This window comes from Cryptomeria japonica, chromosome 4 (genome assembly GCF_030272615.1).
Source record: "Cryptomeria japonica chromosome 4, Sugi_1.0, whole genome shotgun sequence".
In the NCBI taxonomy this organism is placed as follows: domain Eukaryota; kingdom Viridiplantae; phylum Streptophyta; class Pinopsida; order Cupressales; family Cupressaceae; genus Cryptomeria; species Cryptomeria japonica.
Window position 1 is genome coordinate 404,024,554 of NC_081408.1, and position 64,160 is coordinate 404,088,713.

A 64,160-nucleotide genomic window follows, 5' to 3' on the forward strand; every position below is an offset into this window, starting at 1 on the left:
ACAACAATAAAAATGGCCTAGATCAATTTTGTACTCATGGATTTATTCCAAAGTGGTGAATGGGAGATCAAGGAACTAAAACTATTTCCTATGGATGAGCGATGATGTGGTCATGTTGTGATAATTCATGAGTTTCACACAAGAATATATCACTTATAGACATTGTATTGCATAAAGGATGCCATAATTGAAGTGGGCATGAAACACAAAAAAAAAGATATATGATTTTAACCATTATATTTTTTCCTAACTTTGATGTGGATTCAAATTACTATGAAGATGCATGTCAAAATAAATTAAGCAAACAATATACAAGAAGTAGATCTTTTTAAACACTCAAATGATATAGATATGAGTGATAATTCTTGTACTCTCCCCACAAAGAGTGATCCATTAGAAAATCACAAAACAAAAAAGCATGCAATGAGTAAATTTTATCACACATTTAAAATAGGAATTAACTATATATGCTTGAAAGCTCTCTAAATATAATGAAATTAAAAAGGGGAAAGATAAAAATCTTGATCTAAACCAAAAAAAAAAAAAAAAAAAATTGTCAAAACTCTAACTTGACACTAAAAGGTTACTCTAACTACGAAAAAAATTATAATAGCATACAAAGGAATAAAATTTTCTTCAATATGGGAATGTTATTAGTCTCTCATTAGAAAATATTACTCACAAAAGGAATGTGACATATATGCCCCCTTCCCTCATTTAAGGGCTAATAAAAACAAATTACAAAAAATGTCAAGGTTTACTTCAAGAAATGTACAGAAGTGAGAATTCATAAATGGAATCCAAGTAAACTAAAGTTTGGTGGTGCATCTTCTTTATTTTTTAGTTGCAAAAACTAATAATAAAGTGGACTGGGGAGCTCTGTTAGTATATTTGGAAGCATCATAAAATAAAATAAAATCTAATAATATAACTTGATTCTATGGTAATTAATGCTAAGGAAATGGAGATGTGGAAAATCATGTCATGAATTCATTTATATAACAAGTCCAACCATAAACAAAATGAATCCAAAGCACTTCAATAACATATCAAAGAGATTAGCAAAGAAGTTGGTTAGTTAACCAAGCACTGGGGGAATATGCAAGGGTTAAACATGGGGTTTAGGATGGTCAAAAGCCTATGTGGGTTTTGCTTGTAAAAGGGAGAAGGCATTGAAGGTCTTGTAAGAGTCTTAATGGTTGAGAACTGACTCTTTAATCCCATGATTTAGGAGTGTGCAAACAATTAGGAGGTGATTTCTAGACTAATGATAGGGGAGGGTTAGTGTACAACTTGCATTTTCTAGAAGTGAGTGAAGGGATTTAAATTAAATTAAATTAAATAATTATTTAATTAAATTTATGTGTAAGAGGATAAAGGGATTTAAATAAATATTAATTTATTTAAATGTGAGAGAGGGGGTTTTTAGGATATGATGAATTAATTAAACAAATGTTTTATTTATTTAATTAATAGTCAAGACATGGTTAAATGAATTAAATCAAACAAATTGAATAATTTATTTAATTAATAGAAAAACATAGCTAGGATGAATTAATTAAATAATTTAATTAATAGATGAACAATGGTTAAATAATCAAATAAAATACCAAATATCTATTTAATTAAGTGGACAGAAATGGGTGCCTACGGTAACAATAAATACCCTCCAAAAAGAATTGTCTCCTAATTGAAAGCTCAATCAATTTATGAAAGTGAAAAGATTGAGAAGAAAATTGTGAAAATTAATTTTCTTTATTGTAAACATCATCAATAGATACAGAAAAAGAACCTATAACTACATTCTATAATCTTCTAATTTTTGGAGAAACTTACATTGACACCTTTATAATCCAACTCTAGTTCTTTATATTTCTTGGATAGGCTTGCATGAACACCTTTCTTATAAACCTCTCAATTCAAATCTATATGGTTAATTATAGGACATGGGTGTAAGGAGATAGATGTTTATTCTTGTTGGCACTCATCCTTCGAGGAAATGAAAAGAAGCTCATTTTTGGACAGTCTTTTTATTTGCATTTATTGTGAAAAATATTTGTGATGTCACAAGATGAAAATTTGAGTATAATCATATCATTCATTCTTACTGCCTGCGACCAACAACAGTCCAGGCAATACTTTCATTTGAAACATCAAATGAAGGATCAAGTTGGGGGGTCCCCACATCAAAATAGCCCACAACATACCCAGCACCAAGTCGCAATCATTGGAAGAAGCAAAGGAAGCAATGAAAAAACCCCTAGCACATGAGTAAAGCTCAATGTTGCCAACAACTAAAGGCTTCCAAGAATCACTCACCCAATGATAGAGGTCAGGGAGAGAAGGCCATAACTCAATAAATCTACACACCAACCCTGTAATGTCCCCACTTCCTGAGTGATCTACCAGGATGGAGATTCACCTGTCATTCATCTCCACGGGTGAATTTAGTGGTTGGAGATGAGTTGCTTACCAAATGAAGTTCTATGCTTAGTCATTTTTATGACTTTGGTAAGTGAATAAAATAACTTTATAATTTAAAGTTATAAAAATTACTTTATTCTAAAATTAGAAAAAATAATTGTTATAAGAAGTTATTAAACAACTTTATGTTTTCACCATGGCACATTTTCCAAAGTTGTTTATTAACCAAAAGTGGCCCCACTTTAATGACTTAACAACCCTCATGGTTGATCGAACTTATTAGAGGAATGGAGATTGTAAAGGAATCTTTGAAAGATGCCAAAAGAGGTCAAATTAGGGTTGAGGATGAATATAGATGTTGGGAGATGTTTGGAGATTCATTATGTTTATTTTATTTTGTGAATTTATCCATCTATAGCAAGTTTGCACGGTTTGCAGAGGTCTGAGATTGGATTGGGGGGTGGCAATCTCCAATTTGCAGGTGTTTGGACGGAAACCCATACATCTCTAGTTGGGCGGCATCAATTGGAGCCTCATAATTGGCCATTCAAGGTCATAATTCAGGGGCTTATTGCTTGTGACAGGGGTATATTGGCATTATTCACGGATATGGCCCACTTTAAGGGTTATTACAAGATAATAGTTGCATTTATGGCAGTCGTACCACCTAAGGAAGCCTCTAGCTTCCAATAAATAAACTGAGGGGTTTTGGCTCCTCCATTTGTGTGTGAATTCATTGTTGGGTATAAATAAGTGGTCATAGTTGGTTTGGTGTGAAGGAAATATCAGATTTGGGCAGTAACAGCAAATCATTGAGGAAAAGAGACATAATTTGGGGATTTTGCCTGGCAATTATTTGGAATTCCAACTGGGTCTGAATAATTCTTCAATATTAGTTTATGGTAATTATCCTAGAGTTAAATAAAGTCATTTGCAACCATTAGTAGCAGCTGGAGGTGCTTGGTTCAGTCACTGCTTCATTCCAGGCTCAAATTCCACCCTCAAACCCCACTCCTGGTAGGCCTTGAACAACTTAATTCTATCAAAAATCCTCTTTATTATTTATGTGTACTTGTTGTGATTAATAATCAAAAGTCTGGAAACTATTATCAGTTCTATATTTATTGTATTGCATTTATTATTTTCCATGTATTGTCAAAAATCTAAAAAGCTACAAAAAAAATGAAAATACGATAAACTTCCAAAAACACTTTTTGTTGGTCAAAGAATTTGAATTTGTAAACAATAGATAAAATTTCTAGTGAGGGATGTAGAAGCCAATATTATCAAACACATCTTGACCACAAACCACCACAGAGAAGTCATGGCACAAAAAAGAGAACAAGGTTTCCCCTTGGTAGAAAGAGCGGCAGAAAATTTGGCCACACAAGCAAAGCTCCGCCCGCCAGTAGTAACAGAAGGTCCAAGAGGAAGGACCCCAACACCAAAGGAAGCCCTACCGCCAGCAACCAACCCACCCAAACCCAACCTAGAGGCAACGACAGCAGGCCGCGGAGAACAAGGGGCAAAAACATCCCCCAATGGAGCAGAATCCTGTTGAGCGGGAGGGTCGTTGGAAGGCGCAGGCGGGAGCTTTTTTAAACCGTTGGAAGGCGCCAGTGGAGGGGTCGAAAGGTCCAAAGACGCTGAGTAGACAACATCCACCAACAGGGCATGAGGAGCGACACCTATAGATCACGCAGCGGTAGAGGAAGAAACGACTCTAATTGAACGTAGGGCGGGAGAGACGTTAGACGACTCCATTCGACTGTCCACTTCAAATATTAAAATAATAAAATATTAGATGGCTCCATTCGATGCCTTTCAATGTTACCCCAGCGAAGGTAAATAATAAAATAATGACAACCATAAGTCTCAAGAGATTATAAGATTAAGGAAGATAAGGATCATAATCATGTAATAAAAAATATAAGAATGTTAAAAATCATAATCATATAAAAGGATCATAAACTTGTAATCACCATAAGATATGAGAGCAATAATCATATGAAAATATGTAATGTCATAAACATATAAACATGAGAAGTATGTGAGTACATAACATGATATGCATAGAAGAATAATGTTATTAGTATATGCAATTATTAAAGATCATATAATCTATGTATGTAAACACAATAAGCATGAGAGCTAACCATCATAATGTGTGACATGAATAACAAATATGTAATACAAGAGTTGAAAGAAGCACATAACAACACCAAGTGGAGGAAACAAGGCACAAGGCATAATGTAAGAGGTGAAATAAGAATGGAAGACGCACAACATGGCATAGACAAGGGACAAAGAGTAAGGAGGTACAAGGTAAATACAACAAGAAGCAAGAAGAATTACAACATATGTCATAAGCAAAATACTAATGTAGAAATGATACTTATGACGAAAAAACGACATGATGAGCACAAAATATATTTAAACTCCACTTGTATTAAATGAAAATAAAATAGAAAATGTAGTAAGAGAGAAATATATCCAATAATGTCTATCAAGCCCTTCTTTAATATGCTCTAAAAACATATCACTAAAACTAACACCCCCATGATCATTAGAGAAGTGTGCCACCATGAACAAAAGTGTGATGTAAAGTCATCAACTGTGATGAATGTTTAATAACTAACTTTGATGTTAAATTATGCAGTTGCTTATTTTCTTCATAGATAACCTCAACATATAGTGTGTTTGATCCACAAAATCAATAGGCTTGCTAACATTAGGACGATCCTCACCGTGCAGATCTATAGGATTCTCTTCATTTTGTATCATTGATTTTGTGGCTAAAATCTTAAACTTTATGCTTATCCATGCAATGATAAATATAAATTTTAACATTGTGGTGTAAATCGTGTTATGTCCTTTGGCTTAACCAAAGATGGATTAATAAGATTCTATTCTAAATGTTGTTCCAATACAATATGTAATGGTACTTCCAATGTAATGAATTCTCTAAATCTCATTGATTTGATATATGCATTATGGTCATCATTAAGTACATTCTCATTACACCAATTATTCAAATGTGACAATGATGTTAACTAACGAATATGAAAGGAAGTACTTGAAATACACTAAAATAAAAGAGGATATTTCTTTAAACTTGTTCATGTAAATCACTTGTCCTTTGATGGGTGGAAATAATCCATGAAAAAATATGTTGAAGTTCATCATCCCACAATGTAAACTCAAATGAGCAGTCAAAACTCGAAATCTGAAACTAAGTTAGAAGACCCAGTAGTTGAGCACCCTAACTTTGCGCTTCTCAATGTCCTTTGTGAAAATTTTTAATCACTCACATTTTTTTGCAACTGACTTGGCAAGTTCCCTACTTATAACTAAGGTTTAGGTCCACGTCATCAAATATGATACCACATCAACATGCTTTTTGCCAAAGTGTCCAAAAAGGACCAAAAATAAAAGAGTAAGACGTATACTTGTGCATTGATGTGGCATCACATGATTGTTGTTTTTTAGTGCTTAGAGATACATTTCATTCAATTATGGGTAGTCATCATCACAATAACAACTTTGAAGTCTCAACTATTGTTGCAATGTTATCAAAAATATTGGATATTAAATCGTGTGGACATACAAATGTTGTCACAGCCATTGGAACATGCTCAACTACTAGATCATTTTCCCTATAATCATTAGCACTTATTTTTCTTGCTTGCATTGTAATACTTGAATTATAAATGTCTTAAGCTCAATATTGTAATTGAAATATTTATGATAGCATTAGCCAAATCCTTGAAGTGATAGTACCATGTAAATATACGTCAAAAGCGATAATACCATGTAAATATATGTCACACGCGATAATTTTGCAAAAAGTGAAGGTTTTTATTTGAAAGCCCTTATATGAAGGAATGAGTCATGTTTACCTTCATTCTTTATCAAACAAGATGCCACAAATACAATTCGTGAAGAGCCCCCAGACCCGTGATTGTCTTCGAGACATTAGATCAACCTTTAAAAAGTTTTTTAAAAGTTATGATCAAAAGAAGAAGAAAACATCCCTTCAAAGTGGGCCTTGAACTAAAGAGATCCTAAAACAGCCAACCAAATATAAAAAGGAAAAAAAAACCTAGCCCATTTGTGTCCTATGATCTTGCGTATTATACTTCATATTTTTGCAATTTAGTTTGCAAACCAATAAGAGGAAAAACTGAAAAGAGAGGAAGGAGTAAGAAGGAAAAAGTACAACCTATCATTCACTAAATCACCAAATATATCAATGCTTCAATTCATCTGCATATCGATATTTCAATTCATCTGTCTTGTAAGCTTTCTTTAGCGTGTTTCATGCTTGTAACAAGTTTTTTTTTCATACTCTTCTGTTTTTTATTGTAAAAATAATTATCATGTCCCAGATTATAAATTCATATCTCACTAATTTCACCTTTCTACTTTAACTTTCACTTTGTACATCAACACACTACTACTCTATATGGTCAATTGCAATGATATATTGGGTAATGAAAACAAATAAGAAATTAATACAATATAACACTTGAACCAGCACAAATGAGCACTGTCAGCTCACAATGGCTAGCGAAAAAAGTTCCACGAGTTCAAATTTTTATTTTGAATTTTTAAAATGTAATGTTTGGATATACTATCAATAGATTCTTGATCTACTAATGAGGTTGAATGAAGTTGAATGATTTTGAATGAACCCTCCAAAGATCAAATCTTGCTGAATGCAAGGCTCAAACGCCATATGAGATTAGACAATATTAGACCACAATCTTGCCACAAACTTTGGTGGAATGGATGGCCCTTGGTCCTTGGTTCTCACAGAGGCTTCGACTTAGACTCGTGCTCGTGTTGGATTGCTATAACCAAATATGTGGGTTGATATAGAACCCTCCAACAAAACAAAAAACTAAAACAAAAAAGGCTTAAATCTCTACAAGCGGAAAAATGCCTTGTCACATTCTACACATACAAATCTAATCCAAGATATCAAATAGATCTTAGGACCAGAACTTCCCAAGATAAGTGATGATGGGACCAGTTTGAAATAAAGTCTATGGACCAATTTTCACAAAGAATAAACCACATATAGACTTTTTATTGAATAAAGAACACTAACTAAAGCGCTACTGAACTGTACAAATCTCAGACTTCTGAATATCATGGAACCCTTACTAAACGTAAAATATCAATTGTTATGCAATTACATTTACAAGCAGCTTTACTTAAATTGAAAAGCAGTTACAGAAAGTATGATAATCCAATTGATCAAAAACAAAGTGGCACTTAAATCATGGATCTGAATTTAAAAGGCGCTGAAAAAATCAGTAAGATGACCATGATAAGATGCACACCAGTAGAGTTCATAGCACAGAATACAGTTGTACACTTGCATTCTTTACATGTGATGGTCGTAATATTATTTCCCCATATTTGGCTTTTTATGAATAGTAGATTAAAACAAAGGTTACAGAAATATAGCCTCACATACAATATCCAACTAACACTTGCATCAAAACGAGACCAATTCAGTTGTGCAGACAGATCTCATATGAGACCTGGGATGAACATATTCTGCCTTGTACGAAAATTGCTTTGTACCTACAAATATTGCCTAGAGTTATTATTAGTCCAAAAGCTACATCTGACTATAGCTAGGGAGTAACAGATTTGACAAAGATTATGCTGCATTCCTTACAAATAGGAGATTTTCAGTATCGATCATGCCGGTCATAACGCCTGTGTTAAAATCCAAACAACTAGTCAGCATAAATATAAATATACAGGCAATAACATGTATACCTGGGATTCACAAATTATAAAACGGAAGGATGGAATTTAATTGAGATTGAAGGAAGCTAAAGCTTGGGAGTAAGTCAGCATCTTCTTAAAGAAAAAGTTGGAACATATATTATCATGGGAAAGACAAATAAAGAGAATTAAATAGCTATCTAATTAAGTCACTAGGAATAATGAAATGTTTGTAGCAACCAAGCTACCTGTGGCGGTCACTCCTGTCCCTTTCACGGTCTCTAGAATGTTCAACTATTCGTTCTCTTGAGCGAGACCGTGACCTGTATATATAACAACCTCAAAATTCAAAATTCCTCTTATGAAGAAACTTAATCTTATGAGATAAATTTAGGAATCAAATTTGACACGGATAAAGCATTAAAAAGGACACCTTGTCAATGTCAATAGAACCTCTACAAAACTAAAACAAGAAATTTTCTCACGGACACATTAAAACTACCTCTTACGACTACGAGAATCATAACTTCTGGCATGCTCTGACTCCCTCTCATGACCCCGATCTCGTTCTCTGCTTCTGATATCACGATCCCTGTCTCTCACCCTTTCTCGATCTCGATCTCTGCTTCCAACACTATCCCGTCCACGATCACGGTCATCTCTGTCCCTATCTCGATCCCTGCTCGATGCTCTATCTCTATCTCTACTGGATCTGTCTCTGTCTCTGCTGGATGGCCTCTCTCTATCTCTACTAGTTGCCCTATCTCTCAACCTAACAAACAAATTTAGTTTGTTGAAACACCAAAAACCTTCAAATGAGCTTGCTTATTCAGGGAAACTTGAAACAGGAATATTAACAAATATTGAACACATGTAACATATATACAATCAATAAAAGAACATGTGACGAGTACCTTCCATCATCTTCCGGTCGATCATGTCTATGGCCTTTTATTCTCTCCTCCTGCAAAAATTAAAAAGAATGAAGAAATTCAACTAAAACATGGATTTGATAACTTTTGTAAACAGATGAAGAGGGCACTCATACTCTTGCACTAAATAGTAAATATCCCTTTTATAATTCTAAATTTCTAACAATAGACAAATGTCAGCAATAGAAATAAAACTCACAACACAACAAACAGGTATAAGCTTACAATGGAGCAAGCTTCAACACATCCTAACCAAATAATGGGCTAGGAAATGCCACCGACCAAATAATAGAATTGTGACAGAGTACTTTTTAAAATCATATATAAGCACGGTATCAATGAGAGAAAGCTTCAACATGTCAACCAAACACAGGTAAAATGGGCTAGGAAACATCACTGACCAAATAATGGACTTGTGACTGGGTACTTTTTTAACTTACATATGAGCACAGATCACATCTCACTTAAAAATGAGTTGTGTGTTAAAAACGGTAAGCTTTCATTGTGCTTTTCACTGTTATTTAAAATAATTTCTTTGAATAGTAAATGCCAATATGGGGCAAGAGTCCCTGATTTCATGCAGAAGGGACTTATATTAGGAATTTAGGACAAAACTACTTGCATAAAACTCCTGGATTGGTAGTCCAACACGGTTCAAAGCAATAAGCTATTACAGTATCTGAATATTCTCACAACAAACCTAAACAAAGTAGGATAGAATCTGAAAATCTTTTGCTCTTCATAAGATCCAAGATTTAAAGGTTTCTCCTAACCAAATCCTAAACGGTCAGTTGACAAGAATGAGGCAAATATCCCATCTTACAGGATCCTGCAAGGTACAAAATGGAACAAATCTTTTAGGTATTTCATTGAAAAGGAAAAGATTATTTGTGAAAGCAGAAGAATAAATGAGATATACATGTTATACTTCAAATCAAAGTGAGGCAACAACAACCCCAGAGCTGTCATTATAGCAAAACGGATAACTTCAATACTAACTACACATGCAAGTAAATTATATCCACCTCTTGTGTGTGGATCAGTTACAAAAATGAGGCATATATCCTTCATTCTAACTTATTGCAAGAGGCAACATTGAAAGCAACTTCTTTATGCGATCCAACAAATTTTTAAAAAAAATGTTTGTGAAAGCAAAGGGATAAATGAGATATACCTACACACATCCAATCAAGGTCAGGTAAAGACAACTCTAGAGCTGTTTATCTTTCAATATTATTATTAATAATTCAGAATCTTAAATATATACGTATTAAAGAGTAAGTGTTACAAGAAGACTCAGCAAATCCCAAAGCAAGCCGGTCAAAACAAGGCCCAAGGACTCCAACCCGGATATCTCGCAAATCTAGTCAAACTCTCCAAGTCTGCCAAACTCTCCAAGTATGCAAATCTAGGAATCCATGAGTTCCAACACGTCGATTCAACCAGATCTAAGAAAGACAAGATAAAAAAAGAATAAAAATTTGAAAATACTTAAACACGTAAAAGCATGAAAGTCGAGCATTTTTGAAGGGTTTGAAGGACTTTTGGAAGATAGTTAAAAGTGAAATAGTAACATAGTTCCATGGAGTTTCTTGACAGGGAGACAGGTTATGGGGACGGGAGACCAAGGGCCTGAGTTTGGAGATGGCAAGGGGACGGCACAAATATATATAGCACTTGAAAAATTAGTTATAGAAAGATGTATAAATAACAAATATAAGAATTGTAAATGAAACTTTGGCATTCTATGTAAAGTTTAAAGTTTAAACTAACAAACATTAAAAACATGGCATTGATTAAATTGAAATTTGAACATTAACAATAGCGGGCAGAGTTTTCAAATTTTGGGAGCAAATCAAAAATAAGTATAAAAATTACAAATGAAACTTTGGCATACTAAGTGAAGTTTAAACTAATAAACATAAAAAACAAGACAATGATTGCATTAAAAATAACAATGGTGGGTGGAGATTTGGGGTCAAGTGGCAGCACCCCTCGCAAGGTCTGGGGATAAGCACAAATAAGGCCTCCAAAACCTCACAAACCTTCATTACGAATGTCATTTTCACAAATTTAACACCTTTTTTGTTTTCAATTGGAGTTTCTAACTTTAAGCCATGAGAGACTCCTAGACATCCTCAAGATGGTCAAGGAACTCCTGGGAGTCCTCGAGATGGCCCACCATCCCCAATGTCTCAGCGGCATGTCTGTGGCGATGGCAGTGCGATGGGGTGGTGCTCCCCCAAGTCCCAACATCCCAAAAAGAGTGATTTTTGTGTGGGACACATCCCCATGGAACAAGGAATAATTATGAAACATGGCATGCGTCATGACAGTTTGCGTGGTCCCAAAGACTTTAATTTGGCCCCAGAAGGGGCATTGCCCTTAAACCCCCACGGGAGGGGATACTCCCAAGTCCTTCCTCTAGTTTTAAAAAAACAAAAAAATGAAGAACTTTTTGGGTCATGTTGCATGAAAGAGCAACATTTTTTTTGACTTTTTCTCAATTAAATTCCTAGTAATTAAATTACATTAATACTTGTAGTTTGCTAAGTCAAATCCTGTTCTAAGTACTGCTCCTAAGGCTGTGGCATAATTTGTAGACTTGTCTGAGATACAAACGCATAACTCCCCGTAGAGCTAGCAATATCAGGCTGAGGATACAAGCTCCTTTCTACCATAGTTCATATTGTGATTTTTGTTTTGGATGCCATTGATATCATATTCCATGAGTTTTGTACAGTTTAACATTTGACAATATTTATATATCTAGAAATGTTGTTTTCTTCAGCTAAAATTTGCATTTACTCGTGAGTAAAATATACTTGTGTATGTGATCAAATTAGCTTCTATTTGAATAATTTATTCTCTTTAAAGTTTATTTATTGAAGTATGTATGATACAAGTTTAAATTGCTTTAAAATCTCTAAAGTTCATGGTTTTTCCAATTTGTTGAGTCTTTACTGGGTTGTTGTGTTGAGTCCGAGTTCCAAGTCAAAAATCAGCCAAGTCCAAGTCTTGTAACTATGAAAATAAATCAAACATCTTAAATATATGATGTAAAACACCAAAAGGAATCAACCACAAGGCATCTATATTAAAATTGTAAGATACGAAGTTTTGTCTATTGGGGTTTTAATAGTTTTCTTTTTCTAAATTTTATTTTCTAATTATTATTTCATTTAGATCATATTTTACCATCCTCAATATTCTTAATTCTAAAATAATTCATTCGAACTTTTGAAGGAACTTCAGCACTTCAACCATTTATTGGATTCTTTTCTTAAATTTTTAACTCAGAAGTATTTAATTGTAACTAGCCTATGTGGATCAAAGTTACTTTATGTTTGTAATTGTTAGGCACATCGTTTCCCAAAAAAAAATTAATTAGTTCAGGTCAAATCTCTTAGCTTGGACTTTTGAATCCAATTATTTACCGGCCTTTGGCTGCTTTATTTTGAGAGTTTTGGATGGCACTATGCCATTAATTGGGGGTGAATAATTTATCCACCTCCCCCCATCTTAATTTCTTCAGTTCCATGAGGTGATCGAAACATTTATTCACCTCAAGAAAGTGCCATAACAAACCTCAACCCCCGGCTTCTACTGCAGAAAACCTCTCAGCATAATTAAAATGAAAAGCAATGGTAAATACATAGTTGGAAAACTCAGTGAGTACTCGCCAAATTTATAGTCTGACAAGTTTTTGGCGAGTTTTTTCATAAATCTCAGCAAGCCTGTGTGCCATTAACTTGGTGAGTCTCTACCCAAAAAAAAAATCATTTTTTTAGCATTGTTATAAACAAAAATATGCCAAATACCTGATCTTTGTAAGAAATTTAACAGACTAGAATCAACAACTTTGACAACTTTATCACAATCATAATATCATTGATCAATGATGAAGTATCATACTATCAGTATCAAAGATACAAATGCCATTATTATTATATACAATACAGCCTTCAACTATGCACAAGAAAGGTAGAGGACAAATCAGAGGATATCATTGATTTGGATGACACAGATCCTTATAGCAATTGGACAAGGCAAGATGAGGAGACCCCATTGTTTATTGCAAATGATTTTTTTAATTTTGAGATGCAGGCAATGGAAGATGTAGCTGCATCAAAAAGTAGCTACTACATTGTCATTGGATACCATTGATGAGGCAACCGAGTCATTGCCATCTAGCAGCAGGATGGAGGTCGAGTCAGAGCCACAAACATGGCCTTGAATGTTAAGCAAGGAGCTGCAACGGAGTGCAAGGATCAGAAGCTTTTGTAACGTCCCCGCTTTGAAATAGAATTTTATAATAAATATTAAATAATAATAATAAAATTAAGAATATTATAAATAAAAATATAAATATAAAAGAATATAATTAAATATAATTAAAATTTAATTCAGCTAATGAATGGTCAAAAGACATAAAATGAAAAGTTGCTACTCCCTCAAACATGAGACATAAAAGGGGGAAGAGAACCTCATTTGATGGGAGATAATTTGGGAATCAGAAGTGCAGATCTGATTTAAATAAGAAGTGCAGATCTGATTGTGAAAGGTTGTGTCCCTTTCAAAGGGCAGAAATAATAAAGATTTGCACTCTTTCAAAGGGTGCTAATGGTGAAAGGGTGTCTCTTGCCAAAGGGCATGCATGATGAAGAGGTGGAACCTCCCCCTCACATTGAGAGATATCACGGAAAGGAATCAAAAGCCTCCAATGAAAGCACCATCAATCAGATCAGATCAGAACTGTTATTAAGTTACAGGCAGTAACATCCTTGTTCTTGGTGGTATGCATGGGGATTATGGAAAAGAAAGGAAGAGGCATACACAACAGAGATTATTGAATCAGAATATCATCAAGCACTCACTCAGATCAAAGGATCGAAAGAGGGAAGAAGATAAGATTTGGACATTAATAATTAATGGAATAAACAGTAGACTCAAACACATAGTGGGAACTGTGGTATGTGTTCCCTATATATGGCACATTGCATACTATTTATCTAAATGCTACTGATTAAATGATGCATAGTGGCTATGACCGTTTTGCATAGTATAATAAATATACATCTGAATATGTTTGTAAATACAGTAGCAATATTTATATAGAATTAGTCCATGTGAGGCATATGCACTTGAAGAAGTGGTCCAATCTGCTTGTGGCATCTTGTGGGAAAAAGATAGAGGAGTAATCCAGTGGTGACGAGGGGCTCACAAGTGGTCATAAGAACCCTTGGAGTCAAGGAACCAGTTACACTCTCTATGCCAGACTCACAAGATGATGATGTGGACTTGGAAGGTACAGCAACATGGGCTGCCAAGTTTAACAAGGAGGTTAGAAGCAACCATTCCTTGGACTTGGTAGATAACGGACCCAAGCAACCCTTTCATGTCTTGGTGTATAAGTAATGGGCTTGGAAAGGACAGCAACATGGGCTGCCAAGTCTAGCAAGGAGGTTAGAAGCAGCCATTCCTTAGACTTGGTAGACAACGGACCCAAGCAACCCTTTCATGTCTCGTATACCCACTCTTTCTGTTGTTACCTTAGAATATATTAGGACTGGTTAAGAATGGATATGCTTGTAGGTGTTTGCCTTTCCTTGTGGATGCAGGTTATCTTTAAAAGCCTCCACTCCTCTAATACAAGGTAAGTCTCAAGCCCTATTTCTGATTTATAAATTTATGAATTATTGATTGCAGTAGGATATTAGATTCAAGGATAATTACATTGAGTACTGTGATAAATATTTGTTTCCAATATACTATTAGCAAGTTGAGAATGGAAATTGTCTCCTAATCAAGCAAATTAATTTGAGTCATAAGTGTATTGAAATTAGGTAATTGTTGTTAAAAAGGCCTATATCTAGTAGGGGATATTACAGCTTTTGCCAAGTTTTCTCTAGATCATTAGAAGAGGAAAATGTAAAATGTCGTAATATGCAATTTATAAATTGCTGTGATAATTTTTGAAGGCAATCATCTTAAATTCATAATACATGATGATGCAATTTTGTACTCTATTTGTATCAAGATTCCACATGATGATGCAATTTTGTACTCTATTTGTATTCAAATGAATCAAATTTAATAGAACACACTTTTGTACTCATTGGATACATTGTCATTAAATTTTGCCAAAAAAATGTTTTTTTTTAATTTATGTAATATTTTAAGTTGTCAAGTTGTTTGCTGGATTTTTCCGCACCTTTGTCGAATCGTTAATTTTGGGTCTCCAAGTATTTACCAAGTAGGTAAACATATAATAGCAAAATAGATATCTTTCACACAAACTACACATCCAATTGTGTTAAATCCATCTCATGTACATGAAGAAGATGCAAATCTTTGGTGCCATACATAATATCTATTATTAGAAGTAACCTACTAGCTTTTAAGGAGATTAAACTTGGTGTTTTGTAACTAAGAAATTGTCAATTGAAATTTAATCCATAACCTAAATACACACCTTAAGATCATCCAGCTTCTCCCGAATTTGCATATATCCCAAGTGGAGTTTGCCTCCAAAATGATCAGCCAACCGACGGTCACTGAAAAAACAACAGCAATCAACAAATTAAATATATTTTATTATAAGAATGCAAAAGCCCCAACTAGGCAAAACAGTTATGGGGAGGTGGACTGTTTGCTGCCCCTAAAAGTTTAATGAGATTAATCTTCAAACATAAAACAAAAGACACGCACTTTCTCAAAGCTGCAAAAGTTTTTCGTCGAAAAACTGGGCCCAAAGCCTGCTGGTAACAAGGAGGCATAAGCCTTGTCAAAAGTTTGAAGTCCTCCAAATATCCCAAATACCATCCTTCCAAGTTAGATCCCAATGTTAAGCTACGAGACATAGGAAGCAAGAACTCTTACCTGTCATAAACACTCAAGAAAGCTCCACAAATGTCACATACACGAAGCTTCTGATCAGTCTGCAAAACAGATAATGTGTATGAGAAAAATATGGTTACATAAATCATCTTGCAATTTGAGATAACTGATAAGCCTTTATTTAATGCAAGCAGTTTTCCAGATTTGACTGTCACCAACTCGTGCTCTTTTACACTTGTATTCTAATTCCCCAAGCCATGCAAAAAAATTCATGGTATTGCTAATAGTTAAAGGAAACCAATAAAAAGCAGTGTTTCTCTTTGAGTTTTGATGACAAGGTTCTAGGAATGGCAAAAAACTTTCCAAAATTTGGCAACGGTGGGTACAGCTATTAAATTAATAATATTTAAATATTTAGAATTCATATAGATAAATAAGAATACAAATGCTTCAAAGAAGCTGAAAATTTAAAAAGCGTATGCACAATGCTGAATTTGTAATGACATCCCATTGACCCATAATCCATTTGATAATCATAATGACAATTATTTGTAAATTTTATTCATGTTAATGAAAATTACAAAAGCACAAACGAGCTGAGAACCACGACTGACAAACATCAAAATGAGAAAATGTCAATGCCAAAATAAGATATGCAATTTGGCCAACAAACTTAGAAATCAAAGTCACCATTGAATGGAAATCTTGGAAACTGCCAGACTCAACTAAGTGCTACAACATGACTCCAACCAATCTTAGATGCACATCTTGGTCTTCATCAACCCACTGCAACTCCTCAAGTGCCTTGTTTATAGGGTTTGCTTGTACTCAAAGTGTCTTGCAATCAATGAGATGCAATGCATTGTGTACAACAACAAACATTCCACTCTCTTAGAGATAAAGTTGTTCCTCGTTAAAGAGTGGTTAAGTTATATGTGCACCAACTCCTCTCAAATTCTCAACAACAAAGGAACTAGTATCTATGAGACGAAGTGAACAAAAAGTGTATGTAGCAATCCTTGAGGGCTCACATAGTGAACAAAGTGTGCCTACCAATCATCGATAAACTATACTAGCCATAAAGTTCAATAAATTTGTTCCACTTGATTTTATTTAATGCAACTTCCTCTGCATCAAATTTGGATTATTGTCAATGATGTCAAAGAGCAAATCAGTGTCGTAATGGACGGAGGATTAGCGTGTGCCAAATTTATGGCACTATGATCAAGATTTTGTTGATCAAAAAGAGGCAATTTAATTATCAAATTGAACAAGTAACTAATTTGGGACGACCCCCTCATTGGAGCAATTTAATCATTAAGTAGGATTAAATAGATTTTTAATTTATTTGTTGGGTCCCCAAGAGGGACGACCCACTTGAGGCTAGCACCTACTTTGGGCAAGGTAAAATAAAACAATAAAAAATTACATGCTTGCTGCCAATCTTGTTGAAGAGGTGTAACTTTTGATGAAGGGGAGCATATTGGAGAGTATAAATAAGAGACCTTTGAGGGTTTTTTTCATCAAGTAGTTCATGAATATTTTTGTATATGAAGAGCAGAAATAAGAGGATATTCAAGAAGATTTGTAAGAAGATTTTGAGCAGATCTATGCGATCTATTTGATCTCATTTTGTGAAATACATTGGAGCAAACTTGTGCAAGGCTATTGAAAGGCATTTCTTGAATCAGTTTCAAGAAGTTCGCATATACCTATCATATTGCAATTTGAAGGTTGGTGCCTTCTATTCTAATAGATCGGGAGGTTGGTGCCTCTCATTGAAAGAGATTGGTGGCTTTTGCTGGATTGGTGTCCAGTTGTAGGGTATTGGTGTCTCTTGAATTATTGTAAAGAAGATTTCATTTTTCTGAGGCTGGATTTGGATGATAGATCCAAGCAGCTATTTGCTGTGGTTTTCTCCCAAAGGGGTTTCAACGTAAAATCTTGTCTCTTATTTGTTTGGATGCTTTTAATTATTTCATTGTGGTTGCTAAAGTGTTAAATAAGTGAAAAGTTGGTGTTTCTTCATAAACATTTTCTTGTGGAACTCCATGAGTCCATTCCACACCTCATGATCATCAAGGGGAACAATTTAGCAAGCCTCGATGAGCACCATTTTGCATTCCATGCACATGTAACCATTTAAGAGGTGTTCAACTGGACTGCATATGGAATCTCTCTCACAAATAGTTTAATGCCCACCTATATTATCTCTTACCTCATCCTGATGGTGTAAGTAAGTGTTTGTGCCTCATTATGCTGCTTGGTTGAGATTTGTTACTAATATCATACTTGTCAATGACATTATCTTTATATTGCCATCAAGGTGCATTGATTATACACCACAATTTTGTTTAGATTTTCATATGAACAAATCCACAATGTTTCAACTTCATTGTTTTCACTTTAATATGTGATTATGTATGTAAATATCCATCAAGTTCAACATTTTTATTATTTATCATGTATTTGTTTATTTGAATCATGCTAGGTTTTGATGAGTTTCAATAGGTGTAGTTTTGAAATGGATATTCTATCATTAGTTGTCATATATTATGCTTTGGCTATCTTGTATTGTGCAGATACAGTTGATGTTTTATAGAGAGTGCAGATGCAAATTTTCCTTATGGTGGTTTAATTGGAGACAATCAACTTGTGTAAAAGTGATGGGTTTTTTATTTTGTCTCACTAAAGTTCAAGCTATGAGATGCACCTTGTCTTATTAAACTTTTTCCCCAAAGTGAAAATAAAGTTATGAAAGCATTAAAAGGAGATAGGAAAATAAAAGATAAAGTGATCCTTCGATTAAAATGGAAATTAATGAAGAATATTTATAAAAAACCTTCTAAAAGAGAGGAATTATTATATTTATTAAATAATAATTAAAAGCAACCTTTGTGAAAAGGTGTGATGGTTTGAAAAAAACATCCCGTAAGGCTTATGTAAAGCATTTATGTGAGACTTGGAAAGGGTATGGAGAAAGCTCAAGGAAGAATAAAGTGGTTTGGTGGGGCTATGGGCATTGGAGATGGAGAAGGGGCACATGTGAGTGTCCAACTTTGTGTACAAAATACACAAAAGATTGTCCTGGCTAGGGTTTTGTGCGAGTAGGCACACCTTATAGTTATCATGCAAGTAGGCACAAACTCGGTTTTTTACACAATTCTCCAAAGTGTGCCATATCAAAAGCCAAGACCACTGACATCTTGCTGGAGTGAGAGTGACTTTTCCAAGTCTTGTGATTCGTATAAGTATTGAACTTATTATTATTCACAAATATTTTTAATTATAAATGAGACGGTTTATTTAATTAAATTATTTTAAAATGCTATTTGTTCTATTTTAATCATATCCATATTGTTGAACACCAAATTATATATCAATGATGATTTTCTTAATGTTCTTAAGTCTTAAGTTAGTTGATGATGATAAATAAGCATTCTGATGCATTTATATTTGAATTATAGATATACTTTACCATATTTAAAATTAGGTATTAACAATAATAAATCTGCTGCCATATAAAATAAACTCTGATATATTAGAGCTCCAATTCTATACACTAGAGAAAAGTACCATTACACCTTGTGTGGCCCTATGAACCTAAATCTGAATAGATCGATACTATATTCTTGAGTCGTATAGAAACTTGTACAATGTGTTTACATGTTTTTTATAGCTTGTTTGACTCTTATGATTATTTACATTTGATCGTTTTCCATATTTCATTGTCTGCTTACAAAACGAATTTAAGCTAGTAGTGGATAGAGTTTATACTTTTGTGTACCTTATAACATATTTAATATTGTTGAGTGGAAAAAGAGAATATATGATTTCATTGGAAAATTGATTTATTATTGTGCAAATGTATTTTATACGTCTCCCTATGTTTATAGAATTATACAAAGAATTGATTATTAGAAAGAAGAATTAGAATTGTTAATATTTATCAAATGGCTTTGATCATTTTATTTAAAATGAAAAAATGCAAAAGTTCACTTTGAAAATTAAAAAGCTTTATTTGAAAAGAAAAAGGGAGATGGGTGGATAAAAATGAAAAAGAATGACAATTTGAAAAGGCATTCTGTCATTGCCTCTTTGCTTGCATTTTGCTCTCCATAGTTTTCTTGTGTGCTTGGATTGAGAAATTGCTTGCATAATTGCTTAATTGGATTGTTGGCCTAGATTTAGTGGACAATCACTTGCTTGGTTTGGAAAGTAGATCATCTTCAATGTAACTCTCTACATTCTTGTTTGTGCATTAGATAAAAGGTAAGAGTTTCATCTCCATGAATTTAAATTTAATTTCTTTATTCATTTACCATGCCCACCTTAAGTGGGATGCATATGACATTTCATTTCATAGGAACAAATGAATTGGTGGATTGTTAAATTGAGTGACATAAATTTCACAATCCTAATTGTATTATTTTTAATATTTTTCATTTTACACTAGAGCTATGGTGATTTTTTTGGAAAATCATTATGTAATCCAAAAAGAGTTTGTTTAAGACACTTTGATTCAAGAGGATATTCTTGGAAAATGGGATTTTAATTGTTTGAAAATTTAAAGGGCTTGAAATTTTAGAATTGAAATTTTGAGATATTTGAAAAAGCTTGTCTCTTGAAAAATACAAATTTAAATTTCACATTCGCTGTGATTCGTATTATGGAAACAAGATGGGAAATCATATTGGCCTATGTGTACCACATTTGGACCTCGATATTTATGCCATTTATTTTTGTGTCATTGATTATGTGGTCTTAAGATGTGAGGGTGAGGGCTCTAGTTTAGGATAGAGTAGGCTCTCACACCGAGCAACGAGAGGTTAAGATGAGGCATTAATTTTTTTTAAATGGGAATTAGACAACTAAACATTAACAAGAATTATCCATGACAAACTTTTGTACGCCCAAGGGGATACATAAGAGGACCGTGAAGAACATTGGACCAGTCTTACATTCTATAGCAACAATGATTAAGGATCCCCATGAGATGGAGTTATACTCCTCAACCTCCCTGTGGTTCTTAAGACCCATGATGACACTCCATCATTAAACCTTATGTTAGCCCTCTCCTCCATCGTTAAACCTTATGTTAGCCCTCTCCTCCATATGTTGGATTGTATATCCAATGTGTGCATGTGATCCCATAGTATATGCTTTGATTGGTGTGTTATTCCAAACTTTCTTTGTGTTTGCATTCTTGTATTATGTGTTCAATATCATGTACTTGCTTAAGTTGGTCTTCTGCAATATCGATAGTGGTTGATGTGTGTGTTGGAAGTATAGTTCATTGTCTCCAAAAACAAAGGGGTGAGCTAAGGGTTCCATATGATTGAGTGGTGTTGAACCACCATTGGGGATCAGTTTTTTTCTAAGAAGCTTAGAGTGCATACAAAAGAAATTTCATCCTTTAGTGCTGTATCTTTTCATGTTTATGCAAATTGATGAAATGTATAATCTAGGGCATTGGAATCCTCATTAGCAGAATTATAGTTGTTATTTTGAGCTCATTTGAGTTGGAATACAATTCTACCACATAAATGGCAAGACATATATCTTTACTTTTGGCACATCTCAACATAGGTGTCAAACATGAATGGCATTTTTGTATCTTTTTCCTCATGTTTAGACATGATGCAAAAACAATTAAAAAACCTAGTTTCATATTCCTAACTAGCTTATCATTCTTGTCGCATGTATGCCCCCCATGCGATTAGGTGATTAGATGTTGGGGGTTTAGAGAGTTGATGAAGTATTTGTTAATGCTCTACCTTCAATTTTGGTGGTGCTTTGAGATACTTGTGAGTCACGGCAGTTTTGGTGTTGGTAGTCATGCCTGATGTCACGTCTAACTAACCTAGAGTGAGTTAAGTGCACCATTGGGTTCCCTCATCTCTCTAACTCTCTTACCACATGATCCATAACTCTAGATGTTGACCCACATCCTAGTAGATGTGTGCTCTTTAGTGTGAATTTTGAGATATTGGGCAAGCAGCATATTATGAGGTTAAACTCCTAGAACTTGTCCAATTATCTCTATGTTCATACTCCATTAAAGAACTGAACTCAATGCCAGAAAACCCTTAGAAAAGTCTGTATTTTTTATCTGGGAAATTAATTCTAATGAATGCCTAACCACAATTGGAGGACTACATTGGAACTGCACAAGTGTCTTGAAAGTGTCCTAATGTCCCAAAAAATGAGCTAGTGTCCTAAAGTGCATTATAGTTTAGACCCTTGGATAGCAAGCATTTCTTGCACTTTTTCTTGAAAAATTCCTAACGAAGAATCATTCCTAGGTGTTTGTTTTGTGTGCTTGGAATCTTAGCATGTGTGGTCAATTGGGTGCTTTGCAAGATATTAATCTCCTCATACCAAACATTTGGTGTGTGTCAGAAAATCTTAATGTCACAATGACCTTATGGATGTTTGTTCTTCGTGTTGGAGGTTGTTGGATATGTCATCATAATATCTTAATCATTTCATATCTATTGTGAGTGTGGATGGTTGTCAAAGTAAGACAATCCCTAACTCATAGAGTTGTTGTGGCAACACTGTCACATGTTTAGTGAAGTGTTTTGCTTATGCCATCATGCTTGATGCATTGGTGATGGGTATCATATGTGTTGACGAGCTTTGTCACTACACCTTGTGTTTGTGAGTGTGCAATGCAACATGCAGCAAAAAAATTTGTTCATCCAAATTTTATTCGTTAATATCTTGAGCAAAAACTTGGGGCATTACAAATAGTGGCCTTCATCTAGCCAAGCATGTTATGAATGCACTCATAGATCTCCCCAATGCTAGGATTGTCAAAAACAATGATGACCACAATCTTCTTCACCCTCTTCCCCTACTCTATCTTGAACTTTCGCACACATTTATCCAAGTATGTGTCATGAACACAAGTTGGAAGTGCTATTCCAACTCAAGCATACTTTGATATAGAATGAAATACGAAACAAATTAGGTCTCAACTAGTTCAATAGTTCCTTCCTTGAAAAGGTTCAAGACAATGCTAATGAGGTGTGGTAGTTGCAAATGAGCATTTGTACCTCAACCTTGTTGACCCACTTGACTCTCAATCTTGTTGAGTGCATTGTTCATGTCAAACACACAATGGGTCTAGAAGATATGCATGTATGTGGATTCAACTGATTTCATGATGTCTTATATACATGATATATTAGTAAACCCCTGTGTTGCATGGAGACGCATTTCCAACCCTCTAGGACACGTCTCTGGTATGGAGACACGTCTCACGTGCCCAAGACGTGGCTTAAGACGTCTATGTGTGTAGGAGAAGCAACCAAAAAATCTCCCACCAATCTCCCGCAATCTCCAACGAACGCAACAAAAAAAACCTAAAAAGCGCTTTTTCGTTAAAAAAAAAACGCAACCCAAAAAACCTTAAAAAACACAGTAAGAAGAAAAAGGGCAACACGACTAACAAAAATAAACAAAAAAAGCTACGCGACCACAGGAAGAGGGAATAAATGCCACACGTGACGCCGCCATAGGAAAGGAAAAATTTTAAAATGTAGACCTGCATGCCACATGCGACGCCGCCACAAAAAGAAAGAAGAGCAGACGACCAAGCAAGGGAAGAGCAGACAACCAAGCAAGGGAAGGGCAGACAAAGTAACCTGGAAGCATGAGAATCTTCAGCCTACCGCCCTACTATTTTGCTGCAACAAGATTCTTCAGCAACCTTTCATCTTACACCGGTGATTTTGCAAAAAAAAAAAATTCAGATTAGCAATATGAAAAGACCCCTGACCTTTTTGACCTCAAATTTTCAGTTTATATCATTTGGCATTTTGTCAAACAATTGGCATGTAATCTTTTGAAGTCTGATTTTTTCTGAGTTTCAATGTGATTTTTCTGATTTGCTTGAAATGATAAAGCATAACACAGAATAAAAATAAATGCAGAAATATGTATATGAATGTAACCAAACTACAGCTGGTAATGTAACCAAGACTCCCACGTCCACTTCCAGTAACTCCCAAATCAGTACAACACCTTCCTCCAACTGGTACCGCCACCTTAGAATCACTTCCCAGTTCTGTACAGCCCTGAAATTGGAAGTTTCAGCAAGTCGCCCCCTTTAGTTGCTGCAACAGACTGGTACATCCCTTCTCTTGTGCAAACACAGGCCTGTACAGCTCTGTGCCTAACTAATACAGCCCATCTAGTTAGTACGGCTCACCAAAATGAGTACGGCCAGCAAGAGAGATTCTACAGTGAAAAAACCCAGCTCTCACCTTATGAAGTTGTTCTTCCAAACCCAAAATCCAAAATATTCATACATAAATCTGATTTTGAATTGAAATTTGCAAAATCACTGTAGCGAATACTGTAGCAGCATCACTGTAGCGCGGTACTGTAGCGAGTTTTTTTTTCTTTTCTTTTTTGGCTGCCACAAATGCCCTTAAATCTGCTCTAACAATCTTCTCCAAATCTACCCTTCTCTATTTGAAAATACTAAGACTTTCTAAGCCCAATGTGTTACCTGAATGAAAACACTAATAATCCTTGTGACTGTGTCTTGCAACGGCAAGAAGAATGTCATTCATGAGGGATTTCGTCCTCACAAACCCTTGAAGATAAACTCTCCAATTAATTCACAAATTATCCATTCAACCAAGCATCTTGAAAGAGCTCTCAAAACTTCTATTTATTCACTCTCCAAGGAAGTCGACCCAGCTCACAAGCAATGTGGCATAATAGAAATCACTTTTTATTTTAATATTATAATCTCCTCATTAGGGCACCCATGTACCTTTAAAAGAAAGGGGACATTTAATAGTTCTAACACTTAAATTTATGGTCCCTTTATGGTCCCACTAAAGTTATTAAATAATGATAAAGTTAAATATTTTAAATTTTAACTTCAGAACTTAAACTTTATCGTTAAATAATGAATATCTCCAATTAGAAGTAAATTACCCAGTAGGTATTCAACTATCATCACCGACATTGTTGCCATTCAAGAATGTAATGAAAATGCCCTAGCCAGCTGACTTACTAGAAATAGTAAGTTCCCAAAAATTGCATCAAATCAACTGGGATTGGCCTGCTGGAAATGCCTAGGCCAAATAACCTCTGGATCCTTTCAACGTCCAAGTTAGCACATGGGACCATGGAGAAATAGGCTAAAGACAACATCATACAACGTGTGCTAGAGAGGGGACATTAAACAATATTTTTAGATTATTAACTAATAAATTTTAGTTTGCAAAAAAAATAATTTTCAGATTATTAAGTTATTGACAGTATTAGCAATATTTTAAGTTTTTTTATTTTAATAATTAATAAATTAATAATTTAATACTATATTAAAATTTCTTTAAAATTAGATTATTAGAAGTATTAAAATTTAAAATCTGTAATTGTAATACTAATACAGAATATTGTAGCCTGTATACAAAGGTTGCACTGAATAGTCACATAGTGAATAGTGAAACTGAATACGAATTATAGTGAAGTTGGAGAAATTTGGCAAATAAAATCAAAAATGCAGATTGCATTTCAATTATTGTCTTACAGTACGATAGTATGTTGTCTTACTCTATGACAGATAAAATTATTTAGTCTTACAGTAATGATAGTTTTATTTAGTGAATAAATTTAATGTCAAATCTGATTTCATTTTTTTTATTTTTCCATGTAGAATGTCGAATGGAGGAAAGCAAGGCTTGTACCCACCATGGAAGTATGTTGACTGAGTTTTCAGGGCTGAAAGGAACAGATGGAACAGCCACTATCCATTGTAAACTTTGTCCAATGCATTGGAAAGGCACCTACACAAGGGTGAGGGCTCAATTCCTTCACCTACCAGGAAACAGTGTTGAAGGGTGTTCAAATGAGTCAGAAAGATATGATGTTGTGAGCAAACAAGAAAGGGCTGATGGTAAAGTTTCTATTTGAAGCTATGATGCTTCAACAACAGGGGCAATTATTGCAGTTCAAAGTTATAATAGAGACTCAGAGGTGGATATGACTTCTAGAGATGGAACAAGTGAACATGCTTGCAAAAGATCACACATTGGTAGCTCAAACCCCATTGGAAGATTGTTTGATGTGCAAGGTCGAGAAGCAGTTGATGCAGCGATTGCACGATTCTTCTATGCAAATGGAATACCATTTAATGTTGCTCGCTCACCTTTCTATGGAGAGATGGTCCAAGCGATCAACAATGCACCACTTGGATATACAAAGCTTTGCACTACTCTAGTCAATAAAGAAAAATCTCAATTGGAGGAACAAACTACACCATTGAAAAGAGTGTGGGCTACAGAAAGAAGTAGTATTGCACTGAATGGGTGGACGGATACTAGGAATCATCCACTACTTAATATCATGGTAACATGCAACAAAACGCGTTATTTTTTGAAGGCAATAGATTGTTCAATGGAAGAAAAAAATGCAGAATTTCTTCATAACCAGCTATGTGACAGCATTGAGGAGGTGGAGGCATCACATGTAGTCCAAGTTGTTACTAATGCTACCCCTGTTTGTAAAGCAGCAAGCATATTGGTGCAAAAAAGGTACAGACAGATATTTTGGAACTTCTCAAATACATGTTTTGCATCTTACTTCATTCTTCTTGACCGCCTTTGTGAAGTCAAAGGAGCTTTGTGTTCCACGGTTGTTAGTGATGCATGGGCAGCTTGGAAGCAATCTACTTCAAATATTACAGTTGAGGTGAGAGGTATGGTCCTTGATGAGCATTTTTGGGCTGATATTAAGTTTGTCGTGGACTTTATTAAGCCCATATGTGAGGTGATCAGATTTGCAGATTCAGACAAGGCATGTTTGGGAGAGGTTTATGAAGCAATAGATTCCATGTGTGAAATAACAGATGCAAAAGATATTTCTCTATATCCTTTGATAGAGGAAAAGTTACATGGAAGATGAAACAAACTTAACACACCTCTTCATTGTGCTACTTATACACATAATCCTAAATGGTATGATATAGAAGTGACCAAAAAGAGGGCTCCACATCAGGATAGAGAGGTAATGACGGAATTTTGGGCAACAATTAAAAAGATTTACGGCCAAGGTGAGGATTCTTCAATTTTGAGGACTCAATGGAATAAGTTTTCCTGTAGGGGAGGTGATTTTGGTTCCGTAGAAGCTATATATGATATGAAAGTAAAGAAAGACCCTATAGAGTGGTGTTGGAACCATGGAAGTGAAGCCCCTAAATTGCAATCATTTGCAATACGATTGCTCTCACATGTAGCCATCTCTTCATCTTGTGAGAGAAATTGGAGTACTTATGGGTTCATTCATTCACTAAAGAGGAACTGATTAGGATCAAGGAAAGCAGAGAACCTAGTGTACATTCATAGCTCACTTTGTCTTCTCTCTCGTGTAGATCCTGGATACAATGAGGATCCTTCAGCGAAATGGGATCAAATTTCACCTAATGGAGAAGTTGCAACCATCCTGGATGAAGTGGTTGAAGCAGATGGACTAACTGATTTACCCCTTGTTATTCTACCAGACAAGGAACCTAAAAAATGAGAGTGATGACTTTCTAGAGAGCCTCATAGCTGAGGACCTTGATATGGGTGATCATGGCATAGAAGAGTAGATGATAGATATAAGATTTCTGATTTTTGTTTCCAGTTTTTTGTTTGTGTATCAGCTTGCTGGTTATCAAGCTATTTTCAATATGTAATCAGTTTGAAACTTTGACACAATGATTTTTGACATTTGATTTGACTCATTTCACATTTGTGTACTTAAACTTCAAAGTTAATGTTAATTCTTGTTTTGAAAGTTCACTGTCATTATATTCTCAGGTGTTCTATAAATTATTAAATTATATTAAAAAAAAATGGCGTCTCCAAGTATCCCCGTCTCCTATTTTGAAAAAATAGCCATACAAGTACCGGTACCAATCGCTAGCGTCTCAAAGTACCCCCATACCCATATGCAACCTTGGTAAACACCTACACTACATTTGGAGGACCAACCTCCTCAAAAATGCCATCTCCTGGATCTCAAACTAAAACCCAATATCCTTACACTTTACCAAATTCAATTGTCCTAATGTTGGTGAGTGGGTGATGACTAATCTATGATCGATTGTACTTATGCTGCAACCATGTATCCATGTGGCCTTCATCTTCTACATCAATAAGTCAAACCTTGAAAAAACTTTTTCCACTATCATTGGTATTGCCTAGAGGCATGCAAGTGGCACCAACTTTGCCTAACTTGGTGGCCATAGCCTCCTTGTAATAAAAATATTGAAGAACGTGTAAAAGAATACCATAAGCAAAAAAAATTACCAATGGTCTCATATGTCTCCTCCTTAGCCTACAGATGGAACATATCAATAATCGCATTTGCTAATACTAAACCTATGGCCTTTCACTTCTTCCATTCCACCCCACCTCAAATGTCAAAACTACAAATCTATCTTCCTGTGTAGAAACCCTAGAGGAAGTAATGGATGGTACAATGATGTCCCCTTGGTATGATCTATCATCTCAGCCCTCTCTTCAAGTGTCTAACTAGTACAAGGGCCAACCCTATTAACAAGTATATGTAAGAAGTGTGTGTTAACACTAATTCAACCACCTTCATCACCCAAATAATAAAGTCATCATTGTTACTCAATCAACTCATATTAATATTAGAAATATATACAACAATATAAACTACAAAACAACAAACCTTTTAATATATTGTAGCACATTTCATGTGCAAAAAAAAAAAAAAAACTTTTTACACATTCTAAGTACAAGAAATAAGAAACAGTTATGCTTTTAAACATAAAAGAATTTTTAGGAAAAGAATTCAACATAAAGAACAGAAAAGTAAAATAAAAACAACATATGCAATCACAAGAGCAAAAATCATTTAAAATTGTTTGCAAACATTGTGATTAAACTAAGTTCAATCATGTCGTGACCTTTTCACACATCATCCCATTGAGAATGGGGATCCTCCTTGTTTCTTGCTTTCTAGGGTTTTTGTTAGAGCCTTGTGACCTCTCGGCACCAATTTTGTCAGTTTTGAATGGTCTGGGTTTTGAAAGTCACAAGTCAGTTTGTGCGAACCATGGTCAAAACAGAGTCTAGACACCATCAGGGTGCCTAGAAAGTCTGAAGGATGAAGATTGCAATTGATTTGGGTCAATTTGGACAACTTTCTATTTTTGGAAAGTTTTGTTTTTTCCTGTTTTTTAGGAGGTTTCGTTTTTGGCACTTTAAGCACGATCCCCGCAATGGCTGTTTTTAGAAAGTTTTCCTATTTTTTAGGGATGCTTGTTTTTTCTATTTTTGGGAAAGGGATCTAGGGTTTGTACTGTTAGCTCCAAGTTACATTGAAAATGATCGAGAATTCCACTCAAAATGCAAATTTTGTTCGAAAAAGCTAAGTTCCTCGATTTTAGGGATCCAAAGGAATTTAGAGGATAAATGGTGTATGAATTTCAAATTTCAAGAAGATCCAAGTTGAAATGCATAAGTTATGAAGATTTTGAATTTAGTTCTCATGGAGATCAAGTCTCTTCAAGTCCGCCCTCATGATGTATGCAAGGGGAAGAGATCTCTCCAAGTCCGCCTTGACTTGGTGCAAGGAAGTCATGAAGTCCGCCTTGAAGGGGACTTGATTTAGTCAAAGAAGCAAGGAAGTCCGCTCATGATATGGTGCACAAAGCCAATGAACTCCGCCCTTGATTGAGTATAAGGTGCATGAGTCTCTTGAACCCTACCCATGGAGAAGGTGCATAAGTTTCATCAAGTCCGCCATGTTAGAAAGGTTCTCAACTCCCCTCAAGTCTGCCTTGTGAAGTGCAAGGATAGAAGAGCAAAAGTATGTCTAAGTCCACCTTAAAGATGGCATGAAGAGGGATGAAATCAACTAAGTCCACCCTAGGGAGAGGATATGTAGTGCGAGAGTATGTCTAAGTCCGCCCAAGAGGTGAAGGAAGCAGCAAACATGATGAGCATGGAATCAACCAAGTCTGCCCTCCTACAAGTCCAAGTGCATGAGATAAAGGAAGTCCACCTAGGACTAATCAACAAAGTGCAACAAGTTAAGGAAGTCCACCCAACACAACAAGTTGAGGTACATGACTTCAATGAAGTCCGCCTAAAAACATGAGAGATGGTGCACAACTTCAACCAAGTCCGCCCTACATCACTTGCAAATGAAAACAAAGTCAATGAAGTCCGCCTAGATGCAAAGGAATGAGATTCATCAAGTTCGCCTTCATGAGAAACTTGCTAAATTGGGAGTTAGAGAATATTCTCATGGTGATCAACAAGATATTTTGTCCAAGTTCGAACTAGAGGCAATTTTAGAAAGTTTTTCAAAATGAAAGATTGAAGATTAAGTTCGATTCATAGACTGAAAATCAAATTAGAAACTTTCTTTTGGACTGAGACTCACCATTCGAACTTGCTAAGAGGATTCCAACTCAACTGAAACTCAAGTTAGGAACTTTCTTTTGCAAATTGAAAGACTAAAAGACATTTAGAAACAAATCAAAGAAGATTTTTGTGTTTCTATTTAAGAAATTTGAACTTTAGAGAACAAGTGGAGTAGGTTCTGAGGAAGTTTTGTGCAGGTTTGAAGGCTTCCAGCAAGATTTCAAAGGTTTATACACAGTTTAGAGAAGGGTTTTGACTGTTCTAGAAGAGCAATTTCACGACATTTTGAAGATCAACCTCTGATTTTTCATCACAAATGGAATTTCTCCCTTCTTTCTTATTCTTTTTGAAGGTGAAATTTGGTCATGGGCAGATTATCAGATTTCCTAACCTGATTTTTCAAGTTTTTTCTAAAGAAAGAATCAATATAATGCACTCTCCCTCTATTCTTTCTTATTTTCTGCCCCATAAACCAGTGTTAGTGCACACATAATTGAATTTCTTGGACTTAGTTTTTATTCTCAGTTCAAAAATAAAAAATCAGAAATGAAAGTTCCCAAGTTTGGTCATATTCAAGGGTTTTTCTAAGGTTTTTCAAGAATATCTAAGCATTGAAGCCCCTTTTAAATGCTAAGTGTTGAAAAAAAAGAGTAAAAATCATAATACAATGCTAAAACTCCAAATCCCCACTTAAAATACATATTCTAACTTAATTTTGTTTAATCCTTGCAAATTTGGATGACCTTGGGAGTTGGACCATCACGCAAAGTCCAGATGAAGTTTGTAGTACCCCTCCTCGATCAGACTCTTTTTGTATGCTTTTGATTGACTTCAGTGGAACATTATTGTACATTGATTCAGATTTGATGCGATGTTATTTCATGCTTTATCTGGATTTGTGGTGTATGATTTTATGCAGTATCTCAGTGCTTATGATTAATGTTATTTTATGGATCCTTATCATGGACTGACACTCTTACCTTATATGTGTGATGCGTTATTTATATGTTGCGTGTTGGCAAGTGTATTGGGATGCAAGGGGATGATTTTCCTTCACTCACTCCGGTGAGACAGGGAACGTCACAATTCTCCTTCATCAGCGTGCGTGTCGTGTCTGTTTATATACATATATATTTGTTTGTATGCACGTGTGGATTCTTTGGTGCAAGACATTGCAGGTACTAGTACCGGGTAGGTACGGGGTATCGACTCCACCTGACTTCACAAGTCTGAGCGTGCCTTATATGTCCGATGGGAGTGGAGGAGATAGTTGTTGGACCCTAACTTGACCCACAGTTACACTCGTGTGAGTGTTGTCAGTCGGTTGTCTTTCCCGTCTGGCCAGTATGCGAGTCATAGTGCTTTGATTTGGTCATTTGTGAGTCGTCATTTGATCATCCTTCGTTGTGTGTGTTTCCGTTTATTTAAATGGTTATTTAATTGAGTAGATGATGCTATTTTTATGTTGGCGTAATTAGTTAATTATTATGCCCTTGAGATTATTGATTTAATTAAACTAATGAGTTGCTAGCATTAAATGGCTAAATTGGCTTATTTTATTGTGTAAAGTTGCATTAATATATTTTGTGGAAGGAAATAAATAATTGCCTAGCCATTTATGTTTTAAATGCTTATGTTGAAAGGAAGTATTGTGAAAAAAAGAAAGGAAATGAAATAGAAAATATAAATAAAAGCTTTCCTTTTTACCTTTTTGACTTTTGTATTTTGTTTGTTAGAAAAGAATTGTTTTTTGGAAAAAGGAGTAAATCTGATTGCTTTTTACTTTTTAAATAATTTAATCTGATTGGTTGGAAAACTTTTAACCTAAAAAGTTTAGGTTGAAATTATTTTCCCATAATTTCCTAGAAATTCACGGGAATGAGGAGGCAGAAAATTTGAAAGAGAAATTTGGAAAACCATTCTGAAAGAGGAGCTGGAATTTGATTTGGTTTGCAAGGACTGGGATTCTTCCATCATTTTGCTTGCTAGTTTGCTTCAAGGTTGGATAATCTCTTCTTGTTTGAAATTTAAAATTTGAATATGTCAGTTGCTTCTTGTGTGTTGAAAAAAAAGCAAATCTCTTTGTAGATTCTTGTGGAATGATTGGAATGGAAGAAAGAGTGCCTGTTATTGTTGATTTTGTGAAACTTATATCATATGTTTGCTTATAGGAAAGAAATGGTTCATTTCTCTATTTGTTGTATGTTTTTGTTCTTAAAAATCAACTTCTTGAATTACCTCTTCTATTGGGAACAGAAAGAATTAGATTTAGATTGTTGTGTGCTTTCTAGTATCTAATTGTCCAAGATTTGGGGTTTATGTTGGCAAAAATTGGTTATTGCCTTTTGCTAAGATGCAAGGAATTCTTCTTGTGTATGGAAGTAAGGAAATTTATCTTAACCCTTCTTCCTGTGTATGGAAGTAAGGAAATTTATCTTAACCCTTCTCCTACCTGTTGAATTCTTCTATTGTTGCCTAAATCGTTATTTATCGGGTTCTTGTGTGATTTTATTTCACCATTTACCTTATTGGTAAATACCCCTTTGTAATTTGGATTTTGGCACTGTGTGTGTGTGTGTGTGTCGTGAAATGAACAGGGGATGAATCGTTTTCATGTTAAATCGATTCTGTATCATATTGATTTTAAATGCTATAGAAGTATGAAATTTTATTGATTTTGACCTTACCTTACCCACGCAACGGGCTAGTCCCACCACGCGGGTCGGTAGTGTTTGCTACCCGCAAGTAGCAGTGCTACCAGTCGGCAGTACTGCTACGCGTAGCAACACTACCGGTGGGTAGGACTGCTACCGATCGGCAGTACTGCCACGTGGTAGCAGCCCTACCGGTCGGTAGCAGCTGCTACCGGCGATAGCAGCACTATCAGTCGGTAGGCCTGCTACCGATCGGCAGCAGTACTACCGACAAGTAGTGCCTACTACCGATCGGCAGCAGTACTACCGGCAGGTAGTGACTGCTGCCTCGGCAGCAGCACTACCGCGGGTAGGCCTTGGCCCCCGCGTGACCTTGTACCCTTCGCGGTGCAACCTTTTTTGTACCGTAGATTTAATTTGTATAAATGAAATATTTTTAAAGTTGTTTTTTTTTAATGTTAAATAAAAATAGTAATTTTCAAAGTGATTTTTATTATGTGGTTTAACAAATTTATTTATGGAAATCAAGGCATGTATTAGTAATTCAAATTGGTAAAATTGGATATATTCTGGAAATGGATTAAAATGCCTATTAGGAATTCATGTTTTATTCGGTTGAATATTTAATGTGGAATTAATTTTTGATGGAATATTGAATTGGAAATTGAATAGATGTGAATGTCGTAAAAGAGTGTTTTATTTAATTTTCAATCAATGAAGATGCAAGTGCTTATGATGCTGGTTTTCTCAAAGATTGTCCGAGTGCGGACTTAGTGAAATTAGCTTTCCTTGCAAAGAGTTATAATTGAGTTATTTCTCGTCTTTGGTTCAGTCGTCTTGTGGTGGCGTATTTGGTACCTTTGACCAAGTGATATATGATGACTTCGTTGTCTTGACCATGTAGTGTCTTTGCTTTATGGTTAACCAAGAGTCAGTATGTCCTTGTTTTGACCACTTGTTTTTGGATAGTGGTGTTATGGTTGTTTGCTTCGCCATAGGGTCCTCATAGAGTGACCATGTTTGCTTAGTGTCCTTTGAGAGAGTGGCTTTCGAGTGGGGGCCGCGCTCAAAGTGGTTGGCAGGATAACCCATCGAAAGTCAGATAATAAGTGATAATCTTATTAATTGATTAGGTGGGTAGTTCATAACATTAAATAAGATATTGTACCTCGCGCATAGGTGAATGCTTGTACAGGGCTCATAATGTAGTGAGAAGGCCTAGAATGGCAAACCGACCACCTTGTCTTCACGAAAGGCTGGAAGGGTCCGCATGAGACTTAGTTGGAGCCGGAGGTTTGGGAAAGGTTACCAAGATAACCCAGGATGGGGGTCGAGACCTATGGAGGCCGACCATGGTAACCATCATAAGTTATGCGATGACACTCTCTCTTTAGGTTCACTTGTGTTTTGTGATGTCAAGTCACTTGTGTATTTGTGATGTTGAGTCACCAGGATATTGTGGAGTCGTATTGTGTTGTCATGGAGTCGGCCATGTCATGCTTTTGCTTGCTTGAGGGTCTTCTGCTATCTCCTAGCACGGTGGGGTGATTCCAGTTTGGGATTACATGGTCGGGTGGTAGTGCCACTTCCCATTGGATGTTCTTGTTCGTACCTTCCTGTGAGGATTGGCTTCGCAGGTGTTTCTGTGATTCGTGGCTCATGCTTTATCTCGTGTTTGGAGATTATTGTTATTTAGAGACCTATGTGGTCATTGTATCATGATCTTATGTAACCTTGTAATTGGTTAAGTTGAAACTTTATATGTATATTGAGAGCCATGTATTGAAAGAGCAATGTAATCCTTTGGGATGTAATTTATCAATTTCCTTTATGATATGTGTAAATGCTTATTGAAGAGAGATTATATTGTATCCTTTCAATCTTTCAATGGTGTAACCTATTATTGCATATGGCTTAATATGTTCTATGAGTTTTGATGGATTATTGGATTAACCTTAATTGTAGAATTTAACTTTTGGTTTTAATTCTTCGTTGGTAACCCTTAAGGAATTCTGGTGTAAGTCTTCCGTTTGTGTTATTATCATGCATGTTGTGTTTTATGCACTTAATATGTTTATACTTTAAAAAAAAAATGTTTCACCCTTGTTGTGGGTTTTCCTTTGGGGTTCCTAGCAGGGCATTACAAAGTTCCAGGTTGATGAGGATTCCCCTCTAAAATCGAAGATGAACTCCAAATGGAAGCAGGTTGGAGATACCAAGCTTGGGCACATCAATCTTCGAGAGTTCGAGAAGAGGATGCACGGCACGGATACACAGTTACCCACTCCAATTGCATGGAAAATGATGCGAAATGGGATAGTGCATGCTGCTAGTTTCCTTCCAACAGTTCAGTGTATTGAATTGATTGCAAAATGTTTCAAACATTATAACCTAAAGAATAGAGAAATAGTTGATCCTGATGGCAGAGTGCTTGCAAATATTGGTGAAGTAGCAATCAGAGAGGCCTTCCGCATCCCTGAATACCACAACACGGTCTATATGACTAGGGATGAAGCAACCCAACTATACAAGGATAATACGGAGGAGTATGAGGCTAACATCAACCATTCATGGTTGGAGAAGCCTAGAAAAAGTGTTTCAAAGATGCCTAAGACCCTTCTCAGGCCTTATTTCAAAGAGGACTATGGAGACCTCATTGTCTTATTAAACAAAGTTATGGGCAGCCAGCTAGGTGCTCCTTTCAAACCATGGATATACTATTTTATCCATGAGGTGCCTTCTGGTGTTAAGATGATAAATTGGGCAAAGATCATAAGTGACAATTTAGATGATCAATTGAGAAACCTGGAGAAGAATGGGACGTTTTATATGAGTTCCTATTTGATCTACTCCTTAGCCAGAACATACAGATATAGAGACCTTGTGTGTAGAGGAGTTGTTGGAAATAAAGAGAACTAATTCGTCGTCTATGATTATTATCCACAATTAAACCTGGAGGAGAAGATTCATTTAAAAAGGGTCAATGATGCATTCCTAAACCCTAAACCTGTTGACCTCGAGGACTATTGGGCTAGTGTCGCTGATAACTTCAAGATAAGAAAGAGATTATGGTCTAGAATCCCATTGAACTTGATCAGGGCATCCAAGGTATTCCGAGTGGCTGACCAAATTGAAAAAGATGAATTCGAGCAACCACATTTTGCTAATTTGAGAAACGAGCCCCTTGCTCTAGTTGATTGGACAGATTTTGAAAGATCTAATGTGGCATGTGATCGAACACTCCAAATGGTGGGCAGCTCAGAAAACAAAGGAACTCAAAGCAAGGAACGTTCCCTTCACCTATGATCTCATGGGGATTGATGAGTCCATGTTTTGAATCACTGTGTAACGTCCAGCGGTCCAAGGAATCCAAAAAGTGTTGGATCGAGGAAGAGGAAGGAGCCCACTAAGAACTCAATAAGGGCAAAAGGAAAGAAGATTACTAGAGAGGTAGATGTGAGCAGACGACAGAAGTCAAATGAAGGTCATTCAACTATAAGTGTTTCATCCATTGCTCCAGTTAGAATTTTGATTGATGAGCAAGAGTTAGATAGTGAAATGGGAAGCAAAGAGATGAAGGTTCCTTCTCCCATATTGAGGAAATCATTGGGGAACTAGTTCAGGAACCAATTCACGAGCCCATTTTCACTAAGGTTGTAGAAGTTGAGAACCTCGAACCTTAGACCAAATTCCTAGATGGCATAATCTCTACGCCTAATGGAATTGAAGATAATTTTGATGAAAGTGGTGTGGAACAGTCAACCATCCCTGATTGGTTGAAGGAGAGGATCAAAGCCAAGGTTCCTGAGAAAGTTCACCAAGTAGATAACACATCAGCACTATTGGCTGAATTGAATAAACCAAGTGAAAAGAAAGCACCCAAGCCAGCCAAGAAGTTTTATTTGATTCAAAGAAACAGTGCAGGATTCAAATCAGTTTAGGTAGCAGTACCGAAAATAGGCAAAACTCGGGAAGATATCACTCCTGAGGAATATGAGGTCCACTACCATAAGTCTGGGTAAGACCACTAAGATCCAAGAGGTCCAAAAATTTGATGATTCCTGCAATACCATGAAGGAGAGGTTAAACAAAGAAGTGGAGAAGAGAAAGAAGTTAGAGGCTGAGAATGAGCAATGGAAGAAATATGTCCAGCACCTAACAAACCCTATTGATCGGGAGGAGGTACCAGTTACTCTGCCCATACCTCTTCCACAAGAATCAATGAAAGATTATGAAGACATGAAGGCCACTTTCAGAGAAGGCAAAGGATGGACTTCTGATTCCTCGGAGCGTGCTGACATACTTGTTGAGAACCTAGTATCCGCATATGACTCCACCTCTTCCTTATTGAGCACAATCCAAGACATAGCTAAAGCTTGGGAGGATATTGAAGATATATAGAACAGAATAATCCCATGCTTGAAGACCATCAGAGGGCTTTCCCAACAAGATCTAGTAGATGGAAAGGTTATTCAGCCTGGTGACATATATGACTTAAGCACTTGGTTCTTTGCTTTGACAACCAGAGTGGAATCTTTAAAGAAATCAGAGGCAAGTGTTTGGAGATAGAAAAGACTATCAAAGGTATTCAGGACAAGGTCTTCCTCGTGGTAGCCGAGATATTGCAGCAAGATGAAGTGCCAGAGAAACATTTAAGTGCAGAGAATCTGAGGGCCAAAATTCAAGGAAACTTCTTCAAAGTATTAGGGCCGATTCTCAAGGATGATCTCACCAGGATTTCGAGCTTCTTGCTCATTGATGAGAACTCCCTAGCACAGACAGTTGATTAGGAGAACACTCTCGCCACATGTACCGATGACATGGACATGGTTGATTACCAAATTGGCAGCTTGCCACATGTCACCATGGAGGAAGTTTGACCACTTGCGTCTAGATACATTGAATTTGTAGCTTCCAGAAAGGAAACCAGACACCCATTTCACTAAAATTAGCAGTTGTGCCACTTGTCTTGTTTTCTCTTTATCAAATTAATAGAGTTTTAGGAAACCCTAATTAGGGTTTCGATCTTTCAATCTGGGCCCTTGATCACTATTCGATCTCGGCCATTCAAAACTTTTTGTGCGACTATGTAAGGTTTCCTCCTCTCATTTGGAGAGTGTGAGGTTTTTGAAATATTGTTGCGAGAGGTCATTTTTTGGATAATATATTGCTTGTGTGCTTTTTAGGCTTTGTAATCTCTCTTATCTGAATTGATTGGCAAGGTTTTCAATTTCTTCAACACTATAGATTAGAATTTACTTTATGTTGTTAGATGAATGCAAGATTTGATAAGTATTGATCCGTGGTGTATCTCCGCTCATACTTTTGATGAACAAATGATTTTTGTTCATTGTGTATAGTTAGTCTAAGCTTTCCTTTGTGTATGCTTAACTTCCGATCATAAGCACATCCCTTGAAGATTGCATCCACTTTGTGTAGTTGTCCTAAGCGTGGCGAAGCAAAGCATGGTTACTGAGTTCACCTAGTCAATACCATCTCTTGAATTCTTAGGAGTAGAATGGATCTTCTAAACCCTTGTCATTTTGTCCTTTTTTTTGAAAGTCTAAGCCCAAAACTCCTATTAAAAAAAAGAGAAGAGCATCAATTGTTAAATTTGTCTAAGTCCTAAGATTGTGAACAATCCAAGCATAAGTCCCTTTGTGTATTACCAGCATATCGCAACGCCCATTGAGCTTATCCACACGTCAAGACCTGACAAAAGAAACCTTGGAATTGTCATATGATCTTCTCGCAATCTTAGCATACGCAGTGATTTTGTTCAAGAGAGGATAGAGTGTCTTTGGACATTTTATTCTGAGTTTGGTGAATGATAAAACACACACCAACAAATCAGAAGCACAATGTATCATTCCACTTACTGTTTAAATCTGTTTGTACATTTTAAACAAACAATGGCAGAAAAATTACCAAGAAGCACTTGTTATAAACATGAAAGATGACAAAGAAAAGCTGAAAAGACGGATTGAATCACTGACATATCTGGTTATTCAGTGAATGGACTTCTTCCTTCTTACTCCTAAATTTTCCAAAACATCCCCAAACAGAGGGACATGTCAATACCCCCAAGGATGCCTCCTCAAAGAACCCTAACCACAATGCTATGGACAAAGGCATTGTTCATGTTTGTCATGCCTTATTGTTGATGGGGGCTTTACTAAATCCATAAGAAATGCAAATTACACACTTATCCTTGATATTTTTGGATTTTACATCCAAGAATGCATTGTAACGAAAATCCTTTTCACAAGTGAGAAACTGACAAAATAACAAGCAAAGATGACAATACTAAATAGTTTCCAAAGCTGGTAGGGAAAGTATTGATTACAGCAGCTCTAAAAGTGTAACTTTCACAGCCTAAATTCCCTATATGCTTCCCAAAAAGACTCGCATTTCAAACTCTCATCTATAACCTTTTAGTCATATCTGAAAATAAACGGAATATAGAATATTAGAAAAAGGTGATATAAACATCATTTGACCCCTGTGGAAAACATGTTAAAATTATTTATTGCATAATAACTTAAAGGCGAAGAAACAAACTTACAATGCGAACATCAAGGGAGGTGTACTTTGAAGAATCTGTTGTTGGTTCCTGCCTTGCACCAAGCTACCCCAAAAATCATGGATTAGTGAAATAAAATTTACCATTTAAGCAAACATTAAATTCTGGATCATTCAACAAAATGGAAAGAATATAAATCTTTACAAACCAAAATGATTATGTTATTAAAAGAAAATTGGCATCTTTAACAAAAATGTTACCTTCAAAATATATAAGCATAACTGTAGCTAATAAAAAATTTCAACACTGGGGAGCAACTGAAACACATACCTAAAGGGCAAAACAATAAGAAGCACAATTTTTTTTAAACCTGAAAATGTCATGCAGAAAAATACCTTCTTAAGAGCTTCTGCCTCCTCCATAGCCTTTTGTGCTTCATCAACCATTCCTAATTCGCCTATAAAACAGCAAAATGATAATAATGAGATATATCAATAAATGCAGTCAACTAAACCTATACAAAGATGTTGAAATTAAATATGAAAACTTTTCTTTTGCATGATGTTATTAAGCACTTCAAACATATGGCATGGATAAGGTGCAAAACATGAATCAAAAAGCAGAAAAAAATAAGCAAATATCAAAAAGGTGCAAAATCCACAATCACTTTACATAATGCATTATTCACAATCTGCATTCTCAGGGTGTGCCATTTTATATATTTTGCAAACAGTAAGCCAATTAGAAAACACTTTCTTAAAACTGGATAGGTCATTTTGATTGGTGGAAAACATTGTAACATTCTAAATTATTTGGGTCTGTGGCACACAGATACAACATTTTATTTTTATTTTTTTTGTGGGCGAGGGGAGCAAGATGGTTTGGTGGGACAGGGATAGCAGAGATGTGGAGAATGTTGGGGTTGCTTTTCCTATGATTTCATCTGTGTAGAAAATTTCCACTAGCCATAGGTGATTCTGTTCAAAGCAGCTGTGATAATTTTCTGTTGTGAGCAATTTGTGGGAGTGTTTCTGTAATCAGCAGCTTGTTCCAAGACTGGTCGTTAATAAAGCAACCAGGCATGACTTTTAAAGAAAAGTTAGTGTATGACTTTGTTTCAGACAAAAAAAGAGAAGAAAATAAATGAAATGCGTACGCTTGCAGGATTACAGGAAGACTGGGAATGCTATTCTTGTCATAAACATTATTTGTTGGATAGGATAGTGTGGCTAACATGGGTTAGCGTATGGGTGTAGAACCTCATAATTAAGCTCTTTCTTCCATTGTGACAGCTTGCTAATGTAACTTGTGTTGATTGTAACTAGGGATATAGGGGTTCGGATTGCCTTAAGGCAACATCCGAACCCCATTTTAGGACCGGGTCCTATCCTAGGGTAACGTGACCCTATCCTATTCACAATGCCACGCTATGCTAAATACACGCCATTTAGCATTGGAGCCAAAAAAAAACCAAGGAGGCCGACTTACATTTCAAAGAATAAAGGATGCATATAAATAAATGACAATTTGCAAGTCAATCAATCATCAAGTTCAATAATATACAAGGCGATTTAGCTCTGCTGTGCGAAGTCTTAAGAAGGGTGCGAACTTAAGGAAGATTGCAAACTTATTCAGCTTGGTGCGAAATTGTCCAAGAGGACATAGTGAATCTTGATGCAAGCCTTTGAAGCATACAAGGGACAGATCTGATATGTGAAGATCAGATTCAAGCTAAGTATTGTACTTATATTTAGAGGAGAATATATAATCTGACCTGTGGGTCTTTCATGCTGGGTTTTTCCTCCTTGGAGGTTTTCCCAGGGTATGCTTGTTTGTCTGCTGTTCTATTTCTGATTTATGTTGGCTTATTAAATACTGCAAATCTGATTACAATCTAGGGCACAATTAATCTATGTTAGCGTATGGGTGTAGAACCTCATAATTAAGCTCTTTCTTCCATTGTGACAGCTTGCTAATGTAACTTGCATATTATTCAATTCTCAAACCTAGATGTAGAGAAAATTAGTATTGTGCAAACAGCACATAAGTATTAGATAGCATCTCTGAATGCATACTTCAAGTTTAAAACATATGCTGATGAAATAAAAGAAAAATGGGCTGAATACACATAGATTCAAGGCACAGTGAAATTTAAAGGGTATGTTTCCCATTATAACAAATAGCGTTTCCCATTATGAACTAATGCCTGACACCGCAGTGCATCTTAGAATCATCATACCAAGCTCCTCTGCTTTCTTCAGCTTCTCAATTATCATTTCCTGTGTCCGTGCATCAGGAGGTAGAGGCAATGGTGCAATTGGTGGAGCATTCTGAATTGGTTGAGGCATCAAAGCTCTGTCCTTATTAAATGCCTCTAAAAGCAACATTGCCTGTTAATAAACATATAGCACAGTAGTAAAAAGGGAAGTTAATGACATTATATATTGACATATACAAGATAGGATGCAATATAATGAGGTATATACATATTACACATCTTTCATTAAATGAAAAAATAAAATAATACAAAAGTTCTTACTTGTTTATCAGCTCGCTTAGCTCTAAGTTCTTCAACTTGCTCCATAACCCTGATCTTATTATCACTTTTTCCTTCCAATTCTGCAGCAAAGGGACCATATCCTCTTGTAAGCAAATAAATCCTCATTAATATTTAACTAGATCATACCTCATGCAATGTCAGAGTGTTTTTCTTCACAGAAGGTAGGATTAATTGATAACTTATTTCAAAATATCAAGCACACCAGAGAGCTGATAAACTTGTGCAAACTTGAGTCATTGTTATGAATTTTACAGAATTTTGGGGCTTTCAAACTATCAGTTTGTATTTACAAAAACTGAAGAAATATTTTTCTTTCTTTTCTCAATATTTTCAAACACATAAGAACTATATTTACTAACTACAGAAGACTTCTCTGGAAAGTAGTCTGATAATAATATCATCTTAATATTGGATGATTATATCTAATTCTACATATTTAACAATGTCAACTATAAAATGAACTTAGAAAAAGACATCAGAGCATCAGTTTTGAAACTCCCAGATCTTTTCTGGGATGTGAAAAAATGGATTTGGGTTGGGAAGGATAAAGAACAAATGGGAATGCATTAAAATGAATTAAGTGGAAACAAAAAAATGAATAAAAACGGAATCAAGAAAGTTCAAATTCCAAATATTGTCAAATTTGTTGACCAGGGTGTTTAGGACTCCATTACAGAAAAGAGCAGCAAATGTACATCCATTTGAGTCTTGTGATTCCTTGTATAGCCTCTCTGATCCCCAGTAAACAAAATCCAATAAGAGCCTTTAAAGACCCCATGTTACATAGAATTATAGTAACAAATGCATAAATTGACAAAATATTTCAATTAATACTCACACTATAGGCATATAGTTTATGTGCAGTTAGGGTTAATAAATGTCTATATCATAAAAAACCATGGAACCTGTTCCAGACCTTCCTACAAACTCTAATGCTATTTCTGCTACAGCCAACAAGGGCAGGTCTTCAAGTACCATTGCAGATGATAGGGATGTCTTGGTGCTGGCTCTGGAGGATTCTATGGCTGGCTTGCATCTAGCAGCTGCAAAGACCATGTCTGTTGCTGATTGGTTCCATGAAACAGAACGGAAGGATGCTTTGGCTGGGCTTTGCAATGATGGTGCTCCAATTATGCATGGTTGCATGAGGTCACATTTGCGTGACAAGTTCCATGTACCTCCAAGTGCAATGCAGGGATTGCATAAGAAAAGTTATGTTGATAAATGCATTAGTTTGGTTGTTGTGAGTGCTGTTGGCTATGTTCATGTCCATCATATTTGAAAAGGTCTGGTTTGGATATTCTGAGACCAAAATAAATCAGAAAAGGTCTCTGGTTTGGATTTATTGTGACATTCTGAGACTTGGAAACTTGGGGAAACAGAACGGAAGGATGCTTTGGCTGGGCTTTGCAATGATGGTGCTCCAATTATGCATGGTTGCATGAGGTCACATTTGCATGCCAAGTTCCATGTACCTCCAAGTGCAATGCAGGGATTGCATAAGAAAAGTTATGTTGATAAATGTATTAGTTTGGTTGTTGTGGGTGCTGTTGGCTATGTTCATGTCCATCATATTTGAAAAGGTCTGGTTTGGATATTCTGAGACCAAAATAAATCAGAAAAGGTCTCTGGTTTGGATTTATTGTGACATTCTGAGACTTGGAAACTTGGGGAAACATCCCCCCACAGCACCACCACTTCCGCTACCTCTACCAGGGACACCACCGGGTTGCTTGCTATATGGCACATGCCATTACATACTGATTGCAACCTTTCACTTTGTGAAAACTAGTTAGCCTTTCATGGGTCACTCACAGAGATGTTACATTGCAGATTTTGCCTTATAGAATTCAGATCACCTCTACTTTTATATCAGCACCGCCCGCCCACCACCGCTCCACTAATGTCCCCTCGCTGTCCCCTCAACGTCCCCAGATTCAGGCCCTTTGTCCCTTGGTCCCCGAAACCCATCCTCCCGTCAAGAAACTCAGTGGAACATTGATTAGAACAAACGTAATGATATAATTTAATCCCCAGCTAAGATTTCATAATTATTGTGTTAAATTATTCATCATTATGGATCAACAGAATTCTCAAGCCTGTGCAGCAAATCTTTTGCTTTTTCTCTCTTTATGTGATAGTTGTTTCATTACAAGTGATTTCTGAGAGCTATAGGGTTGAAGAATCAAATCTAACATGGAATTGGATCCCATCTACAATTTTTTGTCCATTTCTTGAAAGATTTGGCCTTGAGTGTTCAAGCGATGCATCTTTGAGCAAAACGAACCTACCATTGCATCTAGAACGTCCAAAAACCCTAAAATCACTTGTTAAAACACTCAAACAAAGTTTGAAAAAATCGAGGCAAAAAATAGAGTTGAAAATTCGAATCGAAAACTTTGTGTGATCATGCACATCCGTTCAGTCATATGACATACATGATGTTTGCCGCTGCCACCATAAAACCTGTCATCTTGTACGTTTAAAATATAAAAAATATATTATTTTTATTCAAAGAATGGGGTTTTTTTTGCTACAGGCTCCATGTGGCCACACCAGTGGATGTTCCTACCAACAGGTAGCAAAACCACCTCAGCTACATCAAAAACCAACATTAAAAACCAAAGACAGTTTTGTAATTTGCAATGATAGTTTTTTACGTTTCTACAGTTTTCTCAAAACACTAGCTTTCGCAATTTGGGAGAATATTCTAACCAAGGGAATATACCAATGATTGTGTTTGCTGATGTCACAATGACATCAATAGTGTCCATCTAGCCCAACCCTACCTTTTTTGCCCCAAAAGAGAATTTTTTTACATAACTTGACCATACAATGTTGAAAATTAGCAAACAAGATATCCTTGAAATGTTGGTTCTGAGCACTATACAATGGTGCTAGTATATTTCTCGAATTTTGCTGCAGGTACATTTTATCACATGTCGAAGTCAGACTTTTTTTATCACATGTCGAAGTCAAATCTTTTTTGGCTCCTGAGATCATAATTTTTTTCTTGGATCTCTGGTTTTTACAATTCTTGTGGTGTTGGAATGGTATTGCAGAACTCTTCACAGCTATCCATGCATTTTTTCCAATTTTTGCCCCAAGTATCCTTTATTAAATTTGCCATTATTTCACATTCTAGTTGATTACTTGAACACTTTGCCACCTAGAAAAGTTTTATTTGCATGCACTGACCTCATTTCAACTAACCCATATGTAATTTTACCATGTGGTCATATTTGGGCATTTTAAATATCCATTCAATACACATCCTTCATTTGTAAATGCACTAAAATAAAGTCACATAATGTACATATATTTTGGGGATCTTGCACATTATGTTGTTCCCTTTTTTATACTCGTACTACTTTATGAAGTGCCATGAGAGGTTTGTTGTGTAGGTTTTGTTATTTGCAACAACAACATTGATGCGAATGTGCCTTGTTTTGCACACCCTTTTTTCAATTGCCAGTATTTTATTATGCATGTTCTAATGTTATTTCTTCTCCTTGTTGCACAACATTGTGACACAATTTCAATGGACCTGTCATGCCTCTCTCTTGTCTGCATTATCGAGAGATATCATACTGTTAGTGCTAATACTTCCTTAGTTTGCATTTACAGTCAGCTATGTATCAAATTTGTGCTCCTATATACTAGGCAGATGCAACAAATGGTTACCCATGCATTTCAATGAGATAGAACACATACCATAAAGACACTCTTACATTTTTGTTTGTGGAGGCCACCTTCCATCCTCAGTTGATTAATATTCTTGAAACTATTAGCATCTGTATTTTTGATTTGCAATATACTTTGCATTGGTTGAGTAGCGTCCTTGGGGTCACTCATGCAAATTGATGTGCTATACGTATCTTGGAGGCTTCTTAATCATTCATATGTTTCTTGTATTAGAAGTTGCCCTTGAGGGGTCATCTTCAATCCTCCTTCCTTCCTTCACTTTTTTGGGGATAAATATGTGGCATCTAACACTTAAGGTCAAGGTTTAGATCAATCATTGCATACTCAAATAATTTTAAATTATATCGTCACTGCATGAGGCATCAATCACAAGAAGCTAACTAGTCATGTTTCAAATATGAAATATCTTTAGTTGTTTAAATTATTGTTTCTTACCAGTATGCACTAGCTCTTGGTAGGTCAAGTTTGACAAATCTTCAGTAGGTTTTCACTGAATTGATAATTATAATTAAGCTTTGAATTTTCCAGGTGTTTTATCTACTTGGTGAAATCCTGACCTACAATCTTGGTAAGCTGGTATGAGAGGTAGCTAGTGACAAATTGTGGAATTGCCTTCATACACACGAGTAGATTGTCATTACATTTATGTTGCTCAATTCCTCTTTAATTCTCTTGTAGGATCTCTTAGCATTACCTTTTCTCATATCCTGGTTGAGATTGATTTATTGTAAGATTTAACTGAAATTGGGCTTCAAGTGCAAGATCACAAACAGAAATAGCAGTTCGATTATGAGAAGTTCATTTTTCAATGCCATAATGGTTATGGCCTTGGTCATATGTCAGCAGAATGTGATGCAGGAGAGTCTAGGCTCACAGGGGATCTTGCATTGCCCAAAACATGGAAGTTTGATTTTGGTTTTGTTCTATTTTTGGTGTGCAGTTTTCAGGTCAGCTTGTCTTTTCACGCTTCTGCTTCAGCCTTCTTCAGTTGTGATAGTTCATTGGTGGGGCCCACACATTTAGTTGGCTTATAAAATGGTACCCATGTGTACATATGGCATGCTGTTCTGGCAATTTATTCTTAGTTGGCTGCCATGGCAATTCCTTGTTTAGCAGATTTGAATGTGATTGGCTGTTCTCAATTTTAATATACTCTTGGCTGGGTCAGAATCTGAAAATGACCCCACACTACCTTGTTGGGTCTCTTGTGGGACATGGCAGTTGCATTGTCATTTGTTTTATTCGTTGAGCTATTCTAATACTTAGGGACCCCACTCTTTTGGCTTGGCCTGATCTAAAGTTTACAATTGGGGTTTTCTTTGAATATTAAAGTCGGTGGGGAATAAAAGAGGGACCTGCCACACCTCCCTATGGCCTTGAAACTCCTACGGCTTATTCTTATAGGAGTGCACTCAAATTAATGGCGGTGTTTTTCTATTTTATTTTCTGATTCTGCATTATGTCTGCTGGGGCCCACAACCTTGCCCCTTTATTTAGCATGCAATTCGTTGTATGGCAGCAGAAACTCAATTGATTTTATCTATACCCACAAACTCAGTAAATGCTTTTCTTTTCTGTTGCATTGTTACTGGCTGCTTTCTCTATTCCTGGTCATGCTGACAACAGTTCATTGCTTGGCATTTATAAGGATATCCTGACAGTATTTATGCTAGAATTTGTGGAAGTTATATGCTCCTCCTCTATTTCCAATAGATTCTTGATTCAGGCCAGCAGCAGTTATATATACGGCTCATCCATTAAAGGGTCATGATCGTGCCTTGGTGGCTGCCAACAGCAAATGATTATCCTCTCATCATGGGTGTCGAAAGTTAGATATAAGGAAACATATGTGGGAGAGCTGTACCAAAGAGAAGATAAGAGTAAATTCATAGCATATTTTCCTCATTGAACAGGAGAAGAGTTGAAAATATAATCTAATAAGAATAGAGGAAAGACAGAAAAATATAATTGCAGGTATAGAGGGATGTGATAGGAGAAAGTTGTAATAGATTGCTACAGCGGTGTCTCCTTGGAAGGCTGATATGAAAGGCTGGCACTATATGTGTAAGGATGAGTATTAATATAAAAGATCCCTGTTCCTGAACTATCGGCCTGTAAGGCAGCATGTAATTTCTGATTTGAATAATGAGGAAATTTGTATGACTTCCATAAAGCATTTATGAAATGGCCGTTAGTTCTTGTCTGATTTGTGAACTAGCTGTAATGCTAGGATTAGCTGCCATCCATTGGATCCTGTGACTGCACCAGACAGTTCCAGATAAAAAGCCTAAAGCTAATCGTCCAACTTTTTGGTGAAGGGAAGTAAAAGCCCAATGCTTAACTTTCTTATGGTGCTTGGAAACCCTCTGCGGCTGCTGAGACTCATGCTAATGTTCCTTTTATTTATCAATCCCTTGTAATTCCACAGAATATGGCTCCTCAGGATCTAGATATGGGGCGGCCTTTGGCACCTTCAGCTTAGCAGGAATCTGCTTTGCCTATTACTCTTGTCACCTTTTTGTCCCCTCTTCCTGCTGTCATGCCCCCTACTCTGAAAACTTTTAGTTTCTGGAGAGCTTGTCAAGGAAAGGATGGTATAGACAACTATGTCTTATCAAAATCTGTTGATGAGAAAGAAGGTTCTACTCAAAGAGTTTTAAGATCACAAAAGAAACTTAGGATGGAGACTGATATTTTTAATCATTTCTAGTTGGTATGTCACAATATGAATCCGATTGAATCCTTTATATATCTTTTTGGGTTGATTTTGGCTTTGAGGCCTGATTATAATTGCTTTGTCTTTGGAAGTGAGCCCCTATAGAAACTACATCTCAACTATGAAAAAAATGCATATGTTATGTCATGTACTTATTAAATTCTGGACCACTATTGGTGAACATAGGCATTTAGGATGGGCAAGACTTTGCAACACTGTCATTTGGCATTGAAATATTTATGATGGCATGTTATAGGCAATGAGATAGTGCATCTGACAATAATCTGGTAGTACATCTATATATTTAGATCAAAGAAACGGGACTCGGACTCGGCGAGGCCGACTCAACTCGGGACTTGGACTTGGGAGTCAAAACTCAGCTGGACTCGTCAAAGTGAAAAACTCAAGAAATTTAGAGATTTTTAAAGATTTAAAACTTGTTTCATGCACCCTTTATTAAATACACCTTAAAGACACAATAACATCATCAAATAGAAGCTAATTTGATTGCATACACAAGTATACATCAATCACATAAGCATAAACGCAAATTGTAGCTGAAGGAAATAACAAACATGGATATATAAATATTGTCAAATGTATACAATATTACAAAACTCATGGAAATAAAAAATCCATGTCATCATATGATCAAATGAGATGCAAACTCTTCCTTTCCAACTCTTGATGCACCAAATGAAAGTATATGTCGTTAGTTGTTATATGGAATTGGAGCCTAATCAGACTTGGAGGTTAAAATTTTCCTACTTTTATCGACGCAATTTCCCCCCTAATTTTATGGCGGGGGCTTGGGGGCAATGCTCCTTGTGGTCACGATACAGGGCGGGGTCGAGGGGCAGCGCCCCGCAAGGCCAAAAGACTTTTATTATTTTATAAAGGAGTCGGGTGTTATTTTTCTATTGTTTCTCCTCACAACTCACCTTTCTCCTCCTATTTTGCCAAATGAATGAAATGAAGTTCACTTTTAGGCTCAAAGCATAATATAAACCAAAAAAAATCAATTTGAAACATATTAGAAGTGTTTATTTTAACTTAAAGTTACATGCCGCCAGCCAAGTTTGGGAGTCAGGACTCACCAAACTCGGCGATTTTTTGACCCAGACTCGTCCGAGCCCACTAGACTCAACGAGCATGACTCGACTCAGAAATCGCCCAAACTTGGCGATTTTGGGCGATTCCCGTTTCTCTTTTAGTCTTCAGATGTCTTAAGGCCTATTCTTTGATCCAGATTAGATATATTGATGGAAACCAAAAACAGAAAGAAAAACTGAAAGGGCATAGCTTATAACAAACAAAATAAGGACTGAAGAAAGAAATTTTATGCTGTTCTGAGATTATCACATGAACATCTATTGGAAGACTTGTCCTGCCTTCTGGTTTGGTAAAATATCTTGAACATGCTTTGATATAATTCGAAGAATGTAGCTCCTCACTGTCATGTCCCCTTCTATTACCAACATATTATTATTAAAAAATAAAAAAGTTTTTTTCAACCCTATATTAAATTAAAAATATAAATAAAATATAATATAAAAATGTGAATTAACATTAATTTTCAAACTTGGCACCCAGAATTTGGGTACTAGGGGACCAAAACGAGAAGGTACAAATGCAAGCTTTGGATCATATTTAAGGCATCTAGTTGGTTTTTGGCAATTGATCTATTTCAAATAAAAAAATTTCTAACATGCAAGAGAGGATAAAACCCCTTGTCAGCACTTTATAGGGTTAGGATGACAATCTTACCTCTGTCTTGGCAAATCCAAATCAGGGTTTGTAGATTGGACTAATATTTGTGATCTTATTTTTAATTTCAGGAGCACAGGCGCTGAGGGAGATTAACAATGTAATCAAGTGCTGCCTGTGCAAGAGTCCATTATCATTTTGAGGATTATCATTTTTGGAGGGTGCCAAAGAGGCAATTCCATAGGGAGGTAATTGAACACAGATTCAGTTGCAGATTGTTGCTACCTTCATACCACCAAATCTGAGAAAAAAATCACGATTATAAGGTCAAACCACCAAATACTTTATGCATTGAGAGAAATTCACAAAAAGGAGAGCGAGATTACAATAAGGAAAGGCACTGCAATTGTTCACTAATTCAATTTGTCTGTCCCTGATCCAGATTGCTAGAAATTACCAGGCATAGCTTATATTAGACTATATAATTCAGACCCTCCATTCTTTTATCAATTCATCACTCAAGGCAATCCATGGACAGAGGAAGAAGAATATAGCAGCTGCTTTGCATACATATGAGGTCGCTGTTCCAAATCTGGAACTAGGCACAAGAAACCTGCAGTCATTCATTTTAGATCCGGGCATTGTACCGAGGTCTACAGTCACTCGTATTTAGATCTAGGCACTCCTTGCACATCCTAAGAGGCAAACAGGCTATTCATGAGTAAAATCAAACTTCATGTGTGCATGGTTTAGTTCTGATTTGAATACAGTTTGCTGGTAAATGTAAATTTAACATCACAAACCCTTAGGGTTGTATTCAGATCTGCCTATTATATGATTGAATCAAACTTGCCATGTGTTGTAGAAGCAGAAATTATATATGCTTGCTATCAGACTGGATTCAGAGCCTGTGAGTTGTTAATTCTATCATTGATTGTTGGTTTACTAATCTCCGAACATAAGGAACATAACAGAAATTATTCCAGCAAACATAGGTATAATAGTTAGGTTAATAGGAGGGACATCTAACTCAGGATCTGGATGTGAGGTGGCCTTTGCCGCCTTCAGCAGAGTGGGACTCTGCTTTGCCCGTTTTTCCTATCACTTTTCCATCTGTGGTCAGCTTTTTTAAAATGTAGGAATTTTGTCCCCTCTTCCCACTGGTATGCCCTCTTCTCTGAACACTTTGGTTTCTGGAGAAGTTGCCGCAGAAAAGGAGGTTCTAGACAACTGTCTTATTGTAATGCCTTGATGAAAAAGGTTTCTTCTCAGATGGTCTTATGATCAAAAAAGAAACTTAAGATGGACAGCAGGCATGATATTGTTTAATCATTTCCAGTATTTGGTGATATGAATCTGAATTATATCTGATTGGATACTTTATATGCCTTTTTGGGATTTAAAGTCTGGTAGTAATCATTTTTTAATCCTCAGGGGTAGACCTCTCATAGAACCCACATCTAAGCTATCAAAAAAAATGCCTATACTATGCCATGCATACCCTAAAGATATAGACCAATAATAGCAAACATGAGCATTTAGGACAAGCAAGACTCTCTGCAATACTAAAGCAAAGTCATCATTTGGCATTGAAATCTATGATGGCATGTGATAAGAAATGAGGTACCACATCACAAAATAATCTAGCCGTACATCTGTGGATAGAGCTGTCAATAAAATCTATAATCTGATCCAGATTAGATATCTTTATAGGAAACATCAAGAAGGAAGAATGGAGAGGATATAGCTTATAAGAAACAGAATTAGGGCAGAAAACAGAAATCTTATGCTGTTATGGAATGATCACATCTAATGGGAGACTTGTCCGTCCTTCTGGTTTGATAAAATATCTCGAATATGTTTCTTGTAGAGTGGAATGTATGTTATATGTATATATACATATATGTGTGTGTGTGTGTGTATATATATATGTCTCTACCAGACTTGTCCTATCTTCTTGTAACAGTTCTAGGCATAAAAAAGAAACTAGTGCAGCATAAGAGAAAATAATTTCAGCAAGACAAACCATTCTTCAATTTGAAAGAATATTTATTCAGTTATAATATGCGACTGTCATGTCCCATTTTTTCCATAAGATTCTGGATTGACTCATAAACCCATTTTTCATTTCTCATGGGCATAGGGAAAGTAACTTAGGGAAGTACAAGTGTTTACATTGGGCGTCATGATTATGGGGCCACTGGTGTTATCTAATAAGCCAATCATTTTAATAATGGCATCGGCCAAGGATTTTGTGCAGATGTGTTTTGGAGAGAAAGGAAAAGAATTTCAAAACTACATATTTAATCATGACAGGGTACGAGAGGAGTCATGCTTGTTTATCAATTCATATCACTTGAATAGATTGGGCATCTTGTTCGCCTATCATTGGAGATTGGAGAACAGAAACCCCCTGAATTCCATAGCTGGTCAGTGGATGGAAATCGCTAAACCAGCCACGGTAGTCTTCTACAAGAATTGTATTTGGGCTTCACTAATTTGTTGTTCAGGCACCTTCTACAGAACCTGTTTGTCTGAGATTTAAGCAGCTCTTTTAGTACCTAGGAATTGTAATTCTATTGCTATAGATCTGCCATATTTCTGATTATAATATTGCTGCAGTTGTGCTTGAAAGTTTTGAGAAACTGAATCATCTGTAAGTGAAATTTTCGCTATAATAAGAGGATTAACAGTTATTGTGAATTGATGTGTTGTCATTCATTTAATAGGGGTTTATCATTTATTTCTGTATATGCTGTAAAGTACAATATCTGTTTTAGTAGATCTGATTTGAAATAAGATTTAAACACTTGTTTCCTGTGGAGTTAAATCAGTTGGAAATATACAACATCCCTAATTGGGATATTACAGCAACTTCCACTGTATATTAACTTCTTATGTACTATTGGTGTGTTGCTCTGAACAATGGGTTTTACTTATTGTCTGGCAGAGACCTTTGGACTAAGAAATTTATATGTATAAATCACACATGATGGTTTAAGAACAACCAATTGATGGAATCAGTTATAGGCTTACAGCAATTAACTATGTTCCAAATGCAGTAACCATATTAAGACATTAAATCCACTAAAAATTCCTCGGCACATTTGGCAGATTTTATCACGACATTAATCCCATCACAATATCTTCACACAAGGTTTCTATAGATTTTTTAAGGCTTTATAGATCCATATTACAATGCTTTCTCACTCAAGACCACTATAAACCTTCACAAATTATAGTTCCTATTGTAAGTAACAGACAGTGTGCTTTACATTTAAGCTATCACATTAAATTAGCAGAAGTCTCAGAGGCCTTGCGACTTCAAAAAAAAAATTCTCTCTAAACTCCACTAGGCCTGCAATTTTATTTCATTTTTTGGAAATACAAAACTCAGAAAAGAGTCAAACAATCAAGCCCTATATTTTAGCAATGTTGTCACTTTTCCTAGCATTAATTGCAGTTGAGATTCTTAGCCACACAAATGCATTCAAACGGTTACCACATTCTGAACACTTTCCAAAATGTACAAAAACATGCATTAGAGCATTCAAGCCTCCAGTTAAAGGCAATAGTCTCATTAATTATTACATATCCCTAATCAGTTTAGTTTGTATTCATTTCATCTCCACACCAAATAGTATCTTCTTTGGAAGATAACCAACCTGCTTAGTGCAAGTTGGGCAACACAAGCATTAAATATGCAGTGAGCAGGTAAGGACAAAAACTGTGATGACAGAGTGACAAATGAATGGAGATAGCAAAGCAAATATTCTAAATAACGTCACTATACAGATCATTGTTTTTTATCATTTTGACACCATAAATTAATTTACCAGAACTTGCTATTTTTTAGGTTAAATTGTGTGCTATCTTCCAGGAAATACAACAAGGTTCATTCTTCTTCATGTCTAAGTGTGTCATATACTGAATGCTGTTCATAAAAGTAGGAAAACTGCATCAAGTAATTCAGATTTCGATTAAAGTCTCAAAGATAATATTCCCTTTGGCATTTTATATCTGCTCAATTAGAGAACTAAGCATTCATTTCTTCTCCAGATAATAAACTTCAAAAGAATATCAGCTTTTGCAGATAACCTATCTTCTATGTGCAAGTTGTCCACCACGAGCATTATAAATAGTTGAGCAGGTCAAGACCAAAGATGTGGTCATAGACACACAAGAATAAGGAGAACTACCATGAGAGTTAAACAACAGAAAATAGACAAGAAACAAATGAGAGAAGATAACTAACCAAAATCCTCAAGATAAGTCCGATAGAGATAGAATTGTTAGTCAACATATCTAAAGGAGAATAGAAACAAAATATTCTACCACAAGGATAAAACAAATGATATTCAAATCAAAAGGGATATTCAAATCAAAAGGGTGTATTCTTGTTGTACTGATGATCATGACTACATTGTGTCATGTTAAAAAGGTTAAGCAGCAAAAAATCAAAGCATTTTTTTATGTCAAACCTAATACCATGGAGCTTATGAAGCAGGATGTTAACACATCAGATACACTCAGAAAACTTGGGAAGAAGGAAAAAAGTGTAAAAATTTATTTTGTAATGCTTATTTAACAGATGTTGACAAATATTGATATAATATAAAGAAGAAAGTATGATCATATCAAAATACATGGGAAAACCGACAATACAATTAAGCTGAAACACTTTAATCTTGTTAATATTCTTTAGGCAGCAGATTTCGTTAGCAACTCATTTGAAATTTTAATTCTCTCTAGTTCCTCTACTTGAACATGCTTAACAACGTAAAATAATCTTTAGTCCATAACAACTTACATGCCAGACATGAGATGGTTAATGATTTCTCATAAACTGCACAAACAACCAAAAAATATATCACACGGCATCAACAATGCACACATCTGAAATAACAACATGAATTTTCTAAGAATATATCTCAAGTTGATGCTGTTAAATATTTAAATGGCAATGAAAACTGAAATATCAGAAATAATCAAGTTAAATGAATAACCACCAGCAATAAACATTGGTTGCTGATGTGAGTGCACTTTTTCTGTGAGCTACTCCAATTTTAATTGAGTGAAACCCAGTTTTTAAATTGATAAGTAGATATAGAAAAATATAAATTCATACTAAGTTACCGGTACGTCTAGGTTTTTACCTGAATCCGGGTGCGATTCGAATCAGATTCGGATTCGAACTGTGATCCCTGTGGAATCGAACAGGGTTCCTGCATTTGCCCTCTGAAACGTATCCGCGTTTTCATCCATGAATCCCAATGTATTTGGAATGACGTGGCGTTTTTTTTTCGACTCTGTGGCGTTTTTGATGAGTCAATGTCGAATGTGGATTTCGAGATTTTTTTTTTCCACTTTTTAGAAAGAAAACATGTTTACCCTAAATCAAAATACATGGGTTTCTCTTCGATTTTTTTTGTGCAGCCGAGAAGAACAGATGCAAGCATAGACAACGCAGCAAGGCGACGCACAACAAGGGCATACGAGGGCAGGTGACGAACGACGAGTCAAATGAGGGCAGATTAGCCTCCTCCCAACGAAGATTCACTCTTCCATCCATTTGAATAGCCTCCTCCCAACGAAGATTCACTCTTCCATCCATTCGAATAGCCTCCTCCCGACGGAGATTAAACCAAATGTGTGTTCGACGGAAGACTTTTCTTATTCTCCTATAAGGCTATAATTACTCTATATAAGTTTTAACTTTAATTTTAGGTTTTTAATTTATTAAAATTTTATTAAATTTAATATCGTTTATTATTATTGTTAACATTAAGAAGCTTAAAATTATTTTAATGAATTCTATTGTTTATTAAATTTAAACTTAAATTAGTTATATTAAATTATATTAATTAATATTAAATTAAATATTATTTAATATTTATTGTTAATTTTATTATTTATATTATTATCATACATGTGTTATTTTATGAATGACCTATTAAGTAGTATTTATAATTTTATATTAATAGGTTTTGAAAAATAGTGATAGGAATATAGTTTTACTTTTATTTTGTTAATATTTATTATTAATATTTAACATGTTTAAAAACTAAATAATATCAAATAACTTTATATTAATATGGTATTACGATAACAGTTCATAAACTTATAAATTTAATATAATATAGATTTATATTACTATGACATTAAAGTTTTAGGTATTAAATCTGTATATATTTATGATTTCATATGCTTATTAAAGAGACGTACCCAAAACGTACCCAACCCCCTCCAAAAAAATTGATGTATCCGCGTACCGAAACTACATACCCATACCCGTATCCATACCCGATTCGGTAACTTAGAATTCATATCATGAAATGAAAATATGGAAAAGTTCAGCACAATGCATATATAACCACAGGCTTAGTTTTGACAAAGCAACAAAAGGCTTAAAAAGAAACTAGTGTTAGAGTCTCGAGTCTTACCCAAATCATCTGCTTCTTTCAACTTCTCCTTTATTTGCTTTGAGAATTCAACTACCTCTGGTGACTGCAAAGTATATCAGGATCCAAGGCTATGATCTCATCCTACCATCTTCAAAACCCCACAATGCAAAAAACACAAAACAAAAAGTGATAAGAAAAATCAAATTTATACTAAGGGAAAAGACCATCTACCTGCGTAACTTCAGATACGGCAATTGCAATTGCAGCCTTGGCATCATCATCTTCAAGACGCTTCAAAGCTCTTTGAATCTTTCTATCACACTCAACAATAAGTCTCTCAATTACATCTTCTAACTCCCTGTCATAATTATCTTTGCCTTTTGCCTTTGCTTCTTGGTATCTTCCAATCATTAAGGAAATAAAATTGCAATCACAAACTAACTACTTACCCTACCTTGATAGGAACAATGTATTCTTTATTAGGACAACATATGACTAAAAGTAGACAATTATGATGATGTGAGATTTTTCTAATACTCTTGCTATAAACCCCAGTTAAAATGATGCATTTCACCAATCATTTTTTATTTTTCTGATTGCAAGATAGTCTCTCGATGCCTGTAAAAATATAAGCACTCTATTTTTTGGGAAATTCATTAAATTGATAGACGAGATTTATGCTTTAGGTCATTTTCCAAGTAATGATGCCTAGAGGCTAGAAGTACAGTGGATTTTCTCTATTGAAAGTAAACCAGGAGCAAATTGTCTGCCAGCATGAGAGCCTGAAACAATGGGTTATGTATCTTCCTACAAATCAAAAGTTACATACCAAAATGAAATGACTGGTAGTGACACGCTACCAAAGGGAAGTGCTTTAAACAAAATACTTAAAGAATCCTTTAATTTTTCTAAGTAGTTTATTCTACTTGCCTCAGATTTTTGAGAGGACAAAATGGCAAATTAAAATTAACCGATTCCACAATGAAGGGAAGACAAATAGACTCATGTGTATCTATACATTAAAATTAGATATATAACAAAAGAGAGAGATTTTTATATGTCATATTTTCGTTGTGTGCAGATCAAATAATAATGCCCTATCAACAATGTCTATTTTGAAGTGGAAATTTATAAACTAATGTTAGGCAGGATAAATACAATAACATGGATCAAAATCAATGACCAGTAAAACAGCCTCACATTTGCAGACAAACATTGAAAGATAAACAACCAATGTTTGGAAAACCAATCGCTTGCAAGCTGAGAAAACAAAATTACAGCATCCTGATATTTGCACTGCCTCAGAAATGTTCTTGACAATAAGAACTTCAAGCATCTTATTCTTTGTTGTGATCATCTAAATTTAATTTTAAATATTTTTAGGACAATTAAAAACAATGCAAAAAAATATATAACATTTATGAAATAGAAATCAGCTGCTTCTGGAATAGACTGTGTGTAATTTTTTGCATCAACATCTATTCCGGAAGCAGCTGATTTCTATCTCATGGATTTGGAAACCTAATGTCTGTTATTTATGAAATAGATTGAATACTCCAAGACAGGATAAATATGTGATCTACCACATTAAAAGGATACTCTTTTCGTAGTTGCAACGAATGTACTTTTGGACAATTACCTAAATCCATTTTCTGCACATAAAAGAAAAAAGCTTATTATTAATCAAACAACATTCTTTACAAATGTTTCACCTTGATAATAAAATACAGATGCAAACAGTTAATCACTCTGCCACCATTCTGCAACCAGTTTTAAAAACAAACAAGCAAACAGGTACATAGTAATTCAAACTTAATGTCAGATCAAATCCATGATTCCAATTAAAAAACTATTTCGAACACATTTAGTTTTAACTTTGAAATTGATTCTTGTGAAAAATCATTTTGGAGCACAAGTATTTCTTTTCATAAAACTTGAAAAGATTTACAGTTACTTTTGCTCTATATTACTATCTCTTTTATCCCTTCAGAGAGTTTGCAAATGTTTGCCTCAACTGAGAAATCACTCGAGTTGAATTTTAACAAACCATTAACACTCAATCTTTGACAAGCATTGTCAAACAGCTGATAACGTACAATTTTATCTCATTTGAATTATTGTACAGTTTCTGTTGTATAGATAGCCCATACAATAAAAGGAAACAATTTTTCACAATGAATGTAAGCATTTAAATTATTAAGTTTTGAACAACACAAAATAAAGAATTGAGACTTCAATTTTGATTTAGGTTCTGACAATTTAAATTGCTCCAACAAATGAAACAGGAAACGGCTCCTATCACACGGGAACTCATACCTCTCCTCTTACACGGGATCTCATACCTACCCTCTTGTCCTGTTGATATTTTTCTTTTCAAATTTTGCTCCTAACATTCTGAGGGAAGTTCAAGGCATCTCATCCTTATACAAGCACATGTGAAAATGCCTTATTTAAAAAAGAAGAATTTGTTTGGTGGCACAGTTCAGTGTTTCACTTTCTCCTACCTAGATGTGAATTATGGCGGTATTTATGGGAGGGAAATTTATTCTTCGCAAGTCACGTGAATTGCAGCCAACTCAACTAGCTCACCCCTTAAACTTAACCTTATATTAATATAGGTAACACATTCAAAATACCCTATCTAACCAATCAGTCTCACACGACTTGAACCCAACCCATTTCTTCCTTGAAACTTCACTATTATTAAAGAAGGCAGACCTAAATACCCTATCTAATCAATCGCCAAATTCAGCAAGCAACTCTGAACGCAAAGCCTTAGACAACAAAATAAACGGGACTATAATGCAAACGCTGTTAGATATCCTCCCTTAGACTTCGAAGAAAACGGACTTAATTCCTTAAACATAAATGAAACATCGACAAACCAAACAGGCCCTAGCATAAAAACAAAATTAATTATGACGGATATGCTCAGTGAACAATATTAATTCTTCAAACTCAAGAAGAAACAGAACAGGTGAACATGAACAATGCCGATGTTAATCAAAAGCAAATAGATTTTAGGGATTTATGCTATAGTTATCTGCGGAGGCAGAGCATGGATTTAACAAAATTAGAAAGAATAAAACAGTGAAGTTTAAAACCCTGTCCCCTCTCCAGATGCAAGACGTGCTAAGTTTTTCACTGAATTAAACAGATAGTTGAACAGAGCTTGAAAAACAATTAGGGTATCAAAAACCGTTACCGTTAGCTGGAAGAGGTCGTGCGGACAAAGGCCGACGAGAAAAAGTCTACAGACATCTCGATCGTAATACTTGCGATTGACTTCCTTAACATCGCCGTTACGATTGGCGCCCATTAAGGCGTCCAGCTGCTTCCTCAATGCATCCATTTTTTTTCGTCAAACCAAGAAAATGCAAACCCTCTGTGAGCGGATGCTTAGGGTTTCACCTCTGGAGCTCCCACAACCAAAACCATATGAGAAACACTTTCCTGCTTCCACAGAAAAGCCTTGGACGACTAACCAACGTCTCTTAACACTCCTCTCCTTTATTTTGCTCTTTCACGGGTATGTGCGAAAATTCGTGAACGAAGAGAATAATACTATTGTTGTTGATTTCTGGGTCTCTATGCTAATTCTCTGGATAAAACTTCAATTTTTATCTCCCTCTAACCACAAACTTCATTTTACAAAATTAACATACTTTTCCCAAGGGATATATTTTATTCTTGTTATTAGTAAAACTTTTGGTAATGTGTGTAATTGAAAAAAAAAGGGTATGTTTTTTTGGTTCATTCTCATTGAGCTTTTCCATGTTATAGAGAAAGTCTTTAATTTGTTTTTTCTAAAATGTCTATGTAATGTTTTTTTCTAAAACAATTTCATTAATCGTTTTGTTTAATGATTCAGTGATATATATGTTGAGCAAGTCATTTGCTCTTTTTCACTATAAAAAATAACAAAAAAAAATTAAAAATAATGTTTATGTATTGCATTTTTTGCTTTAAATATTTCTAAATATTTTTTAAGTTGGATGTATTGATTTTTGAAATAAAATTTGTGGTCGATTAAGAGGAGAAGGCTCTACAAAAATGACGGTGCATAAACCTAGGGTTTACCCCAACGCAAGGGTCATCAAGGTTGTGGAGGAGGTTATACAACCTCCTCCACCATATAAGCAGCTCACTCCTCTCCTGCTTTTTCTCTCTGTAATTAATGCTTGTTCGTATTTGGTGTGTGTTGTTCTTAGTTCACACGTAAGGAATCATTAATGCAACTATATGGATGGCAATTCGATTTTTGAGGCAATTAATTCGCCTAGCCATGTCATTGAAAATGATGGTGCCCTTGTGAACGATACCATTTCCTTTAAATTTGCATTGATTGAAACCCTATTTGCCATTCCTAACTCTATGAAATTCAACATGAATTTTACTACCCTATCTGAAAGTAATGGCGAATTAGGAGGAGGAGGAGGTAAGCAGGCTATCCCTATTGTTTCTAGCTTTAGTGTTGTTCTAAATCATGAAATGATTAACGCTCTTAATAATGAAAAAACTTGGTTCAAAAGTTTTATTGTGTTTCTTGTGGTCGTGATGCTACTAAGTGCCTGACTCACAAATTTCTTGATGAATGGCTTTAAAATGTTTGGATTAAGAAACTAGGGTTTCATTTTTCTTTTTGTACAATGATTCAAAAAGGGTTGTTTATTATTTTTTTCAATGATGCTAAATCTCAAGCGGATGTGATTAAGAAACAATACTAGTCCATTGGAAGTCGCACATTTAGGGCCCTCAAGTGGTCGTCTAATGTTGTGTCTAATGACATTTTGGCCCTCTCCTGTCCTAGATGGATTGTAAGGTAAGCAAAGTGCAGAAACACTTTCCATAATGTCAATTTCTTAGAGGAGAGAAGCAAGGATTACTTTTAATTTCAAACTACAATATCAAGATACACAATGCAGGAAAACAAAGCAACATGAAAAATTCACAATCACAAAGAGTACACCAGAATTCACATGGGAAAACCCTTACGGGTGAAAAACCCACACACCAAAGCAATATCTCTTGTATTACAGTAAAAATAGTTTACATACAAGTTATAGATTTCATGCTCTGATCTGGTCTCTATTCAGGCAGCAATACATATGATTACATTCACAATCGGTCTCTAATTCAGCATCAAATAGAATCACCAATCAATCACCATCAACAACTGACCAACCGCTTTTCCAAAAGTTTATATCTCCTACATAGAAATTGGTTCGATTAATTTCCCATGGCTTCCAATTGTCTGATTCTCAAGCTATCAAACAGACACGGAGAACTCATAGCAAATTGTCAACACTCTAGCTTTGATGAATCATCGATATCCAACTCAGCAAGTCAAAAGGAGTCATATTGTGGTCCCACTAAGTCTCAACAGTTATTGGCAAGAGTTCCTCACTTCAGAAATGACTTAGACTTTTCTTATTGAAAAGTAATATTACACTGAAACCCTCTTTGTCGCCAAGACTCGGTAATATTATATCGATATTAGATATTGGCTTTTCGGTATAAACTATGGCTTTGGCTTGAAAAGTCTTGTCGAAACCTTAAGTCACACCGAAAACAATAGTGCATCGTCGAGACTCAACAATGTCTCTACGACATGTTCTTATCGACAAAGGCATATAACTTCGGCTAGCTACTAAAGACATCTTACCAAACCCTTAAGTCACACCAAAAAATCCATTTTCGCCAAGACCGAACACTTGCTACATTGAAAACATCTTTATCGGCAAACGGAAGAACCTTCGATGAACTCCTTTGGATGACTTACCGAAACCCCAAGCTACACTGAAATCTTCATTTTCACCAAGATAGAACAACACTATACCAAAATGGTCTTATCACCAAGTAAAGGAACTTCGGCTACGAGCTCGAAAAGTCTTAGCAAACTCAAATGTCACCCCAAAATTTCTGACGTTGCCAAGACCCAACACGTGTCATAGCGATATCGATATGAAGTATAACTTTTGCGAATTGCTTAAAGAGACTTGTCGAACACAAATGTTACACCGAAGTCTATGTTCGCCCGGACCACTCCAAGGTCTCACCGAAACAAAAGCTCATTGGAGAAAGAAAGTGACTTCGGCCAGCTGCTTGGGAAGTCTTGCCAAACTCCAAGGTTACCCCGAAATCCTTCTATGCTCGACTTCGCCAAGACACTGCAAGAGTCACACTAAACTTTCTAAAACTAGTCTTCTATGAGAGGTTTCAACCAGCAGGTTTGAGGCACACTTCCTCAACATGGATTATGGCCAAGAACCTCCCTCCTCTGTTGTGGATTTTTATTCCCCAGTTGTTGGAATCCACAGGGAAAGTGCTTGAGGTGGATAATACTTATTATTTAGTTTTGCATATGGATGTTAGAGTGTTAATCTCAATCAACCCAAGCAAAGATCTTCCCAAGTTTGTTGAAATCAATTTCGATGAAGAACCCATGGTCTATTTAGTTGAAACCCTTAGCGGGATTAATGCTTGTTTTCTTTGTAGACATGAGGGCCATATTTAAGGAATTACCCTATTCATGAAACGCAAGCCTTATGCTAAATCTAATGGCACCTCTAGTGGTGGTATTCCTAAGCAATCTATTGGAGAGTCTACCCTATCTTAACTGACTCTACTTGAGGGTACTTCAAATGAAGTTTGCAGGCCTATCTTGGAGTGTCTCAATTCTTTGAAAGAGGCAGTGAGGGTTGTGGTTACTGCTCCGCCTGCTAACCTCCCCACCCTTGACGATTCTTTAAAGATTAAGAATTTAATGTTGACCCCCCACCGCATTTTGCTATCTTTGTTTCATTATCCCAATTAAAGGATACCAAGAAGGATTCCTTTGACCAGTTTATTCATCTCATGGCCCACAAGTCCAAGAGGAAAAATGCCCAGCAACTTGCTCTAGATAAGCTTAGGAAGGCCAAGGATTAAACAATGGAGGTTTCACAACATCCTAATGAGTCGCCTCTAGTTGACCCTATGCTCCAATGGATGATGATTCTCAATCTCTGATGTTAGTGGTTAGCGTGACTAAAAAGGATAACCGCAGCTTCTGTCTAATCTATATTTGGGGATATCAAAGAGAGGAGGCACTCTAGTATGAAGCTGAGTGAGTCAAATGGTTTGACTATCCCTAATGGGAGAGCCACATCCCTGAAGCTCTCGAACAATTTCAATATTCTCATGGAATCTTAGATTGAGAAGCCTTGAGATGGTGAATTTGGTAGTTGCTCCTCCCCCATTGGTGACACTCAAGCTACCCCCTCTACACAACTTTGTAGTAGTATGACTCCTATCAATGATAGTCATAATTCTAGAGTTGACAAGGATAATGAAATCTTTGATATTATTAATGCCAATCCTCTTATTAGGAATAAGGCCTCTAATGAGGGTCATGACCTAGCCATAGTACCTTATGATAAATCCAAAGCGAGTCTTAGTGTTGACTGCAGATAAGGATCTGTAAGTTGTAAGACACAACACTTCAATAAATCATTGCATGCATGGTTAGACAGATATAATCATGAGTATAAAAATCATAAC

At 35.7% G+C, this 64,160-nt stretch overlaps 1 protein-coding gene across 2 annotated transcripts; it reads right to left on the reverse strand.

The window, feature by feature from the left end:
• Positions 1-7,593: 7,593 nt before the first annotated feature.
• On the reverse strand, positions 7,594-60,247 carry LOC131074690 (uncharacterized). 2 transcript variants are annotated; one of them, XM_058011374.2, is made up of 15 exons: positions 59,824-60,247; positions 58,218-58,270; positions 56,850-57,018; positions 56,658-56,721; positions 42,066-42,145; positions 41,766-41,916; positions 39,922-39,983; positions 39,569-39,631; positions 15,984-16,042; positions 15,577-15,658; positions 9,084-9,133; positions 8,672-8,941; positions 8,418-8,492; positions 8,117-8,157; positions 7,594-8,019 (listed from the first exon to the last, which is right to left on the reverse strand). In XM_058011374.2, exons 1-14 carry the CDS (start codon positions 59,968-59,970, stop codon positions 8,130-8,132), a joined length of 1,353 nt encoding a protein of 450 aa, XP_057867357.1. In that variant the 5' UTR covers positions 59,971-60,247; the 3' UTR covers positions 7,594-8,019; positions 8,117-8,129. The 2 variants fall into 2 exon arrangements, with proteins under 2 accessions (XP_057867357.1, XP_057867356.1); XM_058011373.2 differs by having other exon boundaries at positions 7,594-8,157; positions 59,824-60,246.
• Positions 60,248-64,160: the final 3,913 nt, after the last annotated feature.

Coding starts and splice junctions, on each gene's coding strand:
- LOC131074690 (XM_058011374.2), bottom strand. CDS start 59,970: ATGGATGCATTGAGGAAGCAGCTGGACGCCTTAATGGGCGCCAATCGT. Junction 42,146..56,657: donor GAAAGAAGCAGATGATTTGG/GTAAGACTCGAG, acceptor CCTTTGCTGCAG/AATTGGAAGGAAAAAGTGAT. Junction 9,134..15,576: donor AGAAGCTGGATGATCTTAAG/GTGTGTATTTAG, acceptor TAATTTTTGCAG/GAGGAGAGAATAAAAGGCCA.